This window comes from Sorghum bicolor, chromosome 1, assembly GCF_000003195.3.
Source record: "Sorghum bicolor cultivar BTx623 chromosome 1, Sorghum_bicolor_NCBIv3, whole genome shotgun sequence".
Taxonomy (NCBI): Eukaryota; Viridiplantae; Streptophyta; class Magnoliopsida; order Poales; family Poaceae; genus Sorghum; species Sorghum bicolor.
Genome location: NC_012870.2, coordinates 75113548 through 75179358, shown reverse-complemented (window position 1 = coordinate 75179358; position 65811 = coordinate 75113548). Strand labels below are relative to the sequence as shown.

Here is a 65811-nt window from a genome sequence, read left to right as displayed (position 1 = left end):
TATGCATCAAACCATTTTTCTTATTTTCAACAATTAGTTTCAAGCTTGCAGCCTGTTGGTTTCATAGGGGTTCCAGAAGCTAGTGCCTGCATTTTTGGAGTTTCCTAACATGTCATTATACACTCCATAGAATGTCTTTGCTACGCGAAAGAGAATTCTATTCTCATACTTCTGTTCTTATAGAATAAAATATTTATTGGTACTTTCAAATAGGCCCAGGTATAAGTGTAACAAATGCTTAATTATCAGAACACAATAGAATCTTCAGTTTTTAGCCACAGGCATTGCAAATCGTGGTCTACTGTTTTTTAATAATGTTTTTGAAAATACCTTGAGAATAAATAGTGTGCTGGGTTAAGTTAATCCCTACTCCCCATCCAGTCGATAGCTGATATCTTGATATTTTATTGCGCCCTCTGAACTTCAAGATGCCTTGCAGATTGTGCTGATTGTCTGGACTTGTTATTTAATGTTTTGTTCATCTCATCATCCATTATAGTTGATGTAGACTGAGACTTGTCTTTTTGGGGTTCTTGATCTCCTAGATGTATAAGAGGATCGTTTTGTTCTGCTCATCTGCAACCATTGGAACAACTAATTGTCATTGTTTCATCAAATCCAAATCCCTTTTGAAAAAAAAAACTGAGATTCTACACATAGATAAAATGTTGTATTTAATTGTAATTTCTTAACAAGTGCTCGCCACTATCTTTCCCTCCTATATATACTGTTAACCTGTGTATTATCAATTTGAATATTACATCTCCAACTGCACCTTTGCAAAAAACAAATGTTATGATAATTCTCTCTCAAGGCTCATAAGGTATAGGCTTATTTTTAGAATACAATTATTATTGTTATTATCTTTGCTTATATATTACAAAATCTACGACATCAAGTAATTTTTATTTTGCAACACATCTTAACGAGTTATTCATTCAGAGTATGCATAATTCATATCAGATCATCAGATTTAATGGAAGATAAATTTTGCGATACGATTTTGACCTTCTGCTCCTTTAGCAACGCTACAGGCAAGAGAAACCTTCTCATAACCTATGTTCTAAACTTCTGTTTTTTTTTTAAAAAAAAATCAAATGCATATTCTGAAACGCTTTCCTTTTCCTTGAATGTTTAGATGTACATGTATCCCTGAATCTCCTATGTTATGATAATGTAATAAAACTTTACATTGTACTGAAGACTTAAGTTATACAAATTACTACTGCTCTAAGAATTGCAGCAGCTAGAAGAGTATCGGTTCAAGAAACAGCAGCACAATGGAAGAATCATGTATGCAGATTTCCAAGGCCTCCAGTTTCCTCTATCCCCATATTGACGCCATGACCATCCTCTGTAACATTTGTATATCCTGGGCTGGTCCTCCAGCTGTCTCTGCTTCATGGTAGCACACAATTTCCTTAAGCCATCCAGCTCGTGCCATGGCACCAACATAAATAACCAAGTATAAAGAATAAAGTACAGAAAAAATCAAAATAATATTAGATTACTAGATTAGGGAATGAGTCCAAGTCTTCTCCTGTTATTATTATATTTGTATTCCCCCTCCCAAATTGCTGATCACCGCTTCAAATCTCTACCCTGCCTCTTCTCCTGAAACAGCATGCATACATTGCCAAAATCCCCTGTTCTAGCTCTAATATTCTCCTGGGATAAAAGCATACACATTCAAGTGTCTTGAGTAAGTTCCAGATTGTATTTTTGTCTTTATAATTTGATTTATTTTCTGATTCATGTAGTCTTTCGTATACTTTCCTTTTATTTTCATGTGTTGTTTTTTATTTCCTTCGCTTTCTTTTGACTGTTCTGATTATTTGTTTCACAAGTTCTTTTGTGATGGTCTTTTGGTTCTTGTGTTTTGCATTGGGTTTGCTTAGATTTCATGGCAAAAGAAATACCATGGGGGTATTCATATGTTTCGAATAATCATATACTCACTGTTGAGCCATGATAGTTAGCTAGAAAAAGTTATAACCTGACAAATAATCAGGTCAATGGTTTGTGGCTTATAATGATGATTATGCATGATGGACAAAATTTTATCTAGTCTAGTGCTTAATTCTGATCATTCCTGAATGTTCCTGTTTGAGAGCCTTCATAGATGAAGGATAAATGGATAATTATTCAGTAATACAGTACTGTGATCCATTATCTGCATCAATTTGATCAATAAATTAACATTTTACTACCTTCAAAAAAATAAATTAATGTTTTAGATTCACAATGATGAAATACAAGCTTCTTGTTGTGCACATATCTATTGTTTCTTTTGTAAAATCAATTGTGACACAAGTCTAGGCTTTGACTGTTTTGTTGCCCATCCTGATGCTTATCTTCAATGTTTCTTCTTCAGTAGTTCAGTTAGTAACAAGTTTGTTGAGCTGCGGCTTGAAAGGATGGCAGACAAGAAGATCGAAGGGGCTGATTCATCTCACATTGTCTCTTCAACAAAATCTTTGCAAAGTTCAGTAGGGCCTAATCTAATTGAAGGTACTGATGAAGACGATAGTAATAACCTTCAGAAGACAGTAAGTGACAATTTTGTGGCATCACTGCAGCAAGAACATCCTCTGGGCCTTGTATTGGAGAACAAAAGCAATTTGCAAGAAATTTCAGTTGAGCAGAAGATTCCTACCGGTGTTTCCGACCTTTCACCAAAAGTGGACAGCAGTGAATTGCCATGCTCCATTGAAGTTCATGATGGTATTCCATCTTCTAGCAAAGCTAATGAACCTATGGAAGCCCAAGATGATTCAAACACAGCCATTTGCATGTTTGAGGCATCAAAGCAGCAAGAATGTCCTATAAGCCTCATATTGACTGACAAGAAAGGCAATTTGCAAGAAGTGTCAGTTGAACAAAATGTTCCTTGTGGTGATTATGTTGCCCTTTCACCAAAAGCAGACGGTGGTGAATTGACATCAACCAATGAAGTTCCTGAAGGCTTTCTAACTTCCTCTAGCAGAGCTTATGAATCGAGGGAAGCCCAAGATGACTCTATCACAATGGATGCTTCAGAAGTAAATGTCTGTGCAGCTTCATACTCCACGCTTAGGTTAATTGAAGGGGTCCAGGATGAGGCTTCTTGTATTGATTTTGGTAAAGTTACTTGTGAAACACCACCTGCCATCCTGGAAAGGGTGAAAGAAGATAAGCCACTGGTCGTCCACAGATTTCATAAGCGCCAAATGAGCCTAGGAGATACACAGCAAAAGGTGCATGCACCTGTGAGCAGATCAAACACCAGCAAGCACTTAAGAATGGATAAAACCATTGTTGATACTACGTCTCCTATTGAATCAGTAAAGGTTGCTGCATCAAAGTTTGGTGGCAGCATCAACTGGAAAACTCACAGGACACAGACAGAACTGGTAACTGTGAATTGATTTCCCTTCCTTATATTTTTTTCATATGTACTGTAACTGTTATAACTCTGTGACATACTCTCGTTTGTTTCTATAAGCAGGAGAGTGACCATATTGAGCTTGATAAGCTGAAGAACGAAATTTCAGAATGTAAACATCAAGCAGAAGTTGCAGAGGCTTCAAAGTTATCAGTATTAAATGAGCTTGAGAGAACAAAGAAGCTTGTCAACGAGATGAAACATGTCCTAGAGAGGGAACAAGCTGAAGAGGTGGATGTCATGGAGGACTTGGAGTTAGTTCAATTTATTTTACAAGCGATGGAGGGGGTTGCCTGTAATGATAGTGCTGTGGTTGGAGAGAAGTTGAATAATATTCAAGAACGACACAAACCATTGATTGCCAAAGTTATGTCAGTGAAAGATGAGTTGAGAAAAGTGCAGAAGGATTATGATTCTTTGTTGATCGAAACAGATATTTCCATTAACAAAGCTCAGACAGCCTTTACAATGTCCAAAGATGCAGAGAAAGAAGTAGAGGAGCTCACCATAGAGCTCCAAAGACTAAAGGAAGTGTTTGATTTGGCTAATGCCACATGCCAGGATGCTGAAGAACGCAAGAAGAACACGTTGATGGCACGTGATGAGGATTGCCTTTCGTGGGAAAAGGATCTCAGGCAATCCGACAAAGAGCTGAATCAGATCAGCTTGGACCTTTGTTCTTTTCAAGAACTGCAATCAAAGTATGATACGTCAGCCATCATGTTGCTCAGTCTCAAGAATGAGCTAGCTGCTTGTTTGGGGGCAAAACCAATCGGGGAAGCACAAGAACAAGAAAGTGGAACTCATAAACCCATGCAAGAAGAAGTCATCATTATGTTAAAGAATGATCTCGAGGAGCACAGGAAAAGCATAGCAAAGGTGACAGATGAGTTATGTGTTCTGAAAGCTACAGCTGAATTGCTCAAATCACAATTGAACGAAGAGAAAGCAGCACTTGCTGCCACTCAACAGGTGGAAGCGATGGCATCCACAACCATCCAATCTCTCAAGATGGACATCAAGCTGTCACAGCAGGAACTTGAAGCAGTCCATGTCAAGTCAAAGGAGTGCCGAGATAGAATGGACAAGGTTCTGCAAGATGCATCCCAGGAAGTTGACGAGGCTAAGATCATTGCTACCAAGGCTCGGGAGGAGCTAAGAAAGACCAAGGAAGAAGTGGAGCAAGCAAAGGCTGCTCTGAGCACCATGGAATTCAAGCTTGAAGCAGTTCTAAGGGACATACAGGCGGCAAAAGAGTCTGAAAGGCTGGCGCTCAACACTCTGAGAACACTTGAGGACAGCAAGGTTTCTGTAAACGTCAAACAAGGCTCTTCTCAGATGATCACACTTGACTTGGATGACTACACGTCTCTGATTAAGAAGTCCCGTCAGGCAGAAGAGCCCGTGCACGAGAAGACAGCTGCTGCCATCGCACAGGTTGAGGTGGCAAAGGAGTCCGAATCGCGCACCTTATCAAGACTGGACGAAATCTTCAAGGCCTTGGAAGAGCAGATGCAGGCACTGGCCGCCGCCGCCGAGCAAGCAGGCAGGGCGACCGAAGGCAAGGTGGCCATGGAGCAGGAGCTGAGGAAATGGAGAGAGGAGAACGGGAAGCGCCGCCACAAGGCCAGTGAAGCTCCAAAACCTGAAGCCAGAGCTTCATCAAGCGCTGCAGTTGCAGAGATCGTGGGTGGAGAGACGACGTGCACGGGCAAAGAAGACAGCTGCCCCGCCGCGTCTGTTCATCCGGTGTGGGACGCGTCCAGGAGGAGCAGCCCCAACGATGTGGCCCTGCAAGCGAAGACGAAGAAGGCGAAGAAGCTGGCGTTCTTCCCTCGCGTCAACATGTTCCTGGGCTGCTGGTCAGGACGAGCCTCAGAGCTGCGAAGCTTGTCATTCAGAATGTGATTTCCCTTTCCTTTTTTTTCTTCTGTGTGTAATAATTTGCACTGGTTTACTCGATGGCACGTTGTTGTTTGTGCTGCATGTATGTGTTAAAGTTGTGAGATTGCTTTGCTGTCTATTCAGTTTGCTGGACAAGACAGGATTATGGCTCTGTAACACAACTGGATCTTTTTTCTTTATGCTCCTGTCCTGGTTTTGTGAACTGGAATCCATTTCATTTTGTTGGCCTGATGTTGCCAAGAGATGCTTCTAGGTGGGTTTCCATGTTTCAGCGGCAGACGCAATGGAACTCCAGGATCTGCACGCACGACCGCTGGAAGAGGACGACGTGCCCCAATTTTTTACAATTTGACCCTTTTTTTGAAAAAAGTTCACAATTGGACCCCTGGAAAACTTAAATGCAGAAATGGACCCAGGGGGTCGGCGCCATGCATCATGGCGCCGAGGTTTCACGTCTCGGCGCCATGGATCACGGCGCCGAGGCCCCTGGCTGCCTTCCGTCGTGGATCCGACGTGGCAGGGAGCTCGGCGCCACAGATCACGGCGCCGAGCTCGGCGCCACAGATCTCGGCGCCGAGCTCGGCGCCGTAGATCCTGGCGTCGACCCCTTGAATACCACAGGCCGCGGCTCGCGTTCCTCTGTTCGCGAGGCAGTCTTCCTCACCGCCGCCGCGCTCCCTGCTCGCCGCCGCCGCCGCCTGCTCGCCGCGCTCCCCTTCCATCCCCGCTCGCCGCGTGCCCCGCCCGTCCCCCTACTCGGCGCGCGTGCCCCGGCCCGGCCGCGCCGCGCAGGGTGCTGCTCCCTGCGGCCGCGCCGCGCAGGTGCTGCTCCCTCCGGCCGCGCCGCGCAGGGCGCCCTCGGCCCCCGGTGCTGCTCCCTCCACCCGCCGCCGGCTTCGTCGTCGAGGGAGCAGGGAGCCGCCTTCGCCGGCGTTTGGCTGTCACGGGGCAGGGAGCAGGGGGCTTCCCCTCTTCCGGCGGTCACGAGCCTGAGGCCCCTCTGCCCTGCGTCCGTCTGCTGCAGCGGCGGGATGTAAGTTTTTTTTTGAAATTAGTTATTCTAGTTTACATAATAATTGAGTTACTAATTTATTTAGAATACTTAGTAAACTGAAATAACAAGTTTAGGTAGTTTTGTTAGAAGCCTAAATTTTGTTAGTTAGCAATTAGTAATTTATTTAGTTAGCTAGTTTAGGATTTTATTTAGTTAGAAGCCAAAATATCGAACCTAATTTAGCAGAATTCACATTGGTTTCTCTGTTTCCTAATTTATCGTAGTTTAACTATTTAATCTAATTTAGGTAATGTAGTTATTAATTGTTTTAATTTCTTTACTAAATTGAGATATATAAGTCTATTAGTTGTATATTAGCAAATATATCTATATATTAGCAATCCCAAATCCAAGTACATGAAGAATAATATACCCTAGTTAGTTAGTAAATTTAGTTATATAGTAGTACTCGTGTTAGTTAGTTACATACATTGTTAGGTGTTTTATATGTATTAGTTATATGCCTAGTAACATGGTTATTTTGTATATCAATTAGATGGACAATTTAGTAACTCTATATCATGGAGGAAGTGTGGAGAAAGATCAGTTTGGCAATGTTGATTTTGTTGGAATGCAAACGGTCCCTTTGATGTTTGATGAGCGGCCCTTGTTTTCTGAATTGATGGGTAGTGCTCGTGATGAGCTTAAATGTAATTTGAATGAAGAAGAAATCTTAGTTGAGGGGGTCATTCACCATGGCGGGTCAGGTACAATTTTTAGGCGGTTGGTCCCAATTGTATCCGAGGTTCAATGGGACAAATATGTCAAAACTGTCATGAAGAGTGAGTTTAAATGTTTGGATTTGGTTGTGCGCAACTTGTCCAAGGAGCCAGGCCCTCTAGTGGATTCTCCTCTTAATTGGCAACCACCCATTGGCCCTCTAGTGGACAATCCGGCACCCTCAGCTTCTCTGATACCCATTCAGAACGTGGGTGTGGAAGATGTGGTTGTCGTTCCTGATGCTCAATCCGGTCCCAATGAGGTTGGCTGCGTACATACCCCTATGACCCAGACAATTCCATGTAAGTGGCGTAGTTGCATTATTCATTTTGTTAGCATTCCTTCGTTCGATTTAGTTGTCTCAATTGTATGCATATTTGTGGTTTTGTTGTAGGTGACAATCCAAGTAATGATTGTTGTCATCCTGTGCCTCCAACAATTAATGTTGACGCAGCTTTTATAGCATCTAATAGTTTGGATGTTAATATTGAGGATGATGAGGAGCCCTATGGCACAGCTAGAGCTGTTGATTCCGATGATGACCGGCCAGTTGCACCTTTAAGTGAACAAGAAATGGAGCTTATCAGACGTTTTTGTCCTGATCGTGATCCACTAGTTCACGAGTTTAGTGACCTCAGTCATTCTCAAAATGCTTATGCAGAGGGAAGAGATGATGAGCTGCTGGAGGCTTCTGAGCCTGGTGAGAGTGTGCAAATTCAGAAGGGCATGATCTTTAATGATTTGCCCAGCTTAAGAAGGTGGTTGCAACAATATTCTGTAATACGTAAAAGACCCTTCAAGGTGATGCACTCCCATGTTGAGCGCCGCTACACGGTTGTGTGTGAGATGTCAGATTGCAACTGGAGGGTCTGTGCTCGTAAACAAAAGGCCACCGGGAAGTTTAAGATCACAAAAATTGTAGGTCCACACACTTGTGCCCAGACTGACCTTCAACAGAAGCATCGACAGTTGACCTCTACACTTATTGCTAGTACGTTATGCACAACTTTAAAGGGTCAGCCCAACTTGAAGGTCAGAACAATTATGGACATGGCTCAGAAGATATTTAAATATGACATAAAGTATGGCAAAGCATGGAGGGCAAAGCAAAGGGCCTGGAAGATGATATATGGGGACTGGGAGGAGGGATACGAGCAGCTGCCAGCAATGTTCAATGCAATGAAAGCAGCTAATCCAGGCATGCATTACGAGTACATTCCGAAGCCTAATGAATGGAGGAATGGGAGGCAGATATTCTTTCGTGCATTCTGGTGTTTTCCACAGTGTGTCCAGGCCTTTAGGCACTGCCGTCCAGTGTTATCAATTGATGGTACTTTTCTGCTTGGCAAGTACATGGGCACTCTTTTGGTAGCCATTTCCTGTGACGCTGACAACGCATTGGTTCCTTTGGCTTTTGCTTTGGTGGAGAGAGAGAACAAAGACAGCTGGGGTTGGTTCATGCGCCTTGTTCGGATACATGTCATTGGCCCACATAGGGAGGTTGGTGTCATATCTGATAGGCACCAGGGCATACTCAGTGCCGTACAGGAGCAGATTCCTGGTTATGCACCTTTGCACCATCGTTGGTGTACTAGACACCTTGCAGAGAATTTACTTCGGAAAGATGGTACGAAGGACAACTTTCCTCTATTCGAGGAGGTTGCTCGAATGCTTGAGGTGCCGTTTTTTGAGGAGAAGTTGGAGCAGTTAAAAACCGCAACAAATGCAGAAGGTAGGCAGTGGCTGCTAGGTTTGATGAGGGAACCTGAGAAATGGACAAGAGCCCATGATAATGGTGGATGGAGGTACGAGTTTCAGACTAGCAACATGGCAGAGTCATTTAATAGTGTGCTCAAGGGTATACGTGCCATGCCAGTCAATGCCATTGTATCTTTTACCTTTTATAGACTAGTGGCCTGGTTCAACGATAGACATGCTCAAGCATTGCAATTACAGAGTAATAATATAAAATGGGCACCTAGAGCTAAGAAGCACCTTGACAAGGCAAAGGAAAGGGCTAGAACACATGACATAGAGTGTTTTGACCATGCCACTGGCAAGTACCAGGTCACTGAAAGGGGTGGTACAACGTCAGATGGTGAGATCCGACCATCAAGGAGTTATATTGTTGTCCTGACTGATTTTTCATGTGGATGTGGGAGACCAAGACAGTACCACTCTCCTTGTTCTCACTATATTGCAGCAGCTAGGCATCGCAACTTTGACTACGAGACCAAGATACCATGGGAGTTGAGTGTTGATAGCCTTGTGCTAACTTGGTCGCCCCGTTTTGAGCCTTTCCTAGATGAGGGGCAGTGGCCAGAATACATTGGCCCAAGGTACATTGCAGATCCAGGTGCTCGCTGGAACAAACGTGGAACCAGAAAGCGTACGAGGCATAAGATGGTCATGGACCAGATTTCAGGTAGAACGAGGCGAGGGAGAGCAACCCCGTTTGTTACTGACCCCGAGCAAAATCAATGTGGCAAATGTGGTAGACTTGGACACAACTCGCGTACTTGCCATTGGCCGCTAAGTCAGGTGCACTTAATATTCTATGTACTTTAGTTGTTAAATACTTTCATATGCAACTTACTTTTTGGCAGACATACATGTTCTAGTGCTCCTTTGTTTAATATAATGACATTGTAATGTATTATTTTTTTCTGCTTAATTACTAACTAATGGATCAAATTTGTTTATAGGATGGAGCAGTTCCACCTCCTGGATCCATACTACGAGGTGAAGCACCGAGGACGACTCACTGCCGAGGGGGCGGTACTTACTTTGATCTTTGCTTTTCATTTATTATTAATTTGTGTACTTATGCATTAAATAACTTGATTGTATGGTTGCAGGAACTACCCCCGCTTCGACCTCGAACGCATGACAAGTTTGAGGAGATGCGGTATGACGACAGGTACACACCTCTGCTGCAGAGGGCTGGCCTGGATGTCATATCGTATCAGGTTCGTCGTGGGTTGCCTCCAATTAACCCCGCGGCGATCACAGCTTTGGTTGACAGGTGCACCATTTATCTATAGTAATCGTATGTTTTTTTGAACAAACTTTATCTATCTTTCTGAAAACCCTAACAACAATGTTCTTTACATTGTAGGTGGAGGCCAGAAACTCATAGTTTCCACCTACCTTGTGGAGAGATGACTGTTACACTCCAGGACACTCAGAAGATCCTGGGTTTGAGTGTTAGAGGTCGTCCAGTTATCGGACACTGCAGGCCCGATGGTTGGAGGGCCAGAGTTGAGGCCTTCCTTGGAAGACCACTTCCTCCGGAGGCACCGACGCAGCGCACCACTGGGGTACCAATTGCTTGGCTTAGGCAGAGCTTTGGTAATTGTCCGGCACATGCGGACCAGGAGACAGTTGCCTACTACTGTAGAGCTTGGATCTTGCACCTATTTGGGTGTGTTCTTTTCCCTGACGCGACAGGGGACACTGCATCGTGGATGTACCTCCCGTGCCTCACTGACTGGGACACCACAGGTACTTTTCCCTTACACAGTTATTATTAATTGGGTTTCTTATGTTTACGTATGCATTGATTAAATTGATTGCAACGGTTTCAGGTACTTACAGCTGGGCTTCGGGAGTGCTGGCTTACCTATACCGTAGCCTTTGTGAGGCGTGTCGTCGGACCGCAAGTAGTTCTTCCGTTGGTGGTTGTGTTTACGTACTGCAGCTTTGGATGTGGGCTCGTCTTCCAGTTGGACGGCCCATAGTTGACGCTCCTCGGGAATGGTTTGCAGTGGGCAACCCTCGTCACCGTCCGACGTTTGCCCATCTTTGGGACCAGGCGAAAGTCGCCTTCAGCAGGACTTCACGTGCGTACGTACAGTATGCCAATGAGCTCGACACGCTTAGGCCCTCCATGGTGAGTAAAATGCAGTAGTTCTTGTTTATTGTATGCTCGATAGTTTGTCTAACTTGTCATATACATGTCTTATGTCATATACACGGCAAATGATGCGCTGCATCTTGGAGTAAGCAGCATGTGTAGCGAGGATGAAGACTTGTACTTGATGATCTGCCCTCTGATTTGCTTCTATGCTGTTGAGTGGCACCTTCCAAATCGAGTTGCCCGCCAATTTGGCTTGTGCCAGCAATGGCCTGTCCCTCCATTTGATACTTCCGTGGAGCTGCACAAGTAAGTTATTTTGGTAATTTATTCCATGCATTTGATAGATATGTTGACTGCAATTTATTCAAAGTTCAATATTTATTCAAAGTTCAATACCTTAAATGTTGCTGAAAATTACATGATTGCTGAAATTTATTTGCTACTTGGTCCAATATAAATCCTTGCTGAAATTTATTACCCCCTATATGCATGTTGGTACTTTTTACATGCTTGCTGAAATTTATATAAATGTTGCTGAAATTTACATGCTTAGTGCCTATCCATGCTTGCTGAAATTTATAAATGTGCTATTGCAGATCCATGCTTGCTGAAATTTATATCCTTAGTCATTTCCATCGTATTTGAAGTGTGCTACTACAACCTACTTGCTGAAATTTATTTCATACCTACTATATTCATGTTGCTAGTTCAATATTTTAACCCCGTACTGAGTTTTAGAATCAATGTTGTTAAATCTGTGTTATTATTTTCATCTTTAATATTTAATTTTAGGATTGATCGTCAGAAGCAAAAGAAGACAGTTGAGTTTGAAACGTTGCATCGTCAGTACATAGAGGTGTGGGACCAGTTTCATGACAACCTCTACGAAAATGAGCAACCACATACCAACTACAATTTTCGTGCATACCTTACTTGGTACCTAGGTGTTACACGAACTAGGTTGAAAATTCAGTGGACCCAAGCAGATTATGCGTACCTTGAATCATCTGAGGATGAGGACACTTCCTACGACCTAGCAGCACGACAAGGGACACTTATCGAGGCAGCACCTGTCTTGGACCGAGTGGTACATGTCCTTTCCACTATACAATTGTACGATTGTTGTCCTTTCCACTTTATAAATTGCACCTATATAAACTATTACATGTCTTATCTTATAGGGCAACGCAATAAAGCAATCTGTACTTGACATCGAACGGTTTCCAAGAACAGGTGTGGACGAGCACACACTAAACAACTTTCTTGGAGTAAGTACTTGACATCGAATTTATCTAAGAACAAGTATTACGACCCTCATTTATCATATATCTAACAATATGAATTTTAATCTTTGCATAATAGAGACTAGCACGTAGGCTTAGGCGTGCTGCAGCTCGGTGCGGTTGCGGTACTAGTGCTGCGATGAATGTGCATGTGCCACAGGAACGACAATGCAACACACCTGTTGTGCATGGTACATCTTCTTTGGGAGGTATAATTTTATTAAATTTGTTGTTTATTTGAACTGAGCAATTTTCATGGTATGAGATAATGAATTAAGTGCACACATAATTTGAACAATGTTTATAGGATCTGGAGGACAGAGCTCGTCTCGGCCAACTATGGACACTTTTCAAAGCGATGATGATGAGGACGAAGAGGGGGTGGCCGAGGAGCGTGACTATGACGAGCTTGGGTTATCTCAGCTTCCTGATGCTCCTTCTACTCAGCCTACGCAGGTTGCAAGAAGGCGACGTCGTTCGCCTTGTAGGTACACTCCAGGCACCGATGCTCTTGGCCACAAGGGTAAGGGTAAGACTAGGAGGCAGTGAGGATGACTTCTGTGCTAACACCATGGTAGCAGCTTAGAATTGATGGCATAACTTCTGTTATTTTGCATGTATCGACACTGTGAACTTTGTGGACTATTTGTACTATATGGGACTGTATGGTCTCTGTGGACTATCTGAACTATCATTCCTGATGGCGTATGTGCTTGTGTTGTGATATTTGGATGAATCAATGTTTGTATTGTACTGTGATGTCAATTTATAACTGTGGATGTACCAAAAATAGGGGAAACTCTTGCAAATTTTTTCCATGAATTATTCAATGTAGTGCACATATTCTGTGGTCCATTCCTATTGGTTTTCGCAGTGTAGGCTTTTCAGAAACAGCGAACCAATATGGCTTTTCATTGAATCATCACATCCGAAACAGTGAACGAATCTAGCCTTTTCAGATGACAATCCAAATAGACTTTTCAGTTTTCAACTAGGCTTTTCAGTAATCGAATCTAGGCTTTTCAGGTGCATTTATTATATACTACAACGGCTACCAACTATTGGGTTCCTATATATATACGCAGTGGTGAGAGCGTTGCTACTCACTTCAGATTGTTCAGTTCAAGTAAAAATGTCTGGAGGGTCGTCTAGAGGGAAGGGAAAGGGAAAGGCGGCGATGAAGGGTAATCCCTTTCTTTGGGAGGGTCCTCTTGGTCCTAAAGACTTTGAGGAAGCAATTTATGATAGGTTCCCCCTTGAGAGCAAACATGATTTTACTAAAGAGGCACCACTGAGGGCATATGATGACCGAAAAGAAGAGTGGCCAAAATGTATGCATGGTGAGGATTGTTTGGTGCAGATGTACATAGAGGGGATAGATGGAGGGCGTCGTTTCTTCAAATGTCCACGAGCATGGGTAAGTCATATTACTAATTCAACCTTCAATAAGATACTCTCTTGTGCTAAAGCTACATACTTATTGCAGTCATCCTTGTCAAAAGAGAACTGTGGCTTCACCAGATGGGTCGATCCTAGACCTATTCATCCTCATGCAGAGTACATCTACTACCTGCAGGACCGTATCTTTGATTTAGAAACGGAAGTTAGCTGTGGTTACAAGGATGACGACGAGGACGACAACAGCAATGCTACTGGCTCCCAAAACACAATATGCAATGATCCATACTGCACATGCCCTAATCACAAGAACAAGGGCCCTCCTTCACCACCACCCCCACCCCCACCACCAACAACGGGAGGATACTATGGAGAAGGGGCAACACAGTTTGCTATGTGGCCACACTACTAGGTAGAACTAAACTAATTCACAGGCCACATCCATATGTTTGTTGTTTGGTTTAATCACCTAAGGCATGTTAGGGTTAGTCGAAAGAACTATGTACCTTTGTGTGGTATATGTTCTCACATGCCATTCCCTGTGCTTGTTAATTGCTTGAATTACCTAAGGCATGTTAGGTTTAGCCTCGGACCTCTGCACCCTTGTTTGGTGCATGTTTTGACATGCCATTCAATGTGATGTGTGCTAGTAGTTATGCAATATACTAGTTCGTTAACTTCCATTTCAACTAATTATCCTCATTTCATTGCCCATGCAATACTCAAATATAAATATTGTCTACTAATAATGAAACTAAATTAAAATTGCTAAAGTGCATTACATGACAACAAATTGAAAAGTCCAACACAAAAACAATATTGTCCATGAACCAAACAAAGAACAAGAAGGTAATGTAACTACTGAGTGCAACGAGGCCACTTTCCCTTCCTCTCGGCATCTGGATTCTCATCCATCGCTGCCTTCGCTCGGCGCACACGCTCAAGCTTCTTTTCCCTCTCCTCCCGAGCCGCAGCAACACGTCTTCTTTCCTCCTCTTCCTTGTGCTCCCTCTTTTGAGCCTCCTCTCTACGTCTCTTCTCTAATATCTCAGCACGCTCCGCATCCCACTCCTTTAGGCCTTGTAGAAGCCGCTTGTCGGACTCCTTAATCTCAGTGTCGATCCACTGCTCAAAATCACACAATGGTGGAGGGGTCTGCAACAAATATATTTGTTCAAAACATTAAATCATGCTTCATAGGACACAAATTAATAAGTGCACAATAGAAAAAAAAACTTACAATAAAGTTACTGCGGCGTTGTTTTGGCGTAGGCTCCCAGGCAAAATTCGAACACATCCAATACCTCTGCCGATAGGTTTCCTCGTCTTCCGAAATTTCTACCTTGCAAGCATCACCACAAAAGCACATAGGTACTGGAACACCGCTAGGAAGCGGCTGGTGGATGTACGGACTACCGGTCGTCCGGCCATAGCTACAGTTCAAATAATTCAATTCTAAGAAATCATAGCAAATAACGATTGAACCGAAAAATACAATTTACCAAATGATAAATAATGAGGAATGAAATTTAACGAAACATGTCGAAAGGTTACCTTGGTTTGCTACTTTTTCCACGACGTGGCATTCTACGATTGCATAAGAAAAATATTAATCATCCATTCAAAAAACTATAAATGGTTTATCTAAGTCTACAACATACGTGTAATATAGGTCAAATCAATGAGTCAAAAACTAATATGTGAAAGAGTATACCTGGCTCTTCAAGATCTATGGAACAAATCAAACTTTTGATGGTCCAAATATTGAATCCAAATTCGTGCTCGGTTTTTGGAGAGAGAGAGCCGAGAGGGGAGATGAAAATATGAACTGGTAGCGAAGGCGTCGGGTGATTAGTACCAGGGAGCTCGGCGCCGTGATCTGTGGCGCCGAGCTCGGCGCCGTGATCTGTGGCGCCGAGCTCCCTGCCACGTCGGATCCAAGTCAGAAGGCAGCCAGGGGCCTCGGCGCCGTGATCCATGGCGCCGAGACGTGAAACCTCGGCGCCATGATTCATGGCGCCGACCCCTGGGTCCATTTCTGCATTTAAGTTTTCCAGGGGTCCAATTGTGAACTTTTTTCAAAAAAAGGGCCAAATTGTAAAAAATTGGGACGACGTGCTCTGGTCTGGTCGCAGCATTGGTAGAGCAGCTGTACAGTAGTACAATAGTACTACAGTAGTACAAGAGCTGCAGCGTTGACTGCGACCCACCGTGGATCTTTTAATGGAGAATTTGAGATGGCGGCTGGCGAGGCGTACAGGCTGCCCCAGCTTGCACCGTAGTGCGCCTACACGATGACGACGATGTGCAAATGGCTCAAGCTGGTGTGGTTCGGCAGAGGCGTTGTTGTAGTGGAAAATAGCCAGGAACGTTGGTTCGCCAAATCGCCCCTGTACACGGAAGGAAACGGAAAGTGTGAGCCCAGATGCTTGCTACTCACATCACATGGGCCGAGAAGCAGTATGGGCCCAACCTTACTCCAGGCCGAGCTGCTTTAGCACCGTGCCTAGTACAGTACGAGTTGCTCAAGGCCCAGCTTTATTCCCGTGCCAAGCACAGTGGTAATGGCCGTCGCACAGTAGTCAGTAGAGCACCATTTCAGGTTCAGGCGTGTCCATCCACTGTTGAGGCTCGAGTGCTGACTTCTGCACAGGAGTCTGGCGAGGTGATCGGTGAAGCAAACGTCGCAAACACACGGCCTGCCACCGGCACCGGTCGGTCGACCCACCAATCCATAGCTCCATCGCCATCTAGATCGAGTTCTTAATTAGGCTCCACGCCTCGTTTCAGTCTGGCATGCAGCGGCCGCGCGCGGCGAAACCGAAACCCACCAGATCAAGCCGTCGATGACACGCTGTCTCCCCCGCGAAACGACACGCTTGCCATGTGGATGTGGTTTTCGCGGGCAGCGCGCGCCTCAGATCGGTTGCCGCGTCCGGGGTTGGCGCGGCAGGTGCGGCGTCGGCGCGGGCGAGGTGGACATGATGAACTCGATCGCTCGCATCGATCCCATCGGCATTCCGCTCGATCCTGGCCGGCATCCTGAACGAGCAAGCAAGGATTTTGTTTGGATCAAACCAAAGCCCCTTTTGAACGCACAATTTTCACACATGAATCGTACACGTACAGAAATCTGTTTGTTTTTTTTTTCAGAAGCAAAACGCAAAACAGGGGGGGAAAAATTTCCATGTCGTGGAGAAGGGGTCTAATTAAAGATGTCGAAATCAAGCAACCGGCCGTACGTCCCCGTCGATGTGTCGGAGAGGCATCTGATCTGGCCACAATGCAACTCTCAGGCTGGACTGGATCCGACCGACGGACGCGTCGCTCTCTCCTCCCTGTTCAGGTTTTACCGCGTCTTTTCTCTCCTCCTGGGTCCACGTTAAGGACCGCTGCTACTGCACACCGGTACAGTAAAAGGATTGCAGTTTACTACACTGAAGAAAATAGTAACTTGGATCACCATCACCTGCAGGTACACGCCACTGCCACAACTGCAACACACACGGCGACTGCTTCGATCATGCGCACGCACAAGTGAGATGAGTCAGCTCACAACTCACAGTCGTCACAGCTAGATTCCCACTGCAGCCAAGACGAAAAGAGGTATAACGACCTCTGGCTCGATCTTGGAGCCAGACACAGCATGGTCAAGTAGGAATGATCAATGCGGTAGTAAGTACATAGTAGCCATGCAGAACCGGTAAGCTTTAGTACATCAAATTACTTATTTCCTAGCTGGAAGACAAAGAAATCTATTCCAAAGGTTCCAGTGAGAAGCCGATCTCGACCGATATATGCTCAAGCCGGCCGGCGAGCTCCAATGCGACAAACAAGACACGATCGAGGATGAATGCATGCATGCCCCTTAATTAATCAGGGGATGAAACAGCAAACGGCGAAAAGGCTATAGGGCCGGTGTTAGCCTGTTAGGGTATTAGGTTCGGTTGGCCAGCATCGAGTTGCCTTCAAGGCTTTGTTTGTAACCCGGCCTACTGTAACTCAGCAGCCACGCACTCACTCTCCTGTAGACTGTAGATTACATGTCGTTCTCACCCCTTCTTTTTACCTCGCTTTCGTCGTTCAAATCGTGTTGAGTTCTAGACGAGCTGTGGGATGAGATCGATCATGAGCCGATCGGAACGGACCGGCCAACGACCGACGGCGCACACGGAGTTGGATCGCCTTTTGTTTTCTCGTACACTGGCGCCAAAAAGAGAGATCTTTACCTGAAGCCTAATAACTCCAAATGCCTGGTCCGTGTCTTCAGAGACACATCATTATTAATAATGAGATTAAAGACGCATGCCTTTGTTCAGCACACTTGAGCTAGCTACTACTAATTAATGAGCAAACAAAGTGCTGTTATCGCAACTAGAGACCTGCTAGATTTGCTCAAGCGCTACTCTGAAATTCACCTGGTATGTGAGTGAAATATATATATGTATAGGTTCCTTTTCTTGCAAACCTTTCTAAAAGATATGGCATTGTCGGCCATTTACCCAAAAGACCCCTTGCACACTACATCTAAGCTAAGCTAAAAGAGAAGTATAGAACCAGCTAGCAGCGTTTGGAGTAGGATAACATCAGATATAAAGTGCAAGCAAAGCAGAAGCAGAAGCAGAAGCAGAACATTTTCCTTTCCTTTCCAAACAGCAATAAAGAAGAGAACATTTTCCTTTCCAACAAACAGCTATAAAGACGAAGACAATGCAGGTTTTCACCAAACAGTTATATAGTAGTATGCTTTGGTAAAAAGGCAGTAGCTAGGAATCAGAAGTGGTGTGTAAGCAATTTTTTACGAGACCTTAGCTACCACTTCAGATCTTGTTCAGCGCGTGTGTATGTTCCAGATCACTTATACATGTCGAGGTGAGACGTAACGTCACAAACTCCGATCCCCGAATAAACGGCTCTTGTACGTTCAGTAGCTAGATGGGTCGTCTCCCGGCCAATTCCCAAATGCTGACATTACAGTGGAGTAAAGTTACTGGAAGTAGTGCCACCGGGTACCGAAAGGAACGGACGAAAGAACCAAGAAAACGAAGGAGGAAAAACAAAGCGGAAAAAAGAGGAGCGAGGAACCAAAGGTGGGAAAAAGCATGGATTCTCTGAAGCATTTGGTCCAACCAATTGGTTGCTTTTGCCCATTGCTAAATGCACGCGTAGTCTTCTTCTTCCTCCTCCTCCCAGCACCACGAGATCGAGCTCGGCATGGGTGTCGTCGTCGTCTTCTTTCCACGTATGAAATCACCAAGGAGGACGACGGGCATGTACGACCCGAATCCTCACTGGTCCTTGTGTGTGCCATGGATGGATGGGAGCACCTGAACTGACGCGATTTGGGCACGCATTCTGTGAACCCAACGTCATTTTTAATCCAGTTCTGTGTTTGACACACTTCAGTTCTCCGGTCCCCGTCTTTTGCTCGTTCGTTCATTGCACCGCCAGCATCATTTCTCAGGATATATATATAATATATCTAGCTTTTGACGCGAAGATAAGATCATCCAAGATCAGCAACAGTGGCCAGTGGCCTACCTACGCTTATAGATTATATATCTGCTTGCTAATTATGGGGTCCTTGAAAGGCAAGGGATGAAGTCAGGCTGGATATGCAGGATGGAGTTTTCCATGTTCATCAAAGCTGCAATGATGCATATGGTTGAATGGATCATTAGGTAATATATTAGGATACTTAATTGCTGGGATTTATAAATGATACTAGGATTTTATATGATCATTAATTCAGATGGTGTGTGGTGGAAGTGGTGAATGCATGCATCAGAAGGGACCAGTGAGTCATTTACGCCTTAATTGTGATGGTTACAGATATACCTTGGATATCAGTTGTATAGGCAGGAAGGCATGCAATGCAACATCAAGGGAAATTGAGATGTTATTGTCACGCAAGGGCGATCTGCAGCCTACAGGTAACTGGGTGTGTGGTGTGGCAAATGATTAAGTCCAGTTCCTTTTAGTTCAATTCCCGGCCGGATGAACAGAATGTAAAGTACCAATAGTACTAGGGTCACCATCGATCCACTAGCTCACTTCCCATCTGATAGCAGCTCGCCCCGCCTTTTAAGTTTCCCGGCTTTATTTTGGAGGAGATCATTCCAATTAATGGACGGAGGGGACGTACCTCTCTTGATCAATTGCATTTAACAACATTTTTGTTTTCAATCAAATCCTGATGATAAGAACGAACTTTTTTCCCAAACAAAAAACCTAAAATAACATTTGATTATTTTTTTCAGCGTTCCAAACGAGCGAGCTTTGTCTTCCATTCCATGCAAGCCTCTGTCTGCAGTGCAGATACCACTTGAGATCGATGTGGGGCCGTTGGGACACGAAGGAACAGCCAAGATCGCACCGACTCGAGCGAAGAAGAGGGGCTGCAGGTGTCCTTGCTGGTCCTGATCGAGCCCTGGCACCCGAACCGTACCTTGGTGATAAATTATGGCTGAAAGCTGTAAGAGAAAAACACTATTGAATGACCAGTAGATTCAGTAGATTCGGCAGATAAGTTTAAACGAACAGAGCGACGCTATATCAGCGATCATGTCGGAAACCTGACGGGTTGCTAGCTGCTGTCCACAACAGCAGCAACAAATTAAACCCTGACCAAATTAATCACACAGATACACACTCAACTAAGCGGCATCTATTTTCTTATTCCATAAATATCGGCCAAATCACAGATATATATATATGTATATATGATGGCTTCTGGAGGATACACCAACCCCTACAGTACAGATGTGGCGTGCGATTTGTTTGTGTGGTCGTGATGAGCCTGACGGAATTGTATGCATATATATATGCACCAGCAAGCAGAAATGGAGGTTCAGTTGTCCTGGATCGCGCTGTATTTTAATCCAGTACTTATGCGTGAAGCCTTCTTTGTCTCGATGAATGAAACTGGAATAATAATGGCTCCACCATAAATCCATAATAAGGTAGGAAGGGTGTGTCGCAGCTACTGCTACTTGAAGTGGAGCTTGTAGCTACGTTTGGACCGATAATTGATTGAATACTTCGTCAGTTGCTCAAGATAACAACTCCAGCGAAAGTAATATATAATGAGCCATACTGGCAGTATAGTATATAGCAACCTGCACTGATGATGTCGCGCTGCTATAGCATTTTAGACACTAGGATTCCACTAAGATTGCTATAGCTCGTGTAGCGGTCCGTTTCTGAACCCGGATTCAGATATATGTGGCCAATCCTTGATTAGCTCACTCACTGATGTCATCGACTCATCAACCTCTATCGACCAGGAGCGGAACTCTTGTTTTTTAAAACTCTGTTTCTTCCAATACAATGATACACACACCCGTGTTGTGCGTATATGATAGAAAAAAAAACTTTGATCTCCTTTATTTATCTATTAAAATAGTTTGATTTTTTTTAAAAAAAAAAGACCATAGACACATAAATCATTTCTCATCGCATCTCTAAGCATCGTAAAAATATTCTTTTTTTTAGGTCATGGTACTACAGATATTGTAACCATACTGGTTGAGTCAACATAGGTTTTCTTAATATTTCAGCTTGTTATGCAAAACGCGGATGGCTGCTAGTGAACTACTTTCTCTATTACAAGTTATAAGACGTTTTATCTTTTTTAAATACGGAGTATGTCGTTTTTACTATGTATCTTGACATAGTATATGTATAATAAAATCATGTATTTAGAAAAATTAAAATATTTTAATTTGGAATGGAGGGAGTAACTAGCTGCTGCAATTAAAATGTATTGAGTATTGACGACCTAATTAATATGGGTGTCGGTGTGTGGTAGAGTCAAATTGTAGCACAAACTAGCGTTTCTTGTTCAGCTCATTATGCAAAAGGCCTATTGCTGCTAGTGAACTAACTGCTGCAACTAAAATACATCGACCTAACCCAAGGAACAAACTTGGAGTACGGAGAAATGTGAAGAAAGGCAAAGAAAAAAGGACTTGTGTATTGAATCGTCCCATGAAGAAGAATATTGTTTGCAGATTTTGTGCACATGTTAGAATACTTGTTGATAATAAATATGTTTACCTTTACTTTAAAAAATAAATATGTTTACCTTATTGTTTATACTACAGAACATTTGATATTTTTCTATGTGATCACGATGTTGTAGCACTTTATCTGCAATAGTTCGCGACTCCTCTACACGCCTGCATAGGCTACATCTATATTAGAAGAAATAAATATCAAAAGTATATGGACAAGTTTTGCATACACGGCAAATTAAAATTTCCTTTACCTTGGCTTTTATAACAAAGTATCGATATAGATACTTTGTAATCTCTATCTAGTTGGGACAAGTTATTGTTACAAATTAATTGATTATTTTTTAAGAAGAAGAAGAAGAAGAAGAAGAAGAAGAAGAAGAAGAAGAAGAAGAAGAAGAAGAAGAAGAAGAAGAAGAAGAAGTGCTTATCATTAATGTATAAATGTAGACATGCTACATATTTTTATCAAAATGTGTATTGTTTTATCTAAAGTAGCGACCTACGTAATTTATTTCAAGAAAATATTCATAATTTCAATTATGGTGTTAGTGTTGTTGTTATGTGATTCGTTAACAAAATATTTTTCATGCTTACTAAACTATGGAAATATAGTTATCTCTTATGCATACTTTTATAATTTGGTGTGCATGGTGGGGTATAGCTTGTAGTTTCATTTTCATGTCAAATTTTTATATATATAAAGCGGTAGGAGTGGGTAGCTTACAAGTATTGGCAAGATTATTATATGGTATCTTAAATTTTCATAATAGCATATGTTTAGGTGTAAATTTAAGTTTTATAGCTGCAAATTAGACCACTAGTTTTTGTAAGTTATATTACCTTTTGTAATGAAGGAGGTGTGTAATTTTGATGCATGTTTAGGAGGATCACTTTAGTTGTTTTTTATAATTGTTAGAGGTGGCTACTATATTTAACAACAATTAGAGTCTATCTCAGCTAGTAGCCAGATGTTTATGTTTATTTTTTCAAAAAAAAATCTAAGATGATGAGGATTAATGTGGAATAATTAATCAAGATTGAAAGCCACTACGCTAACATTTCAGAAGAATCGTCATAAAAAACACTTAATCAATCATGCATGGACAGACTCTCTCTCTAGCTAGCTAACAGCTAAGTGAAATGAAGCTTAACTGTTCGTTCGAAATGAAGCTTAACCGTCATGTAGGAGTGTACTGTAGGCACGAACTGTACATGACAACGGGTGGTGAAAAATCGTGACTGCAACCGCACATCACCAAGTACGTCATAATGAAGAGAGAACATGTGATACACTACTCCTAATAACTCGTCCTCGAAATTAAGCTCTGACTGATCGAGAATATTAATTAATCACTGAGGTGACAGCAGGCAGGCCAGATGAACCATCTGGCACGTGGACCCTCGTTCGTTACAGCCGTTCTTTCAAGCTCACCCCACGCCCAACCACCGTTGATTGGCCGCCGCCGTCGCACCCCTGTCCCGGCCGCGCACTCACACGGACTCGGACACGTACGGGCCCTCCGCTCTTCCATTCCATTCCACCCGGTCCATCCGTCGCCCGCCAGGAGCCCAGGACCAGGTAGCAGCAACGCCGTGCGGGTGCGGCGTGCGCCCGCGTGCCCGTGCTCGTGCTGTACCCCTCTATATAATCCCTCGCATGCAGCGCCTAGCCACTAGCCAGCGCTCCACCGACGCCGCCGCGCGCACGCACGTACGTACGCCGCCCGACAACGACGACGACACGCCCGGTGAAGCGGCATACGGATACAGTGCGCGCCGCGCGGCATGGGGGTGACCACCGCCGGTGAAGCGGCCTGCAAGTCCCCGGCGGTGCGGGCCTCGGTCATCGTCAGGCTCAACGCCGCGTTCCTCGCCTTCTTCCTCTTCGCCTACCTGGCGCTCCTCCTCCACCCCAAGTACTCGGACATCCTCGACCGCGGCGCCACCTCCCTCGTCCGCTGCACCTTCCGCGACTCCTGCCCACCGCCGGCGCCGTCGTCGTCGTCGTCGACCCAGCTCTCACGGAAGGTAAGGTGAGTCCACCAAGCTCTCGCGGAGCTTATTTCCCTTGAGCCCTTGATCTGACGACGACGGCGCCGTTGTGGTTGCATGCATGCATGCAGCTGGGAGGCGTGGCGGCGAACAAGGTGGCGGCGGCGGCGGAGCGCATCGTGATCGTGAACGCGGGGCGCGCGCCGGCCATGTTCGACGACCTCCGTGGCCGTCTTCGGATGGGCCTGGTGAACATCGGGCGCGACGAGGTGGTGGCGCTGGGCGTGGAGGGCGACGCGGTGCGCGTGGACTTCGACCGCGTCTCCGAGACGTTCCGGTGGTCGGACCTGTTCCCGGAGTGGATCGACGAGGAGGAGGACGACGAGGGCCCGTCCTGCCCGGAGCTCCCCATGCCGGACTGGTCCCGGTACGGCGACGTGGACGTGGTGGTGGCGTCGCTGCCGTGCAACCGCAGCGCGACCGGGTGGAACCGCGACGTGTTCAGGCTGCAGGTGCACCTGGTGGCGGCGCAGGTGGCGGCACGGAAGGGCCGGCGCAACGGGGCCGGCGCCGGGGCCGTGCGCGTGGTGCTGCGGAGCCAGTGCGAGCCCATGATGGACCTGTTCCGCTGCGACGAGGCGGTGGGACGGGAGGGGGACTGGTACATGTACAGAGTCGACGTGCAGCGCCTGGAGGAGAAGCTCCGCCTGCCCGTGGGCTCCTGCAACCTCGCCATGCCGCTCTGGGGAGCAGGAGGTGCGTTTCCGTCTACTTCATGCATGCTCAATCTATCAGTCTCTCCATGACCTCTGCTTCATGCTTACACTTGCACAGTTGCATTGCACTGCATGCAATCCAATTTAGACAAGCATGTGTAGTTGCACCTGTACTGTGCTAACTAACATGCTAGGCGTAGCACCAGCATTACATACGAACAAGATTGATACTATGCGTGAGAGCTGAGACCGATCATCTCATAGAATTATTCTCAGCACCGACATGCATGGTCATGGTGTGATCTATCTAGAAATTAAAAGAAGACTGAGATATCATGCATCGACATATATACTTGCGATTGTTCATTCAAAAAATATATACTTGCGATTTGTTCAAGGGAAAAAAGAAGAAAAATGCGTATAGTACCTTTTACATAATATAGTGCACTACTGGTTTGACTTGACCACTAACATCTTTATTATACTGATGATGGGAATTCGTTCAAAGAGAAGTAATACTAAGAAAAGCAATTAGTGTCGCTTCTGTTAATTCGTGAGAATAAATTAAATCCACGTATATTATTCATTATTGATAGTGAGAGGATATAAGAGAGCATAGCATAAATAATGTCGAGAACATGCATGTGCTACAACACTGTGTGTGTTAGGGACATAACGTGCCACCTAATGGAATTATGTTAAAGCGTGCTATACATACAGCACATACATAATCATCAAGCTAATAAGTTAGAATATGCTTGCTTATCTGGGCATATATGATCAGTAGGGACGGGCGATGTAATTGGGGTGTAGAATCTCTGGTCGGGGGATAGATGTGTGGCAAAAGGACACGATCAAAGCTAAAAGCTCATGATAATAATTCAGGCATCCATTCTCACCAGCACTCAACGGTCTCCTTTATTTTGTTAAAGGAAAAAATATTTAATTACTAGAACCCCCCATTCTTACCAACTTGGAAAATCTTGGTGGCTACGAACAAAAGGAAAAAGGTTTCGTATACCAAAGCCGGAGGTAATGATGGATCTATCAGTGTCACTAGTGTCATCCAAAGCAGAGCCCCAAGATAAACCTGTCCTAGTGTCCTTGCGATAAGCACATAGCTGCTACTGCTAGGCCTAGTTGTGAGCCTTCCAAACCACCAATTTCAGCTCCTGCAAGAACCTGACAGGAGGACGCCAGATAACTAAGTCAGAGATAACAAATGTTCATTGAAATAATGAAATGCATATAAAATAATAATAATAATAATAATAATAATAATAATAATAATAATAATAATAATAATAATAATAATAATAATAATAATAATAATAATAATAATAATAATAATAATAATAATAATAATAATTAATACCGGGGAGGTACTGGGTCTTTACCTAACGCTCTGCTGGAGGCCTTTCACCTCCACCCGTCTGATCGACCGATCAATCGAGCACACACATACACGGTGCATGATGGCACGGCGAATACATCGACACGACTGATTGAACTAGATTCGGTTGGTGAGCTGCACCGGTCGGGCAGGGCTCTGCTCTCTCTCTCTCTGGGTCTCGCCGGCTTTGGGACTTTGGCCTTTGGGGACGCACGCACGCGGCGGCGTGCGGCGCGGTGTGCCTAGTGATACTTGCATTGCATGCTACTGCATTCTGCCAGGTGGAGGTGGATCACCAACCTACGCGCAAAACGCACGCCGCAAATAAAGTTTTATCGATCTATTATATTCGTGGTTACTTGCGTTGGTCGATACATGTATGCCGTCTCTCTTTATTTAGTTTGGTCGTTTTGACTTGACGAACACTTCAGTCTATCCACCAGCACAACTTTCTTTTGGGGGAGCTACGCTTCGCTGGATAGATAGATCAACGTACGTATGCTGTCATTTGGTGACATATATGTTTTACAACTGAACTGTCTAGCGATTGCTATATTATAAAGCGAGGGGTTTTAATTTTTTTTCCGCGAAAGAAATAAAAAGTATAGATAGTGTTTGCAAGGTGTTAGTACCAATCTCTATCACACAGCCACAGCTAGCATGATTAACAGCTTCTTCTTTAAAACAACAATAATTAAAGAAACTTGCTTGTACGATTTGTCTTGTTTGATAAGGAGATTCATAGGAAAAATGATGCATGATTGGAGTGAGGGAAATACATCGATCGATATCCTGTTTTCTTATGCTCGTCAGCAACGCATGCATGCATGATTATTTATTTGATGATGAGGAGATTCTGGCTCATACAAGAAAAAATTAAACTAAACAAGCACGTGCCCCTGTGTATGCTGCACTACAGGGATCCAGGAGGTGTTCAACGCGTCGTCGGAGCTGGCGACGTCGCCGTCGTGGTCGGGCGGGCGTCCCCGGCGTGAGGCGTACGCGACGGTGCTGCACTCGTCGGACACGTACCTGTGCGGCGCGATCGTGCTGGCGCAGAGCATCCGGCGCTCGGGGTCCACCCGGGACCTGATCCTCCTCCACGACCACACGGTGTCGAAGCCGGCGCTCCGGGCGCTGACGGCGGCCGGGTGGACGCCTCGCCGGATCAAGCGGATCCGCAACCCGCGCGCGGCGCGGGGCACCTACAACGAGTACAACTACAGCAAGTTCCGGCTGTGGCAGCTGACCGACTACGACCGCGTGGTGTTCGTGGACGCCGACATCCTGGTGCTCCGCAGCCTGGACGCGCTGTTCGCGTTCCCGCAGCTCACGGCGGTGGGCAACGACGGGTCCCTCTTCAACTCCGGTGTGATGGTGATCGAGCCGTCGGCGTGCACGTTCGACGCGCTGATCCGGGACCGCCGGACCATCCGGTCGTACAACGGCGGCGACCAGGGGTTCCTGAACGAGGTGTTCGTGTGGTGGCACCGGCTGCCGCGGCGGGTGAACTACCTCAAGAACTTCTGGGCAAACACCACCGGGGAGCGCGCGCTCAAGGAGCGGATGTTCCGGGCGGACCCGGCCGAGGTGTGGTCCATCCACTACCTGGGGATGAAGCCATGGACGTGCTACAGGGACTACGACTGCAACTGGAACGTGGCGGACCAGCGGGTGTACGCCAGCGACGAGGCGCACAGGCGCTGGTGGCAGGTGTACGACCAGATGGGGGAGACCATGCGCGGGCCATGCCGCCTCTCCGAGCGGAGGAAGGTGGAGATCGCATGGGACAGGCACGTCGCCGAGGAGGTCGGGTACGCCGACCAGCACTGGAAGATCAACATCACGGACCCAAGGAAATGGGACTGATCCACTTTATTTCGTTCTTGTCTCTCATGTATAATGATGATGATGATCGACTACGTACCTCCATCGCGCCTGCTGGTACATACGCGTACACGTCGTAGCTGAGAGCGAGATAGCTAGGCACCTCATCGAGCTCCATCGTTTCGCCACATTTTGTTGGTTCGTGGGTTACTTTAATTTTTCGCTCATTGTTCATACTTACACACACATGAAGGGGCCAGCCGGCCAGGGGAGTATGCACAGCTTAATTGGATTGGTTGGTTTCTCATTGGTGGAATAATGAATAAGCTCAGTTCGAGTTTCGAGCTAGGTGTGGTCGTGTCAAGTCAGATGTCTGCAAAACTGTACCTAGGATCAAATTTGGGTAGGGCTAAATCATTGGACTTGGCCATGCGCCTTCTTTGAGGTTCAACTTCCAGTGTCTTTTCTCTGTAATCTTCTTGGTTATGTTTTTTTAATAAATTTTCAGTAGAGGTCCCTCAACCCCTCCTATTTCCTAAAAAAAAAATCCCATTATCTTCTTTGTACTCTTTCACGTTAGGTCTCCCTTCTACGTTTAGTCATGCCAACCTTTCCACCAGCTTCTATAACAATTCTTGTACCACACATCCTAATCGCTTCTGTGTTTAGATACATATGCCAACTAGAGCGAATTAGTTCCTCTAGCTGCACTAGGCATGTTCATGGTTTGGTTTGAAACCGCTTGGACCGTCAAACCAACCCGAACTGACCCGCAAAGCTGGTTCCAAACGGGTTGGATCAACCCGTTGGGAAACCCGCTGAACCTGCTAGAAAGCACAGGTGACTTGCACGATGGGCAGCTGGACGATAACGGCAAGCAGCTCATGTGGGTTGGGTGAGCAGCATCTGACAGTGGCGGTGTGGCGTGAAGTCGTAGAGGGGAGAGCACATCCAGGGGACAAAAGAAAACGAAGGAAGCAAAGCCGCAATGGAGGTTATCACCAGAATTTGGAAAAAGAAAAAAGAAACGAAGCCGCAATGGATGTTATCGCCAAAATTTGGGAAAAAGAAGAAGAAACACGTGGAGCCATCGAGGAAGGGGTTGTTATTGTCGCCAAAATCAGCCAAGCCAGACATTGGGATGCACTGCACGAGGCGGACCCAAAGGAGGTCGAGGTGGCCAATTAGGGTTGTAGCCGCCTGAGGTGCCTACCAACTAATTCGACAACATCAAGCACAGGATGCCCATGTCGGGGTGGATGTTCGAGTAGTACCTGCAGTGGTGGTGCTCAATGACAAAAGCCATGGTTTAAACCGCTCCAACTATCAAAACCATACCGCCTAATCGGTTGCTGTATGGGTTTGTTTAGAAACTACATAATGAAACTTGCACAAACCCGTCATTGAATAGGCCTACACCACTGCTACCTGATCCGCACACTTGACATGAGCTTGAAGATTTTGATCTTTCAACGTTGGCGCTACTTGTCCATCTAGATTTGCCAACATGCACGAACCTTTCAAGACAATTAAAAAAACTAGTTTTCAAAAACTAGTGTGAACTTGTGAGATTATTTGGTCGTTGGAATGTTATTTTTTTTCATCTTTGATCTCAACTGGACTTTACTTTCAACCAAAAGAAAACAATTGGACCTCCCGTTCGAATTGGATCGGACTTGTCCTTGTCTTTAGGAAGAAGTCCACTTTAGGTCCCTCAATTTTCGCGAAAGTCTATTTTTCATTCATGAACTTCAAAACCGGATAAAATACATTCTTTAACTTTTAAAACCATGCATATTACGTCCCTGACATGGTTATGAGCGGTTTTGAAGGCAGTTTTGTCTTTTCCATTTTTATTTATTTCCGTTGAATATTTGTAAAATTATAGTAAATCACATAAAATTCATAAAATAGTAAATATGATTTTGTTGGACTCCAGTTAAGTAGATCTACACATTGAACATATAATATAGTATGCTTTAGTACAAATTTTTTTGTTGTAGCTTTAGATCTATGTTTTTCTATAATTAATTCGAATAATTCATAGCTATATGTTGTATGGCCCAATTGTGGTGAATTTTTTATGTTGTGCTAATTATTTATATGTTTAAACTATGGTAAAAATTTCATACTCATTAGATCATGTATAACTTAGTTATAGATTTATTAATATTTAACAAGCATAAACTTGAATAAATCTATAACTAAGTAATACATGATCCAATGAGTATGAAATTTTTACTACAACTCAATCATAGAATAATTAGCCCACTATATAATTTTTATCACAATTGGACCATAGAAACTATAGCTATAATTAGTCTAATTAATTATAGAAAAGCATAAATCTAAAGCCGCATAAAAAAATTTGTACTAAAACATACTATATTATATACTCAATGTGTAGATGTACTCATGTGAAGTCCAACAAAATTGAGTTTTCTATTTATGATTTTTATGTGATTTATTGTAATTTTTCAAAAAATTCAGCCAAAATAAATAAAAAAAGACAAAACCGCTTTCAAAACCAGGTCAAGGATGTAATGTGCACGGATTTAAAAGTTAAGGGATGTATTTTATCCGGTTTTAGAGTTCAGGGATGAAAATCAGACTTTCATAAAAATTGAGGACCTAAAGTGAACTTTTTCCTTGTCTTTATCACTGGCAGCCCCAGGTGGTGGCCCAAAACGCACCGCTAGTCCAGATTTTTTTTCCATGGGCGGATGGGCCGACTCGGGCCTGGCTTTGCAGTGCACGGACAGATTTGCTCAGCTTGCGGCAATGAACCTCTGTCCCGTCGGCCGGTCGTCGCGTTTCCCGTTGGCCGGCGAAATACCGTACCTCTCCGTCGATGGAGTACTACTTCACTTCACGAACGCAGTTTTTTTTCCCTCAAGGGGCATATGTTTCTCATTCTCTCCCACTGGATTCACATTGAAAAATGTGCAAACACACATCTCAAAGCAGATTCGTATTGAGATGTGTGTTTGCACACTTCTTAATGCGAATCTAATAGTAGAGAGAGTGGGAGCACATGCAAAAATAATTTTCCCTTCACCGCGCGTCGCCGTTCGGTCAAAAGGGTCGCCGGAACGCCAGTTGTGTGCTGTCAGATGATCTGATGATGAACCCAGCGCCGGGTACACTCCTTCAACCTTGCTATATTTGAGCACAAACCAAAACCAGCCATCGTCCTCCGCTCGTCGTGCAGGCTGCCTACCTGCCATGCGCGGCGCCCATGCATGCATGCATGCGGCGCCCGGCCAGGGGGCCAACCCATAAACATTTCTGGCATCCCTGGCTGGCCCCCCTTTCTTCGCGTCTTCTCCTTCGGAGCGGAGCCTCCCCTTCGCGGGTGCTCCATCGTCCTCCTCCGGATCCTAGCATGTCATTACGATGCCAAGCCGGATCGCATCGTTCCCCTTCTTCCTCGCCTCCGTCGTCGTCGTCGTCACCTTATTCCCGTCCTCGTCCTCCCAACAGGCGCCCGCCCCGGCCGCCGTGCCAGTGCCACAGGCCAAGGGGTTCTACATAAGCTGCGGGTCGGGCAAGGACGTGCAGGTAGGGAGCATCAATTGGGCCAAGGATGAGGGCTTCACCGCCGTCGGCAACGCCTCCGCCATCAACAAGCCCCACCTCCTCCCCGTGCTCGCCACGCTGCGCTACTTCCCTGACGCCACCGCGCGCAAGTACTGCTACCAGCTCCCCGTCGTCAAGGGCACGCGCTACCTCGTCCGCACCACCTACTTCTACGGCGGCTTCGACGGCGGCAAGGAACCCCCCGTGTTCGACCAGATCGTGGACGGCACCCTGTGGAGCGCCGTCAACACCACGGACAACTACCGGCACGGCATGTCCACCTACTTCGAGATGGTGGCGCAGGGGCAGGGCAGGACCATGAGCGTGTGCCTGGCGCGCCGCCCCGACACCAAGTCCAGCCCCTTCATCTCCGCGCTCGAGGTCATCGACCTCGCCGACTCCATGTACAACACCACCGACTTTGGCAGGTTCGTCATGAGCACCGTGGCGCGCAACCGATTCGGCAGCAAGGGCGACATCGTCAGGTACGCCCGCCCCCTTCGCCCCTTCGCCCTTCGCTGTGCGCGTGAGGCCGCCGGCGGCCGGCCGGCCGGGGAATCCTGACGTGACGTGGTTGGCATTTCTAGCTATCCAGATGACCCGTACAACCGGTACTGGGCGCCGTTCGCGGACGCCAACCCCATGGTGGAGAGCCACTCCGACATCTCGCCCGACGACTTCTGGAACCAGCCGCCGGCCAAGGCGCTCAAGGCCGGGGTCACCACCAGCAGGGGCAAGAAGCTCACCGTGCAGTGGCCGACGACGGAGCTCCCGGCGGCGACCTACTACGTGGCGCTCTACTTCCAGGACTCGCGCTCGGCGAGCCCCTTCAGCTGGCGCGTCTTCGACGTGGCCGTCAACGGCAAGGAATTCTTCCGGGGGCTCAACGCCTCCGCGGCCGGCGTCATGGTCTACTCCAGCATGATGCAGCTGTCCGGGAAGACGGAGATCCTGCTCACGCCCAACGAGACGTCGCCCGTCGGCCCGCTCATCAACGCCGGAGAGATCTACCAGATTGTCCCGCTCGGCGGCAGGACTGCCACTAGAGATGGTATGCATTTTTTGCGCATGAGCTTCTGTCAATGGCGACTGAATATATATTTGAGCTAGTTAATTAGCCGTGTCGGTGGCGTTCGGTCTGTGAGATAAAATGTCTGGGCGATGAGAAGCTCTAGGCTTTTCCCTTGTGCAGTGGTTGCAATGGAAGATCTCGCAAGCAGCCTCAAGAACCTACCACCGGACTGGGCTGGAGACCCTTGCCTGCCACAGAAACACTCATGGACGGGGGTGGAATGCTCCCAGGAGTCACCCATGCGCGTCTTGTCACTGTAAGTATTCAGATTACAATGACAGCCGAATCCAATCGAATGTCAATGGCGTTCAAAGTGTAAATCGAGTCTGCTCAATAAAAAGCGCTAAATTCAGCAAATGCATAAAAACAAAAGGCTAGAAAAATGTTGATCATTGTTGTGTTCATATGACCGATTTTCTGCAATACAGGGATCTAAAAAATCATGGTCTTTCAGGATCGCTTCCCGACAGCATTGCAAATTTGACAGGGATGAAAACCATGTAAGATAGACACAAAATTAATCTCTCAATGGTATCAGCAGACTGGATGGACGATCCTTCTAATAATGCCTAGTAAATTGTGGCTACAGCTATCTCAGTGGTAACAATCTCTCAGGCCCCATACCTGACTTGAGCAGCATGCACACCTTAACTGCCGTGTAAGCTCAAGCATACTTGATTTGTTTTGAACATTCATTCTGCAGATTTTACTAACCATGCTAAGCTTTTCATCATTTGAAAAAGGCGCCTTGATAGCAATCATTTCAGTGGAACGATCAAACCATCAATGGAAAAACTAGTCAATCTTAAGGAGCTGTTAGTACTCGATAACTCATTTTCATAATATCTCCGTACATTCTTTGCCTGATGCATTTTCTCAAAAATGGCAGATACCTGAACTACAACAATCTCACGGGCAAGATACCAGATGGTCTGAAAAACAAAGCTGGACTTGATTTGAGGTGTCAAGAATGTGGATAAATTTATTAGGTTCTTTGCTTTGTCATAAGTTGTGACTATATGTTTTGCATGAATAACTTGCAGAACTGAGGGGAACAAATTTGAATGAGGCTGGCAAGGAGGAAATATCTTTATGCTTATCCTCAACATGATGCTGCACCCATGCAAATACAGTTCAATGATGAAGGGAGAGGACTGAAGGCTTCAAAAGTTGTAGGATGACATTGATGTCTGATGTATGAGAGCTAAAGATTGATTTCATATCTAGCATGCCTTTGCGCCATCTCTGTCCTATTCTTAGAGTTTTGTTGTACATGTTGGCGCATGTTGCATCAAGAAGCATCAATTTAGGTATAAGTATTAGGTGAAAGAATAGTCACGAGACATGCATTTTCTGAAACTTCCATTAGGACAACAACATGCCGTGGCCAGAAAATAGCTCATAATGCATTTTGCAAGTTATGACTTCTGCATCTTAGGAGTCTCACTAGTAGCATCGAGTACCGACAGACATACAGATAAAACACATACTAGGGCAATCCTGACAGATAAAGCCTAAAAATACCCAAATCCCACTTTCCACCTCCTGCTAAACCTCCTGCTAAGTTAGTACTTAGTACAGCTGTCGCGTGATGCAGACTCACTCATCAACCTCACTGCCATCATCAGAAGCTGCTCGGACGATATACACCTGGGAGACGAATTCATTGTGAATGAGCACCGAACATTCTAAAGAGAAAAACAAAAACATGCTTGGAGCTCCGAGTTATTCAGTACCTTGAAGGTCGTGGGCTTAATCAACTGAAAAACAGCTGCATCTCCGTCATGCATCCCATGGCATAGAGCAAAACCAGCCCATCCGCCACTTAGCCCTTTCTTGTAGGCAAGGTAGTTGGTGGCGAATTCTTCACCCTTCTCATCCACCAAGGTGATAATGGAGTCTTGCTTTGGCATGTAAGTGTGACAGAAATGGCACGGAAGTTGCTGGGAGGAGCATGCATACAGAAAGAGAAAACATGAAATGAGCTAAGAAGTTTCTGGAGAGCAAACTGCATAGAGATGAGTATTCACTAACTCACCAGCCAAAAACCTCGAACCACATGTGAATGCAACATTGCCTTCACAAAGGATGGGATGTCAGGGTCAAGTTGTGATTCTAGCTCCTCGGCCTTTCTTGTTGCCTCCAACCTAGCTTTCATGGAAACTGTTCCGCTTCTTGCCAAGTAGATGAGGTCAGCTGGTTTTCTAGGAGATCTATGGAAGAAACGGAAGAAAAGGATTGTTGAGCAGACCATATGTTATAGCTCCTATGATCGGTCATACTAGGCCGCTACCGCTAGCAAATATCCACATACCTTGTCATTCTTTCTGCAGTGTGTGGTGCTATCTGTTGGTAAATACAACTTGTCAGTAAAAAAGAAATGGTTGAAATTGATGATGAGTTCATGACATGGATGCTAGGCAAAACGGCACGATGTAATGTTCTTTATTGTGCCATGTTACATTACAGGATGGTTGTTAGAAGAAACATTTATAAAGAAATGCCTTTTGAAACGATTTTATTATAAAGGAAAGAAAACAATCTGTTGCGACACATAAATCTTGGAAAAAATTCAAAAACTATCGGTACAGTGAACAGATTGTGCTTACACAGTTACACTACATGGGTTGGCAACTTGGTACACACCACAAATGTTTCAATTTAATAAGAGCGGAGAAATAAAATGTTGCTCTGTTTCCGGTGGAAAGAAATGGGAAGCCTTGAGCCGGAAATAAGAAACTACCATGCTGAGCAAATGAGCAGCAACAGAAACACGTCTGGAAGTAATAACTAAAAATAACGAAATAATACTATGTGCATTCATTTGACCCGCAAAAAGAAAACGGAGCAGGCAAAAGAGGACAGAACAGATACCTCTGCGTACTTGACCTCAGGGAGTTGCGCAAGCCGGCGGGACCTCCTAGGAGGCGAGGGAACCACGACCGCGTTCTCGATGATCCTGCGCCTCTTGGGCTTCTGCTCCGCCGCAAAAACAAAAACAAAACAAAACAAAACAAAACAAAGGGCCAGTCAGACAAACGGCAGGCGAAGACGAACGAACGAAGGAAGGAAGGCAGCCGCATCAGACCAGAGGGGAAGGGGTCTTGGGTGCCTCCTTGATGACGGCGGAGAGGTGGCGCAGGTTGAGCGCCTCCATCTTGCGCTTGTTCTCCTGCACATTCCGCTCCCTCGCCGCCTCGTACGGCGACATCCCCATCGTCTCCGCGGCCGCCGTCACCATCTCCCCCTGCCCCCTTCCTCCCCCGACTCGGCCTCTTCAATGAATGAAGTGGGGGATCAGGTGTGCCGTACGCGGAGGGAGACAGAAGTGGACTTGGACTAGAGGGGTTGGGGAGGAGGGTTTAAGGGGAGGCGACGTGTGGTGGGTTTTGAAGGCAGGGCAACCGGCAGAGAAGGGAGGAAATCGACCGTTGGAGACGGGACGTGGGGTGGTGGAACGGTAAATTCTGACGCACAAAGGCGTGGGCCGTGGCCGCATGGGGGAAACACACGGAAAATTGTTTTGTGTCCGTGTTCCTCGGTGATAAAGCCATAAAGGTGGGGAGAAAAGGCCGTGAAAGGAGGATTTCGTTTGCCGGCCCATACGGAGGCACGCTCAGCCCAACTACTCTTACGAGCCTGTTTGGGCCGACTGCGAAGAACGTGGGGGGAAAGATGAGCATTTGGGCTGAACGTGGGGCAAAGATATACTCCCTCCATCCATCGCAAATCTCGGTGAGTCAAAGCATTTTTACGTTTGACCAAAATTATAAATAAAAATACTAAGATTTGTAACGTAAAGTGAGTATACTATGAAAATATAATTAAGAAAAAAAAATCTAATGATACTTAGTTCGTATCATAATATAAATTTAGTCAAACTTAGAAAAGTTTGACTCTCCAAGATTCTTGGAATGACTTACAATTTGGGACTCTCCAAGATTTGGGGATTCTTGAGAGCTCCGATCTGAATTTTCCTCAGTTCCAAGTCTAGTTTTGTGCTTTAATCGCTCGCTCGCTTCCTTTTTTTTTTTTTCCTTTTGCTTGCTTCCTGTGCAATCAAGATCTTGATGATTTGGGGATCAAAACCGGTACAAAGCAAAGATGTGGTGCAAAGGATTAAAAGACTGTTTACTCTGCTCAGTTGCTAACTGCGTTAATCACCCTCTCCCTCTCCGTCTCCCACTATCTGAATGACTGAATTTGTGTTTGATTTTTTTTTTTGGGAAGTAGTTGGGCACTCCACTTGGGGAGTTCAAGCTCGTTGTGGCCGGTGGTAGAGTATGCAACGTAGCCTGTTGGTAAATAAACGCGATTTAGCAGAGAGCTTATTTTGGTTGTATTCTTGTTCACATAATATTACACAAATCGGAAGCTTATCACAAATGTAGACAAAAAAAAATCAAGACAGCGCCTGCCAACCAAGAAGTCAAAAGAAAGAGTGGATCGGATCGGAGCCCCGCGTACGTGAACGTGATATATGAGTAGTTATCCGTTTGTCGACACCGGGGACTTGGCATTGTCAAGTCATCCCATCTTATCAGGGTCAAGGCTTACAGGGTGGTCCTTGTCTGTCTCTACTCTCTAACAATCTCCTACAACTAAAAAGAGTAGAAGGTAGACATCTTTTTGGTACAGCAAAAATTTTCGTTCTACCCACTCCGCACTTGCGACGCGAAACTTTTCGTCCGCCCGCTCCGCACCTGCAACCCGCGGCTCTAAGGCCAGTCTCAGTGGGGGTTTTACCAGGATGTCATGCACATTTATTAGAGCGCCATGTCAGCAAAACTGCACTTTTTGCATGAAACGAAGAGGAGAGAGAAGGAAGTACTCTGCTGGCGTTGTTTTTCAAGCGGTGAAACAGGATGAAATCCCCACTGAGGACTAAATCGTTTCACCATCTTGCATGTGATCCAATCATTTGTAGTAATTAAATGCTTTGCCCAGCCTAGGAAACATCAAGGTGAAACTCATGTATTGTGGAGGTTGTTTCATTGTTCGTTTCATTGATGCTCTGTCAGCAGATTTGTTTTGGAAACAGTGCATTGAAATGGATTACTGGCCTAATAGGAAACACACGCAATTATCTCCCTCCTCTCGATCTCCGGTGTACGCCTCCAGAAGCCCGCCGCGAACCCACGGTGGTTTCGCGAACCTCCGGTGTCGCGAACCTCCGGTGTCCGCGCCTCGCCCGCCGCGAACCCGCGCTCACGCCGTTGGCCACGCCCCGCGCCGCGAGCTCGGTGCCCGAGCGGCCGCGCCCCGCCCACCGCGAGCTGCGGGAGGCCGCAGCGAAGCCGGTGGCCGCGGCGCGCCCCGCCCGCCGGTGCCCGAGCGGCCGCGCCCCGCCCACCGCGAGTTGCTGGAGGCCGCAGCGAAGCCCGCGGCACGCCCCGCCTTCCGGTGCCCGCGGCACGCCCCGCCTGCCGGTGCCCGCGACACGCCCTGCTCGCCGGTGCCGGTGGCCGCGCCCCGCCCACCGCGAGCTGGGCTTACGCCGCAGCGAGCCCGGTGGCCGTGCCCTGACTGCCGGTTTGCCTTTTTCGTTATTCATGAAATCGGCCGCCACTGCGATGGTAGAGGCCTGAACAAGATCGAGAGTGGGGACGGCGAATCTGAAGTTCGGGAATTGAACAAGAAGGAGACGTGTTGTCGTCACCGTCGTTGCCTCGCGCCCTCATCCAGCAATGGCGGCCAGGATCTGGCAGCGATCTCCTCTGACCTGGGGTAAGAGCGACAATGGGATCTTTGGTAGTGGCGTCATTGTCCTCCTGTCATTCTTGTTCTCGAACAACATACAGGTGCTCAGAGATGACTCATTATCTGCCATTGCCCTCCTGAAGGAGAGTTCCAGTTTCAGACCATAGCCCTAGAATTCTTCTTATTGCTACGGCTATGGCTCATCCTTGAAGGCATGCACTATCTGAAATAATCAGCTGATCGAGATACACTTCAGAATCGATGTTCTACTATTTTACTCCGTTCCAAACTTTAGGTGGGGTAGTATGTATACCTTCACTGAACCTTTGGTGCAATATTTCTTATGTTTTGCTTACCTGATCATTGCAATGTGCTCTCCATTGTAAATTGATAGGAGATGCAATAAATCAAAGGCGAGATGGTTGTGAAGAAGGGGGGAGGAGAGGGGCAGGTGAGCTACTCAGCATAGAATTTTGTTTTATCCCTACAAGATAAAAACCCATGGCTTAACACCTCTATTTGGCCTTGTTTTAGATGAGTTCTGGCCTGGGTAAATGATGACTTCCTCGCCTAGGTAAAATGAAACATATTAGTTTGCTGGATTGGTTAAGTTTGCACCTACCCTGCAGTCTGAAATTATAGATCTTGTTCTGAATTGGGTGACAATTTTTTAAATCAAATAATTTTTCCTATAAAAAGAGATAATACAAAAGTTGTAGGTGATTTAGAGACCTCTTACCTCATGAAATTTCATGTTTTTAGAACATATAAGGTTTGGTAGATTTGTTCTTACAAATTGCCAGTTTTGTACTGTCAAGGTACTGTACAATATAAATAAGATCTATTATTTGGGGTTGTTACATTCTGAATATTGTGATACAATGTATTAGAGAATTATAGTTAATTTTCTTATGCTTCCAAAGAGTTTTATACTCACATTTCATAATTTAGATGAGTCAATTAGGAGTTATAGACTTCTCAAGATTGATCTTTGTTTATTCTTTACACAGTTTGCTGCAAGAATAATAGTTTGCTGCAAGTTTTGTAAAGTACTACATTGAGGTTTGCTGAACAAATAAGAATTCTCTAGATGACTTAGTTGTTCGAATGACAAAAAAGAGTTTGTTGACTGCTGGAAAGCATGTCTATAAGATCCTTGATAGTAACGTTTCATATTAATAGCCAACCAGTGATGATGATGCAAGCTTCCAAATTCAGCTCTGTAATTTTTCATGCACCCTTTTATTTTGCAGTTAATTATGCCTTCATCATAAAACTAAAGGCAAATAATTATTTAATCTCGATTAAAAGAAAGACATGTAGAGTTATGTCTCATGCAAATTATGTTGTCTGTACTGCATTGTAGGTACCTTCATCGCCTGCTAACTAAAAAAAGGCCACCGCGTGCACCAGGTAAAAAGATCATTGCCAATTCTTACCTTCTTGACTTCATCATGGAGCGTAGTTCTCTAAATTACAAAAACAGTGTTTTATGAAACATGCAAAATTCAAATCCTATAGTACAAGAGGTGTTGTCTGAATGCTTTGGTGGCATAAAAAAATGTTTGTCTGGGCACTAGCCTTCTGAATTAGTGTAGTTCTATTCAATTCATGTTTGGACGTCAGCTATCCAAAGCCAGTAATTTTTCCAGTTCCCCTATCATACTCATTGGTTTTGTTCACTATTACATTTCAATTTTACTTTGACCAAATAATCTAATGTGCAATGTTGCTTCAATGATAAAACAAAAACATATTCTATTCTGACCGTTATACTGAATTTCCTACTTTATGCTCTTTTGGGACAAAATAAAATGGAAATACCCTCATTCTGACAAATTAATCCTAAATCGCTTGTTGAATGCAGTTAAAGTCTGAAACTGTTTGATGGAATACATGTATTGGATTGCATGGGGATTTATTCTCAAAAAAGATGAGGTATTTCTTGCATTCAGTTTGCTTTTTAGTTGCAGAAACTCAATTATTCATGCTAATAAATGCTTCTAAACCACTACTACATGTCAGGTACTGCGATATAAATCTTTATGCCAAAACCATGGAACTCTAGAAGAGCAGGTTAGTGATCTTTCATGCGATCAGATTCACTAGATAAAGCTTGGTAATTTTAAATACAAATACAAAACTGATAAAATTGACCTCTTAGCTAATGAGGCATGACAAAGAAAAAACAAATATAACCTCCAAAAATCTCCATTTAGCTCTATCATATGCTTTATGCATATCTAATTTCACCGCACAGAGACCAGATTTTCCTTTTTTCCTATTATTAATATCATGCACACCTTCATAAGCCAAAACAATGTTATCAGTGATCAATTGTCCCGGCACAAAGGCACATTGCTGTTCACTGACGATGTCTGGTAAAATAATCTTCAGCCTATTTGTGAGTAGTTTTGCTATCACCTTATAGACTACGTTACATAGACTAATAGGGTACAAACAGTGGCGCTCCTAGGATTCTACATCAAGGTATTCCAAGAACATTTTTTTTCCAAAACAAAAAGAACTGACTGATAGAACTAGATATTTTAGTGTAAGCAATACATATTCATTGTGGTACAGAAATTATGGGTATTGGAGCCGCCCTTAGGTAGTATGCTCCTTGGTTACTTGGTTTTAATAATCTCATTTATGAGATTGCTTGCTAATCGATATCAGCAAGACCCAAAACTATTTAGTATTTAACCCTTGAGTAACCAGTTGTTTGCGAGAACCAAAAGTCAAATAAAATTTTTGTTTTTTTCAGTAAGTCTTTCCTACAGCTTTGATTTTTATTTTGTTGATGCCTTCATGGCAAATGAAATATAGAATATAAATTGCTTCCATTTACCAAGCTCTTTGACAATACATGTTTAAGTTAATTTTGATAGTATGTTGATTATTTGGTCATCAATGCTGTTGTGTGGTACTGGATTATGTATTTGTGGGATCTAGCACCTAAATGATAGTTTTTTTCTCTCAATTGAAGATCCAAATAGGTATGTGAATTGTGAATACATGGTTACATCTGATTGGTTTTGAGAGATAATGTGCGAAAAAGGTATATTTTCCTTTTCTACTAGACATCTTGTGGATGTTCAAAATTCTACTTCTTATCCAATTTTAGTATCTCTTATAGAAAGTGTTATACACTATAAATTAAAAAAATCCTACCAGTTCATCCAACGATGAGTCCTTAGGAATTTATTAATACTGTAGAACCATTTCAATATGATGATATGTTAACAGAGCAACGTGTCTACCGTCAATTACAATTTCAATGGTGACATGAAGTTAGCGACTAAAGATAGGAATTACCATCAGTGACTACTGTACACCAGCCACGGTGACGATTGTTGTAGGGCATATCCTTTGTATTTTTCTTTCACGAAGATTAAGGTCTGGCATCGACAACATCTCTAATGTGATCAAAGTTTATTAGTGTCCGAATTATCCGATGCACAAATCATTTGACATTGTATAGCAAACTGAGAATAGTTGCTTAGGAAAAACCTTAAAAATCTCATGGCAATTTTGATAGTTGTGTTGATCTATTTATCCTTTCTATCTTTACCATATTGATTCTCCTTTCTCTTAAATATACTTGATTACTTGTAAATTCTTGGTTAATATATTATGTTTTGGATTGTTATAGCTATGGGCAAGATTGTCGCTTGACTCTTACCGAGTGAGCCTACGTCGTTGCGCTCTCTGTGACTATGTTAATTTCATGAAATCTGCTTTTTGGATTTAATATCACTTTAATGTTGATATTTAATTTTAGTATTGTCGTCTTATCATGCGATCCGTGTATTTAGTATAAAAGTTTAGCTGTCCCGTAGCAACGCACGGGCATACTACCTAGTTTTTGTAAAGAAAGAACAGGAAGTTTGCTGCTGCCGTAGTGCCGTGCCGGGCATGGTCTCGCAACTCGCACACTGGTCTGGACTCTGGAGTAGTACTACCAGCCATGGGCTCCCTTCCCCCTGCTTTGCTATCGGTCGTTGGGGGTTGATTTGATTGGGCCCCTTCCAGTAGTAATTTGACAGATGGGCTGAGGCGGACGCATGTATCGTTATCATCGATCTCGTTGTCGTTGCCCACACAGCCTGGTTATCCTTCAGCTCTTCACCATAAATACATGGTGTGTTTGCCTTGGAGCATGAATGAGGACGACTAAAGAGAGCAGCAGGGGGAGGGACCAGGCCAGCGCGTGCGGTGCGGTGCGGTGCCGTGCCGTGCAGCGCGACTTGGTACGTGGGGGCTCCGTCCGTCGGAACACACGCAGACGGCGGGCTCTAGCTCGGGTGGTCACCAGCCATATCATGAGGGTGGTGGTGACGGGCGCGACGGGGTTCATGGGCGGCCGCCTGTGCGCGGCGCTGGCCGACGCCGGCCACGACGTGCGCGCCTTCGCGCTCCCGGGCGTCGACGTTTCCGGCCTCCCCGCAGCCGTCGAGGTGGCCTACGGCGACGTCACCGACGAGGAGTCGCTCGCCGCCGCCTTCAGCGGGTGCGACGCCGTGTTCCACGCCGCCGCGGCCGTCGAGGCGTGGCTCCCCGACCCCTCTGTCTTCCACACCGTAAGATATATAGTATACTGCTTACTTAGCACTATAAGACAAGATTGTTACTGATCTACAGTCTACACAGGACGGAAACATGCATGGTTTAAACTAAGTGCTAATAACTAAACTAGGAGTCTTATACACAGTCAATGCATGCGTCTCTCTTTCTAGTTTCTATGGAGTGGAACTCGATCGTTTTTCCCCACCATTTGAGGGTTTCTTTCCCTACGTACGTACGTTTGCCAAGCCTGAACCTCCAACACGCTCCTATCATCGTATACGTTCTCAATTGAATCGCTCATACCGTTGGTACCTGTCTAGGTGCGTGTGTAAAAAAAAAATCACCCTAGCCCAAAAGGTAAGCATTCTAGTAGATACGGTAATTCTACGAAGCGCTCGAGCGTTTCTCTTCCTACCCGAAAACTTTTCATCGAACACATTGAATCTTTAAACACGTGCATATAGCATTAAATATATATAAAAATAAAAGCTAATTGTAGTTGTAAATTGCGACACGAATCTTTTAAGCCTAATTAGCTCATGATTAACCATAATTGCTACAATAACCCACATGTGCTAATGACAAATTAATTAGACTTAATAAATTCGTCTCGCAGATTCCAAACGAGCTATATAATTTATTTTTTTATTAGTATCCAAATACTCATTTCAACATCTTATGAAATATCCGATATGACACCCAAAAACTTTTCACTCCCTAACCAAACAAGGCCCTGGTATGAAGCGTATATGCGGCGATGGGGTCACACACTTTGGGAAGACAGAGATGAAGAGAGCAACTTGCTATCGGGAGGAAGAAGATGTCTTGGCTGTTGGATGAAGATCGCATGGATGGGTTTCATCGCCTGATGGGAACCGAGAAATTAAACATGCGAAGGATATATAGTAGGCCCCATTTTTTTAAGCTTGAATACCAACTCCGTTCACTTATGTTTTAAGTCATACTTTTTTCTAGTGGTGTTTTTATCTCCTAATAAATCAGCGAACAGGTTGTTGCTCGGTTATTATAATGTAAACGTGCACTGCAAAAATGTGTATCCCCCCTGAAAAACTCGAAGTTATTAGAAGAGCACGTGCACTTATACTGCTGCAATTATTATTATCAGGTAAACGTTGGGGGACTTGAGAATGTATTAAAGGCTGCCAAGAGAATGCCAGCGTTGAAGAAGATAGTATACACATCGTCATACTTCGCAATTGGCCCAACAGATGGTTATGTCGCCAATGAGAAACAGGTATAAAGTCGTATTCATGATTTTTTTGTTTTACATTATCGTCGTTCTAAAAAAATGACCTAAGAGAAACTATATGGTAGACACAACAACAACAAAAAGCTAAAGACTCTTTTCAATTCTCCAGGAATGCATCTCGGAATCATTCCAGCTAATCAAAGGTAGAAATCATCCCTAGCAGCCGAACGAGCTCTAAGAGAAGATTCAAACCCGGGATGAATAATAATTGCAATATGTTCATGAGTATATAATGTCATGCCTCATATTTTGCTAGATTATGCTATGACTGCCATACTTGATTCATTTTTTCTTCTTCCCGAACACGCAAAAGCTCTTATCTTTTAATAGAAGAGGAAACTTCAAATAGGCAGAGATTAAGTACTTGCAAAGGAACAACCAAATAAGAAAACATGCTGAACAAAAACCGTAAGGATGGAAACTCGCTCCCGCCTCTCCTGCCTATACAATAGGGCTAAAGACATGCTAACTATAGAACTGCAGTGAGAAAACCAAGTGAATCAAGAAACCTATTTTTGACCCTCGTAGAAGGTAGAACAGCCAAGTTAATACGCTAGAGCACAGATGACTTTTAGTCATCAATTTCAAATTTGGCTCCAGATATTGAAACTGGTCGGATCACATTTGTTATTCACATCTTCAAATTTATGCAGAAGTGCTTTTACAAGTTACACGGTGTTGCAAAATTGTGACATTGTTGAATTGCTTTTAAATCTCAGATTCATCAGAGGGAATCATTTTGCACAGAGTATGAGAAATCAAAGTTTCTAGCAGATAGAATTGCACTGCAAGCAGCAGCAGAGGGGGTTCCAATCACCATAGTCTACCCAGGCGTTATGTATGGCCCTGGAACGCTTACATCTGGAAATATCGTTTGCCGCGTTGTAAGAGAACTTTCCCATTTTATATTGCAGTAAAGTCAAAGATCTAGCTATGTGTATTACAACCATGTTCAGAACTTGAACAAAACAAGAAATTCTTGCAGTTAATTGAAAGGTTCAATGGGCGTCTACCTGGTTACATCGGGCATGGGTATGACCGGGGATCGTTCAGCCATGTCGATGATGTCGTCAAAGGGCACATAGCAGCCATGGAGAAGGGCAGAGTGGGCGAAAGATATCTGCTCACCGGAGAGAACGCGTCATTCGTTCAGATTTTCAACATGGCTGCGAATCTTACGAACACAAAGCCACCCAAATTCCACATACCTCTATGGTTGCTTGCCATCTACGGGTGGATTTCAGTTTTTGTTGCTCGCATCACCGGAAAACCCCCACTAATCAGTTACCCTGTAAGTCCATTATTCTCCATTCTAAGTGTCGAAGTTTATTATCTGCAGATAATCATGTTTTTGTGTTGATGTATAGTTGGTCCATGATCTGCACATTGCAGGGAGTGGATTGTCTCAGACATCAGTGGGCTTACTCATGTGACAAGGCCAAGAGGGAGCTGGGTTATAGTCCACGAAGCTTAACTGAAGGCTTAGCGGAGACACTCTTGTGGCTGAAAAATGCAAACTTGATCAAGTTTTAGTTCTCTACCCATTTCAGTTTGATATTCCATTTTGATAATAATGTCATATTGTCATCTTAAATAACTTGCATGGATGGTATAGAAACAAATAAGGTAAGAAAATGTGATGGCAGAAAGCATAAAAAAAACTTTGATATATTATGCCATCTGGCGTATCATGTGTTACTGTGTCGTGTTGTGTGCTTGCCGACGTGGAACTAAACCTGAGCATTTTGCGGGCCAAACCTGGTTTGCGCCAGGGAAAAAAACCCAGTTATTTCAGGCTAAAAAAATCCCACCAAGTAAGTCGGGCCTATTTTTTAAGGCCCGACTCAAGCTAGGCGTGGGCTTGGGCGGGCCACCTCCATGCATATCTTATGTAAAAATAGCAAAAAAAAACAATATTTCAAGTTAAGAAATTTTTTTGGCAGTAGGATCTCTGTCTTTTTTTTGACCTGTTCAGTAACGTTTGTGGACGGACTAAAACCCATTGAACTTGGGTTGAGCTCATATTGCACATGTATATATGGAACTAACCGTGACATAGAGGGCTCCCCGGGCGGCGGGCCCGCAGCCCAGCCTCTTTTCCTGTGAGGCTTTTTCCTATGTGCCATTAAGAAAGATGATACCTTCCTCTGTGCCACTAAAAAGTTGGAGCGGACCTATATGCAATAATATTTTTCTTTTTTTGCCCTACAAGCCATTCCGTCTATATGTTACAAAATGACTTAAATGCCCTCAGGCTAGAGAAGCTGAGATAAAATTTTGTTTCCCTCTTTGCCACTCTTTTGATAACTTGGTGAGTGTTCTAACACCAAATTAATTATCATTGACTAATCTTGAACATAATAATTCAATTATTTGTAATATTTCTTAGTTTTTGAACATTTGATATGTATACATATGTATGTGTGTTCGTCGGTATGTCTCCTCTATAATACATGTTAGTAGCACGCCGTTTATATGCGTTGTTGCGGGGCTCTTGGTCCGCGCGGGGAAATTGGGCCTTGTTTAGTTGGTGAAGAGAAAAGTTTCACGACACTGTAGCACTTTCGTTCGTTTGTGGTAATTATTGTTCAACCATGGACTAATTAGGCTCAAAAGATTCGTCTCGTACATTTTGACCAAACTGTACAATTAGTTTTTATTTTTTTTATATTTAATACTCTATACATGCGTCTAAAGATTTAATGTGACGGAGAATCTTAAAGGGTTTTGAGATAAAAGTAAAGAAGGCCTGGGGGCCGGGGGGTGGTTAGCCGGCAGTTCTTTAATACCAGGTCGAGTCGTCGCGTGTACGAGTTTTTTTTGTTAGGCCTTGTTTAGTTTCAAATTTTTTTGTTTTTTTATATTGTAGCACTTTTATTTTTATTCAGCAATTATTATCTAATTATGAACTAACTAGGTTCAAAAGATTTATCTCGTGATTTATAAATAAACTATGCAATTTGTTTTTATTTTTAACTATATTTAATGCTATATATATATATATGCCGCAAGATTCGATGTGACATAAAATTTTTTAAAAAATTTAGTTTTTGGAGTCAACGAAACAAGGTCTACTAAAAAATGGTTGTGGCGCGGCACGGGTGTGATTCATTTCATATTCATACTCTCGTGTACTCGTAGTATAGTCGACTCTGCTCCCTCGACCCCAGCGGGAAGCCCGGCCTCCATGCGCCTCAGTGGCGTGGCGCCCGCCAACTGTGCTCGCTGCCGCTGCCTCGGCCTCCTTGGCCTCCATCGAACGCGACCTCGGCGGACGCCTCGCAGCCGACAGGCCCGCTCCGTCGACCTGCTCGAAAGCCTCAGGCCCCGACTCCATGCGCCTGTCCGCCACCGTCGCCACCAGGCTCGGAGGTGCGGCCTCGGCGGGCGTTGGAGGCGAACGCCTTGCTGTCACACGGCTTCCCATCGTGCCCCTCGGCTCCATGCGCGGCCGGGTCGGTAGTCGCCGCGGACGAGCATGGCGAGATGCACGTGCACCTGCTTGACCTCGGTTCAGGCGCGCGCAAGCCGCTCCCAGGGCGTCATGGCCCTCGCCATCTACCGGCAGCTGAACCACCGCAACCAGCGGGCCACGGCGCGGCCGGGGCGACCACGCACGGAAGTCCGTGGCGCCGACCAGCATCCCTGACGTGGTCGTCCACCAGGGCCACCTCTACGGCTCTACGCCAACACGAGGACGAGGTACGGGATGATGATGTACGTCTTCTCGAAGCTCTACGATTGAAATACACGCACATGTATACATATCAAATATTCAAAAACTAAGAAATATTACAAATAATTGAAATACTAATTGAATTATTATGTTTAAAATTAGTCAATAATAATTAATTTGGTGCTAGAACACTCACCAAAATATCAAAAGAGTGACACAGAGGGAAACAAAAATTTATCCCAGCTTCTCTAGCCTGAGGCATTTAAGTCATTTTGTAACGCTGTTAGCCACTGTTAATATTAAATATGGACGGAATGACTTATAGGAAAAAAAAAGTGTCATGGCACACAGGTCCGCTCCAACTTTTTAGTGATACAGAGGAAAATACTTAGGCCTTGTTCAGTTGGTGAAATGAAAAGTTTTCGGTTGCTTTAGCACTTTCGTTTATTTATGATAAATATTATCCAATTATAAACTACATAGACTCAAAAGATTCATCTCGTGATTTATAGACAAATTATATAATTATTTTTTATTTTTAACTATATTTAATAATTCATGCATGTACCGTAAGATTGGATATGACTCAATTAAACACGGCTACTGGCACACAGTAAAGCCTCTTTTTCCCGTGGGTCTCAAAGGGCCTCTCCTTCCCCAATCCCCACACCACGCGTGCGGCGTGCCCAGCTCGAGCCCAGCCGGCCCCGCCTCCCGTTCTCTCCAGCGCCGCCGCCGCCTCTGCGCGCCCGAAGGAGCACCGCCACAGCCGATCCGCTCTCCTCCGCGCCTCATCCGGCCGTTTCTGGCGGCTCTTGGGCCTCCCTCGCCCTCCCTGACGGCCCCGAGCTCGCGCTCCATCTCCGCCCAAGCTCGCGCCGTCTCCGCGCCTCGAGCTCGTCGTCCTCGCTTCCGTGGTCACCGCTGGGAAGCATGAGGAGGAGGCCTGGGATCGCTGGCTTGCAGAATGCGGCGGCTACTCGCGTATGTGCAGTTCCTATGCTTGTTTTAAGTAAGAGAAATCTGTGCTCTTTTTTTCCCTTGTTTGGAAGATGAGATGAGAGATTTGCTGGGAACTTTCAGGACCAATTCCGGCTGGTCGGGGAGAATGTGGCCAAGGTGAGGACCGATGTCATGAAGGAGCAGCTTGCGACGTTCCGGTCACAGCTCGAGGAATTTGCTCGCAAGCATAAGGTGATCCACTCTACTGTATTTAGTTGAAATGTCGAAAGGGAAAGAAAGCCTAATCACACTTAAATATGCCCAAAATTGCAAATTGTCGGCTGGCTTCTTGGATGATGATATATGGATTGGATTACCTGTTTTTTTTTATGTAATTATAAGTATAAGATCAACGCTAAACCTCATGGCCTGCCTGGGATTGAGAGAATTCACGTGGTTCGTAAATTCTCTATTTTAAACTAATCTGCTAAATGAATGAGCAGCTCTCCTGCCAATATCCCATCATAAAACATACTATCTATGCTTTTATTATGTATTATCTGTTGAATTCTTACCTAAAAATGAAATGGTTGTTCTTAGAAATATGTAGATTCTGCAGTTACTGCTATTTTATTAAACAATAAACATGGCTCTCTTAGATCCAATACCAATCAAGGGTTAACAGAAACATAAGTGAAAAATGGAGCAATCAAATATGATAACCTGTAGATTTTAAGTGAGAATTCACTAATAAGTCATGGAACAACTTATAGATAATATCAGTTCATTTGGCAATCCCCATTCTCACAAAAGAAGTCAATGGAAAGAAAAACCTGAAGTAGTATTTTCCTCTTACATGGCCTTATTAATCACCTCAATATTCAAATGGCAAAGTGCGCTGTGATTCTCTCTGGTAATGTTACATGTTCATATTGTGCTATTGCAGAGTGACATCCGTAAAAACCCAGTATTTAGACAGCAGTTCCATGAGATGTGCGCAAAAGTTGGAGTAGATCCACTGGCATCTAATAAAGGAGTCTGGGCAGAACTTCTAGGGATTGGTGACTTCTACTATGAACTTGGTTGGCATACTCACTTTAAGCTTTCTTGAGCGTTCTTCTGGTCATGGAAGTAAAATCTGGTATGCTTACCATTGATGCCTATTGTGGCAGGAGTTCAGATAGTTGACATATGCATTGCAACCAGATCGCATAATGGTGGCCTGATTGATTTATTGGATCTCCGCAAACTGCTTGGTCAGAAGAGAAAAGCTACCCTTGAATCATTATCTGAAGACGACTGTTTACGTGCTATAAGCAAGCTAAAAGTAAGACTATGAAGCTTCAATGATCCATTTATGATTTATCTTGGAACTTTGGAATGCCATGTAGATTGTTTGTATGAGTTTGTACTTTAATTAACAGATGTTAGTTCAGTACAAACGAATTTGATATACTGTACAAAGTTTAAAAAGGCTCCGCCTAGGCATGACTAGTCGCTACTCGATGGGTGCCCACCTGGCCTATGGGGGTAGGCGGACATCTGGGCGCCGGTTGGAGAGGAGCGTCTGGCGGAGGTCACCGATGGAGGAGGAGCTGCGGGCACGGACGTGCGTGGGGGTGCGTGCGCACTAGAGGAGAGAGATGCCGGAGAGGGAGAGTTTTCATCGGCGGCGGCTGATGCGGGATACCGAGCAGAGGAAGCGGCGTTGAGCAGAGGATGCTGGAGACCAAGCAGACGGATAAGGTTGGAGACTTGGAGTGAGAGATGGGCTGGACTATTGCCTCTTGGGCCTTTCTATCTCTCTAAGCTGGCCTTTCTATCTCTCTAAGCCCATTATTCAGCTGTTTATTTTTTCTTTTAGAAGATAATATATGTATTATATTAGTATATATACAAAACGCCTTGAAACGCCTAGGCTAGCCTAGGCGCTAAGCTATGGGTCAGCGCCTAGAAAGCGCCTTCTTGAACTTTGACTCAGTAAGATATGCACCTCACCTAATCCTTCGTGGATGCACAGGTCCTTGGCAGTGGTTTTGAAGTAATTTCTGTTGGGAGGAGGAAGCTTGTGCGTTCAGTTCCTACCGAATTAAATAAAGACCACAGTGGGATACTTGGGCTAGCTCAGGTTTGTGCTTGTAATATTTGCTGTCAGTACATTATAGAAGCAATGCCAATTATCATGTTGGCAAACAAACGTCCATTTATAGCAGCTGTATATATTAGTAAACAAGAGTAGGTTTGAAGCTTTAAATTTCTTATTAGGTTCCTCTCTGCTTATAACATCATTGGCATGTAGGCTGAGGGCTATGTCACGGTAGAACAAGTCGAAAGGGAATTCTCATGGTCTACTGGGCGTGCAATTGATGCCCTTGAAACTTTGCTGAAGGTAATACTGCTTCCTGAATTTCCTTATGAAACAGCATCCTCTATGGATCTTTTCTGTGCTAAAAGAAAACTATATCACTTATTGTTAATACATGTTTCATGGCGATCACCCATAGTTGATCTTTGCAATTTGTTGGAGTCATCCATGCATGCCTGTGGACATGGGCTTGTGTTCACATTTGAAGCAAGCATAAAATTCCTTGTTGGAGTACATGACAATATGAAAATGATCTGATTTCAACCTTGCGGAAGTGTAACTACTCTTCCTGATTGAGCAGGAGGGGCTTGCTATGATCGACGATGGCCATAGGGACGGCAAGCGAAGATATTGGTTCCCATGCGTCACTGTCAGCTCCGACACAGCAGCTGTTGAAAAGTGAAGAATGACTTCTTCTCCTCCTTTTTTTTTGTTGCCTCTGGCACTTGCAATGTTGTGTGTAAATGTTTGGTATGGCAATACACCTGTATGTATGAATTCAGCTGTAACATCACACTTTGAATATGAAATGGTTACAGGATTCTTATTCAGAATTCTTGCAGTGGGCCATGGCCCAAAGTTTCCGTTAGTCGCCGTGGTTTGTGTGGGCCGTGGGTTGTGGAGTTGACTAGAGACAGACAAGCTGGCTCTGCTGGAAAGCCAGGAGCTCATGCTTCCGAGTTCCGACCCGCTTTGGCTGGGCAGCAAATCCGAATCCAGGTCTTCTTTAGTTGACTCTGAAAACCAAAAAGTTTTCAAGATTCTCCGTCACATCGAATTTTGTGGCACATGCATAAAACATTAAATATAGACGAAAACAAAAACTAATTACACAGTTTAGCTGTAAATCACGAGACGAATCTTTTGATCCTAGTTAGTCTATGATTGGATAATATTTGTCACAAACAAACGAAAGTGCTACAGTACTGAAATTTTTTCACTTTTTGGAACTAAACAAAGGCCCCAGTTTAAAATGGTGAATAATATCCCCCCAAATCCCTAAAATTCCTCCTCTCAGTCGAGTCGCGTCATTCTCCTCGTCTCGTGTCGCTGACTTCCCCCACAAGTTGCTGGGTTGCCTTCGAGCAGGAGACAGGCTGTGTAGTTTAGTGCTATCAGGATCGGATCAGCGGCTGCTGCGCTTCAGTTGCCGGCGGCGGCAGCATGAGGGTGGTGGTGACGGGCGCGACGGGGTACCTGGGCGGCCGCCTGTGCGCGGCGCTGGTCGGCGCGGGCCACGCCGTGCGCGCGCTCGCCCGCCCCTCCAGCAACGTCTCCGGCCTGCCCCGCGACGTCGAGCTGGCCTACGGCGACGTCACCGACGCCGAGTCCCTCGCCGCGGCCTTCCACGGTTGCGACGTCGTGTTCCACGTCGCCGCGGCCGTCGAGCCCTGGTTGCCCGACCCCTCCGTTTTCCTCAAGGTAAGGCAGTTGCTTCTGTTTGTTTTTATTTATATATATATAAATATACCCCCATGTGTCAGAGTAGCTCTAGAAAGAAGGAACATCAGTTTTGGCCCTTGATTTTTTTCAGCTCTGGCTCTGCATGATAAACATTCGAGAGCTGTTCGGTTGTGATATAATTTGGCCAATTCAATAGTGATATGGTCACAATCACCAAGCCTTACAGTACACTAACTCCTTTCGAAGAGGGGGATTCCCATAGCCTGAAGGAGACGATTATTGATACATATGGCAATTTCTGGCACTGTGGTGCCATTCTCAAGATAGCTAATCTCTGTTTAGGCACTAGCACCATTGCTTCTGCCCACCAACTTCTCATCTTGTTACCGTTTTTAAGAAATGGAAATAAGGCCAGAAAACAGTCGAGCAGACAGTGCGTCGTCGAACTAGAATGCATACTAATTCGGATTTGTTTAACAAATGTGTGTTCCATTCTGTGCTGTGCTACAGGTTAATGTAGGTGGACTTGAGAATGTGTTGAAGGCTGCCAAGAGAACACCAACTGTGAAGAAGATAATCTACACATCATCTTTCTTTGCAATTGGTCCAACTGATGGTTACGTTGCAGATGAGACACAAGTAAGACCATATTCCTGAATTGTACGGTTGTACCTGAAACAGAGTTGGATCAAACCTCAGATTGTATTGATCTCATGAATGAATATTTACACTTACAATTCTGCAACCTCCACTAAAAACTTTGCGTGGGAAACAAGCCTGTGGCCTAGCTGACTAAGTGGAGGCACTGGCATGCGCAGCGAGCGCGTGACTGCCCGTGGTCTGGTGACCGAGTCAAAACACGGAATTGCAACCTTCCGTTATCAGTACCAATGATTTTTGCTGTTTTCAGTCATGAAAGATTTGCCATGAAATTAAACTAATGGTGTTCCTCAATAACTATTTTGGCTCTACGACCTTGTTACGTAGCTATATATGTTCTGTTCCTAGTGCGCGGATTGTCATATCGATTTGTTCCTAGTTTTAACAGACTCTGGTGTAAGAGGTGCAAGATATGCTTATACTGGTGCTTGGTTCACTTGATTGTTTGATTGCCATTGAACTGCAAGTGATATACTTTCAAAAGTGCTTGGATCCTTCTTGACGCACAAATAACTTACTGACATTAGAGTTTAGTGGCTGTCTGCAACCAGGCTCCTTTTATTGATTTGGATCATACATGTATATGCAGACTTGGTACACACTGCTGCGAATTGTAACATAGTTGATTGGTTCTAACGCAGATGCATCCAGAGAAGGAATTTTGTACTGAATATGAGAAATCAAAGGTTCTTGCAGATAGAATCGCACTTCAGGCAGCAGCGGATAAAGTGCCGATCACCATTGTCTACCCAGGCGTTCTCTATGGCCCTGGAAAACTTACGACTGGAAATCTTGTCTCCCGCATTGTAAGAGAACTTTCTTGTAGATGCATATGTCAAATATCAAGTATTTATTCTAAATTTGTTTCAATCTAAAGTCTAGGATCATCCACTTGCAATTGGTTATGAATATAGTCATGGGCACAACCTGAACCTCAATTTTTCTTGCAGTTAATAGAGAGGTTTAATGGGCGCTTGCCTGGTTACATAGGAGATGGGTATGATAGAGAATCGTTCTGCCATGTTGATGATGTTGTTAGTGGGCACATAGCAGCTATGGAGAAGGGCAGAGTGGGCCAACGGTATCTCCTCACTGGTGAAAATATGTCATTCGTGCAAATTTTTAATATGGTTGCTAATATCACAAACACAAAGGCTCCCATGTTCCACGTACCTCTCTGGTTGATTGAAGCATATGGGTGGATTTCAGTTTTTGTTTCTCACATCACTGGAAAACTCCCACTTATCAGTTACCCTGTATGTCCACTGTTCCTTTGTTTAAATATCTATAACCTTGTTATTCACACATAACGCATGCTTTGGGTTGACATTTTTCCCTCACATGTATTGCAGACTGTGCGTGTTCTGAGACATCAATGGGCATACTCATGTGACAAAGCAAAGACGGAGCTGGGCTATAGCCCAAGAAACTTGACTGAAGGTTTATCGGAGATGCTCCTGTGGCTTAAGGAAGAAAAACTAATCAAGTTTTAGCGTTCTTTACTACTCGCCGCATCACACATTTAATGTAAACTGAGACATTGCTGGGGATTTGAAGTGTATATCAGTATATGCTTCGGCATTGCGTTATGTTGTATTATATACTAGAGAAAAGCTAAGATGTAGATGTGTAATACTGATGTTGACAATAAAGGGAGAAACTATGTTTTTTACATCGATACAATTAATTCAATCATCTACAGGGTGTAATTATAAGTAGTTGCTTGAATTATGCATTGAATTGAAAAGTACTCCCTCTGTTCCAAATTATAAGTCATTTCAACTTTCTTGGAGAGTCAAAGCATCTGAAGTTTAAATAAATCTATATAATAAAACAATAATATTTATCATATAGATTATTCACTAATTATATTTTCATAGTATATATATTTGATGTTAAATTTTTGTAATTCTCTCTATAAGGTCAAACTTAAGATGTTTTGATTCTTTAAGAAAGTTAGAATAACTTATAGTTCGGAAGGGAGGGAGTAGGCAATTCAAATTTAAGAAAGTTATTCTAACTTATAGTTAGAATAACTATTCTGCTGAGCGTTTGAGATGCATATGCAGGAGATTACCACGCTCCATACCCATCACGGTTCTTGCTCATGAGTTTAAGCCAACATAGCAGAGCGGTTCATGCAACATGCTTTCAGTTCCAGTTCCAGAATCCAATTTATAAATAATTCATGTACAATTACAGAATGGCATGCTCATCTGAGTTCTTTCCATGGTAATACATTTTCCTTTAATACGGAGAAGATCCTTCAGTTGCACGTAGCAGACAAAACTACAATACTTGAGTGATAATGCAAAATGTCAAGCCAACTCTTGCAGCAACTTCTCCAGTGCATCAGAAACAAGAGGAATGCGGAGGCAATCTTGTCCATCAGAGTGCTTCCTGATCTTAACCAGATCATGGTCTTTAAACTCCGTCAGGTGTGAATTCAATGTCACTTGACTGCTTACCAGAAAGCGCTCACGGCATTTTGTATACAAACTGTTGACTGGCATACCTGAGAAACAAAGTTTAGTATCAGTATGCAACATACCAACTCTTCCAGCAAACATGTACACAACAAACTCACCTTCCTCCTTCTCATTTGCCAACTGATATTCAGCAAGAACTCTGAAAACACTTTGTGCATTCGGTGTCAGACTCTGCAGAACAAGAGCAGTTTTTGTGGTTTGGGCGTGACCACCACTAGCAAGGATCAATGGGTAGAACACGCCTTCGACTTTGTAAGGTGCAAATGTCGGGACATGATACCAGCTCCACTTGAACTGTTTGTGCACCATCTTCTTGTCCCACACTACAGTAGTTTCAGTTTATTATATCTTTTACAGTAAATACACTAGGGAAGGATAAAGCTACATGTGCAAGGAACTTACATAAAGGGGCATTAACATGGTCTATTGATGCAACAACACGGACCTGTGGGCAGCAAGAAATTTGTGCTAGACATTGTTGTGATTCAGTATCACGCAAAGCAGGCCCGTCAACATTATGAATAAGAAGGCAAACAGGGTAATCCACATCATCGGATGTCTGTCTCATTAGGAATGAGATGATGTCCTCTGTTGATTGTGACGGAAACTGTTGTGACAACTGGGCCCTTGTTCCTGGCTGTCTTTTGCGTTTAGCTTTTGTTTGATCCCAGAACATTTCAGCTATTGTTGCTATGACCTGAAAGTGCAATAGATTATGCCAGAACTTATTAATGGTCCTTTTCAAAGGTTAGATATAGAAAGGTATGCAATATTCACAACAATAACATCAAACGGAACTCCAGAAGCACTTTCTGACTCAAAAATGATAACCAGTCCAGATCAAATGCATATACTTGTGTCAGATTTGGAATCTACCAAAAAGATTAACCCAGTAAAACTTCCTCACCAGTACACATAAATAAGCCCACATTTTCAATAGCAATCCGAGCCAGAAAAAATAATAGGCAAAAGCTAACCATTCAAGAATCAAGAAAATGTAAAAAGTACAAATATTTAGGACCAGCACATCTTCTACAGTGCACAAGGTTTCCTGTCCCAAACTACTTAGGCCCACATCCTCAAATTTGGAAACCTATCATCAGACAAAGGTTAAAGCAGATTCAAGCATCAAAACAGAAAAGAAACTTGCATAATCAGCTTAGCATAACAAGTTCACGCATTCATTCTTCGTGTATACTTTGCCTTTTCCACATGGACTGGAACTCCAATGCATTTCATGATTTCATGACTCATGCTGAAGATTTCAAAGCATTTGAACAGCAGCAGGGCAGTACAAACAATCCTGCAAGCTACTACAGGGAATAATATTGGGCAGACAAGACCATACCTGTTTCAAATTGACGGACGGAAGGTAGCCATTGATTACAATGACAGTGAAATCAGTCAAGGTAGTGGAGGCAAAATCCTCCAGCAATTGCTTCTTAGATCCAAACCCATACATCAGGAGACCAAAACCACATCTACATCAGAAAAAAAATACATCTATCACTCACTCCTACCGACAACAATAACATTGGCCAAACCAATCCCAATGTTGCATTAGTACTACGGGTTTAGGAAGAGACCTTAGTTCGAACAACCAGTTGTGGTACTGGTCCTTGTAGCATCTAGTCAGAGCCTCCACCTCTTCCTCGTGCTTCGGAGGGATCTCAGCAAGGGATGCACGCAACACCTGCAGAGAATCAAGATATCTCAAATTAGCCAATCATATCCATGGATTCGTGCCGCTACAGGTGAGGATGTGGTCTGCGGGTGTGGGATGGGACAGTACTATACGTGCTCGTCGACGAGGTTGAGGTCGGAGAGCTTGCCCGCGGCGGCACGGGCGCGCTTCTTCCCAGATGATGGCTCCTTCTCCTTGGCCAGGAAGTAGCTCCTGGAGAACCCGGCCGCCTCTTCCTCATCCTCAGAACCGGAACTAGCCGCTGGGCGTCCGCCTCTCGGTGCCATCAGTGGCGGACCCTAGGCTTGAGTATTTGAGACCTTTGCAAGAAAGCCCTCAAATCTATAGTAGCAATCTTTTTCCTTTTTCATGTTTGAGACTTAAAATTAAATCCGGGAATAGTAAATTAGACTAGGGGCAAAGTAATGGGGAGTATATAATTTGCAAACAAACTCAGGATCTTCTCGTTCCAGTTTACAAGTGATTCACAAATTGCATTCCCTAATTTATTAAATGGGAAACTAGGAAGCCAATAGACTTAAGCCTTGTTTATTTAGTTTTTAAAAATTTTCAAGATTTCCCGTCACATCGAATCTTTGGACTTATGTATGGAGCATTAAATATAAACGAAAAAACAAATTGCATAGTTTGTCTATAATTTGCAAGACGAATTTCTAGAGCCTAGGATGAAGGACGACCTTCCAAATTCAAATCCTCCACTGATGGTTGCTGGAGCCCTGAAATAGGTCAGGGGTTCTGTTTTTTTTTCTTTGAAAAGAGGAATTCTGAATTTCACATTTAATTTCTATTAGATTATTTTTTTAAATTGAGAAAATTATTTAGATGATTTTTTTACGAGGAATTATTTAGATGATTAACTGAGCCTATGTTTGCATGATGTTGAAACATATCTTCCACCCAATGGTAAACTCATGTCATTGATAACGAAGGCACCTTCTTCTTACAAGAAGAACAAAGGAAACAATTTTGCAATGATGAGCTAGATGGTTCAGATAAAAATAAGGATACACCATCTATCTTGCAACCCTTGATATTTTTACTGGCTATGGTGGTTTATCTAAAGGTTTACAACTAGTTGGTATGCACTTGTAATGCAGATTTTAGATGGGTTGATGGGAACTGAATATCAAGAGCCTTATGGGGAAGCATTTGGTGAAATTCGCCAAGAAGCAGCAGCATTTTCGGAGAACTGCAATGTCATTTTGAAGTATAACGATTCTTTGTCATGGATATGCTTGCTTATTCATATATCTTGCACCTTCAGCTCATTTCTGCGTGTTGTCTTGCGGGGCAATAATGGATAAGTGTGGTGATGTTGATGTTTGCATCTCTACTTCTGACTTTTGAGGCTGTTGAACGATCATCAAAACTTTCTTATGATCGAGAATATTAAGAAACTGCTTGTGCCTAGCGAAGTAGACTTTATAAATGGTGGACCTCCATGTCAGGACCGCTGATTTTCTCTGACTAGGAAACATTTATGCTTGTTAGATCTTCCAAACCAATTGCACTAGTTTCCCTGTGCATCCATTTTGCAGGAGTTTTATGAGATGAAAGGTTCAGTCGGTATATCCAGGTGCATCCATTTTGCAGGAGTTTTATGGGATGAATGTTCTCATGTTGGATTCGACATTCTAGAGGCAGGTGGCTTAAGGTGTCGCACAGGCACAGCCCAAGAAAAGGACCTTCATCTGGAGAGACCCTTCCGGAGCGACTTGAACCGATACACGTCTTCGGTAGCCCTGACCTGAAAATAAACCTCCCTGACGGCAAACATTACGCAGCTGTCAAGAGCACTGCCGCAGGGACACCTTTCCAGTCAATCAGTTAAGAGATACAGTTCGGGATCTGGAAAAAAAAAATTAGCACTGCCTGATGTGTCAGTATCTTGATAATGCAATTCTGCAGAGTAGTATACCTGAAGCAGATCTACAGGGAGAAGCATCTTAAAATTGGTTACCAGACAGGCCTAAAACTAGATGGGCTACCCCAAGCCCAAAGTGAAAAGGCCCAGGGCAAACGAGGAGGCCCAAATAAGATAACGTTTGCGTTGATTTGGTTGGGGTGCGCCAGGCCCTGCCAGCAGTGCAACGGCTGGGCGACGCGCAAGGGCCCCAGTGGCAAGCCACTGTTAGTGGACCCTTCCCCACAAAAAATAAATTTAATATCGAAGTGGACACATGGTCCACATATCAGATATTAAACTGATAAGAACAGATACTACACTTGATCTTAGCCAAAAGGCCGAGAAAGGTATGAGTTGAGCTGGTGCCGTGCCCCTTGTTTTGTAGCTCCCTCCCTCCGCGCTCCGCACTCGGTAGCCGAGGTGGTGCTAAAACTGGTAACGCTTTCCCTCTCCAGCAAACGCAGCGGCTGCGGGCGGGCAACCAGAGCGATTAGAGCGAAACTGGGCCGTTGTATAGTTGGGCCTCGCATTGCGTCCGGCCCATTGCATGGGCCGACTGGCTGTTCTGTTCCGCGAAGAGCACTGTTCCGCTCCTCCGAAGTCTCACAGCTTGCTCGAGCATTTGTCATTTTTTTTTTATTTTCTCATCATCTGGAATACAAGGAAACATTGCCGGAGGCGGCTAAGTAGAAAAGATAAGGTCCACCTGATATCATGAAAATTATCTTGAGATTTATAGATTGATATATTGTTTTTTTCTCTCTCTCAGAAAAGAACAGCCCTCGATCATTCGGTTCCTCTACAAAGCAAAGCATTGCTGCTATATTATTAATATATATCTCCATATGCAGATATGCTCCATCTGATAGTCCCATCAATCTCTGCACATTGGCAATATGCATGCAGAGATGGATGTGAATGGCAGGTGCAGATCCAGGACAGCATCACATCGTACTCCTCCGACCCATGTTTAACCAAACAATGTACATGACCATCACTTCAAATGCAGTAGCCCAACTTTCATGAAAAAAGCCTTTCATCATGCTGATGAGGATGAAATAAATTGGCTCTCACGCTAAAAGAAAAAAAATCACGTAAAGCCTGCCACTTCGTTTTTGGGAAAAGAAAATAGCACTGCCTGATGTGTCAGTATCTTGATCATGCAATTCTGCAGAGAAATAGACCTGAAGCAGATCTGCAGAGAGAAGCATCTTTCGTCAATTCACTAGTTATTTTTCTTAGACCAGAATCTTGCAGCTTAGATGCACATACTAGTAAATGTTTTTCTCTGAAACAAGAAACACTCTAAAAGTTTAGTCTATCATGCCATAATCTGATATGGTTTTGCTTTTAAGCATTAGTTTGCGACAAATTTGGCGAGGTCTAGGAGTGGAGGCAGCGACAAATTGGGCACAGGCACTGCCACTAGGGAAGCAGTGATGCATCAAGCATCATGAGAAAACACATGCAAGCGAACCCCTGATGTTGGCCAACAATTTTCACTAATATTTATGGCAGCAAAATATGTGGATTAATATTGGTTTATTATCATATATAGTCACTGCATATTTTTTTTAGAGTTACTCTTGCTGCAGAATTGACGTAGTTACAATTTTGGTTGAGAGTTTTGGGTGCAGTCTTACATGGAAGGGGTTCTGAATAAGCTGTTCATTTTGGTTCCGTTTCTTGCATTATTGTACCCAAAAAGATTTGTTTTTCCAAGATCTAAATCTGAAGGTCAACATGTTGTACGCGGACCTTAGAAAATATATGCAACACTGTTATTTCCATCCTCTTTGCTTTTTTTTTTTTGCTGAAAATATATCCACCCAAATTTATCGTCTGTTACACTACTTCGCATTCAAAATTTTACCTGTACTTAGCAAAGTTTTGAGCCATGTTTTGTTCCTTGATGACAGTGAATGATCTTTGGAGTACGGTTTACAAGTGAAGTGAGTGTTGTAATGATACACGACCCATATTTGAGAAGCCCTGAAATCATTATAGACAGAGCAACAGTTAAAATTCGTTAGCAAACAGGCCTAAAAGTAGATGGGCCACCGAAAGCCCAAGTGAAAAGGACCTCTGCAAACTAAGAGGCCCAAACAAAGACTAAGTTTCCTTAGATTTGGTTGGGGTGCGCCAGGCCCTGACAGCAGTGCAACGGCTGGGCGACGCGCAAGGGCCCCAGTGGCAAGCCACTGTTAGTGGACCCTTCCCCACAAAAAATAAATTTAATATCGAAGTGGGCACATGGCCCACATATCAGATATTAAACTGATAAGAACAGATACTACACTTGATCTTAGCCAAAAGGCCGAGAAAGGTATGAGTTGAGGTGGTGCGGTGCCCCTTCTTTTGTAGCTCCCTCTCTCCGCGCTCCGCACTCGGTAGCCGAGGTGGTGCTAAACTGCTAGCGCTTTCCCTCTCCAGCAAACACAGCGGCTGCGGGCGGGCAACCAGAGCGATTAGAGCGAAACTGGGCCGTGTTGTATTGTTGGGCCCAGTTTCGAAGTAGGCACATGGCCATGTCCCACATATCTATGGGCCGACCGGCTGTTCTGTTCCGCGAAGAGCATGGGCAGAGGGAGCCTGTTGACGCCGCGAAGAGCATGGATTCGCCGATCAGCTGTTATGTTCCGCTCCTCCGCCGTCTCACAGCTTACTCGAGGATTTGACATTTTTTTTTATTTTCTCATCATCTGGCATATATCGAAACATTGCCGTAGGCGACTAGTAGAAAAGATAAGGTCCACCTGATATCATGAAAATTATCTTGAGATTTATAGACTGACATATTGTTTTTTTCTCTCTCTCTCAGGAAAGAACAGCCCTCCATCATTCGGTTCCTCTACAAAGCAAAGCATTGCTGCTATATTATTCCTAACATATATATCTCCATATGCAGATATGCTCCATCTGATAGCCCCATCCATCTCTGTACCATATGGATGTGAGCAGGTGCATATCCAGGACAGCATCACATCGTACTCCTCCGACCCATGTTTAACCAAACAATGTACAGCATCACTTCAAATGCAGTAGCCCAACTTTCATGAAGAATGCTTTTCATTCAAAAAGCCTTGCATCATGCTAGTGAATTGGTGATGATGAAATAAATTGGCTCCCACGCTAAAAGAAAAAAAAACTTTCACGTAAAGGGACAAGGGCGAGTAGCCAAGGAGGAATGTTGGACCAAACTACCATTACTTCATTTACCACTGCATACGTTGAAGAATCAGATACAATCTACAGAGGAACGAAACTCCATCTTTCCCTGTAAAATGAACCGCCTTTGATATGAACAGATTCAATAAACATCTTCCCGCAGAAGCTTTTCTATCGCCAATACTTCTGCCAATAATGCTGGACGCCAGGGAGATGAGTTACGTACCAGTACCACAAATATTTTGCGAAAGCTTTTCCATGTACAGTTAATGGACTTCATCTTGAGAAACTTTATTTTGCCTTCACTTCTCGTGAAGTAATCAGGATTCAGGAGATCAGAACTGTACTGGTGGTTGTGGTACATATGCTGATATTCATCTTCAATCAGCCTCCTGGTTGCTGCTGCACCTATGCTGTACAATAGCAGCACATATAGGCATGCAAAATTACCATCAAAACATGGCTTCGAGTAACTTCAGATCACTAAGTGCAGAATTTGGTTTATCTTGCTGCAGTCCAAACTCATCAGCCAGTGTTAACCATCGACCATTCAATCATAAGAAATCAAAGGTGCTTCTTCCAGGTCACTGAATTCTTTTAGTGCTCCACAATATGGTGACACAGGATTTGTGAGTGGTAAAGTAGTTGAAACCTACTCCGAAATATGTGGAACTCTCAAGAATACATGGAGTCTCCATCCAGAAGGTTTCCCTATACTCTGTCAATCATCATCCTCACTTGCATCCTCTACCATCCCAGCCTTTGTATAAATGTTTGATATCGTCCAAGAATTTCCAGCATTCTGTGGCTCCACGTGCGCCAGATGCTCTAATGCAATCCTTCCAGATTACGCATTGCGATGCATCCTACTTAGTTGTGACAAGACCAACATCTGATACAAACCGCTGCAATAATTGACCCTTCGTCAACCAAGCCACAATAAAAACATGCCATGAGAATAGCCGTGAGTATCAGAGTCTGGCTTCATAACACAGTGCAATATCATGTCCACAAGCTCAAAGGCTCTTTCTCATATCAATTCTTTTGTCTGCAAGTAGAACTATCCAAATTGAGCAGATACAAGTGGATCAAGTTACTTGGAAAGTGAAAGATCTTCTCGTGGAAGCTTTATCATGATGTTTTTCCACTGCCAATACTTCTGCCGATATTGATGCGTGCCGGGAGATGAGTTATGCATGCAGGGAAGGGTCCGCAGTTTTGAATTGACTGCATCATGGATAAGGACATAAGGTTTATTTTGCCATCATTTCCTGTAAAGTAATCGGGAGATCCGTATTATATCTGTTGTGGTACCATGTGCTGATATTCATCTTCAATCAATTTCCTGGTTGCTGGGCAACATAGGGTGAGGAATAATAAGCAAAAACTGCTGCAACAATGATGTACAATACCAGAACATGTAGCCACATAAAATTACCATACCATCAAAACATACAGTCACTTCAGATCAGTAATTGCATGATTTGGTTTTCCCTGCTGCAATCCTTTCTGACAAGCTAACGTTCATAACCAGCCATATAAATCAAAAGTAGTCTTTCAGGTCACTAGATTCTGCTAGTGTTCGGTAATTAGGGTGACACCAGATTTTTTAGTAGTAAAGTAGTCTAAGCCTACCTCTTTGATATGGGCAACTCTGATGAGTCCATGGAGTCTTATGCTTTATTACAAAACTTCCACGCAGCTTTGTCCAGAAGGTTTTGCTAACTCTACACTATCAATCTTCATCCTCACTCTCTTTGCATCTTCTGCCATCCCAGCCTTTGCATATATGTTTGACATTGTCACAAAATTCCCAGCATTCTCAGGCTCCACCTGAACCAGCTGCTCGAATGCAATCCTTGCAAATTCCACGTTGTGATGCATCCTGCTTGCAGACAGCAAAGCACCCCACACAACTGCATTTGGTCTCATTGACATCTGACCGACAAATTCCAAGGCCTCCACGAACCTCCCAGCACGTGCAAGCAAATCCACAATGCAGGCGCACTGCTCCATAGTTGGGACGAGACCAACAACTGACACAAAGCGCTGGAATAGTTCAAGCCCTTCATCAACCAAGCCACAATGGCAGCATGCCATGAGAATGGCTGTGAATGTCACGGAATCTGGCTTCATACCACACTGCAACATCGTGTCCACAAGCTCAAGGGCCCTTTCTCCATATCCGTTTTTCGCAAACGCTCCTATCATCACGTTCCATGACACGACATCCTTCCTTACAATCTCCAGGAACACCCTCTCCGCATCGGTGACACAGCCGACACGTGAATACATGCTCATCAACGCGTTCCACAAAATGGCTTTTGAAGAACCACCATGACTAGTCACTATAGTCCCATGAACCTGCCTGCCGGACTCCATGTCACATGACCCCAGCACCACCACAGCCGTGCGGGCATTCCCTCGAACATCTCTCGAGCGCATCTCCCGGAAGCAGACCCACGCCTCACCACCCATCCCGGCACTGGCGAACCCGCCGATCATGGCGTTCCAGGACACCACGTCGTCGCCGTTCATGTAGCCAAACACCCTCCTGGCCGCACCGACCTTCCCGTGGCTCGCATAGAGCGCGACCAGCGCCGGACCTGCCGAGGCGTAGAACGCCAGCGCCGCCACGTTCTTGACCCCATAGGCGTGCGCCGCGCGCGCGGGCAGTAAGGCGGACGTGCGGCGGCAGCACGAGACGAGGCAGGACAGGAGCTCGGCGTCGGGCGCGACCGCGGACGCGGTGGCGGCGGCGAAGAGGGAGAGCGCCTCGTTGGGACGGCCGTGGCGGGAGAGCGCGGAGAGGACGGTGGTGTAGGAGGCGGTGGAAGGGTGGCTGAGGACGGAGAAGGCGCGGAGCGCGGAGGGGAGGAGGTCGGCGTGGGAGTAGGCGGAGATGAGGGCGTTCGAGGCCGGGAGGGAGGCTGGGAGCGCGCCGAGCTTGAGGCCCGCCGCGTGGAGAGCGGAGACTGCGCGCGCGGCGAGGGAGGAGGGTGTGCAAGAGGTGGCGGAGAGGAGGAGGCGCGGGAGAAAGGAAGGGTCGAACGGGATGCCGCGGCAGTCGCCGACGGCGGGCGGCGCGATCGGGCTCGCGGGGTGGCGTTCGTACATTGGGTGCGCGCCGGGGCCGCGCGGGCGTTGGAGAATAGTCCATTTTAGGGGTGTTTAGTTACTTTTTTTTCAAAAAAAATTTGAGTTTTAGTTCATCATTTTGCAATTTTTTTGGTAAAATGTGGTTATTCTATATTTTAGATTTTGGCCTTAAGAGGCCAAAAAACCTAAAAAGAGCCTCAAGAGGTTCTCATGAGGGCAATAAATTTTACATTTTGGATGAAACTAAACATGACCCTGAAATTTTTGACATTTTAAATTTTATCACTTAAAGTAGTTGGCATTTTGCATTTTAGATTTTATGGGGAACTAAACACCCTCTTAGAACTCTCGAGGACATCAACACGATCTCCAAAACACAACTTTTACTTATTATTTTTATAAAAATATTTAGGTATATATATATATATAAGATAAATTTATTTATATAATTTTTATATTTATAAATTTAATATTTTAAAAATTATTGATGATTTATATTTTTAATGTTTGATCTAATTTTTTTCAAAACAACTTTTAAATCCTATGTGGAGGGAGTAAACGGATTTGGATTGGTTGGAAGTTTGTCTCCACGTTAATCCAACGCTCGACAATAGCAAT

General features: G+C 44.4%; 14 protein-coding genes across 19 annotated transcripts in view; 10 read left to right on the top strand and 4 right to left on the bottom strand.

The window, feature by feature from the left end:
- The window catches only part of LOC8057659 (protein WEAK CHLOROPLAST MOVEMENT UNDER BLUE LIGHT 1), a 10530-nt gene extending 4959 nt beyond the window's left edge, over positions 1-5571 (top strand). The window contains exons 1-3 of one of the 4 annotated variants that reach the window (XM_021451228.1): positions 1-1702; positions 2378-3392; positions 3485-5571. The exon at positions 1-1702 is cut by the window's left edge and continues 803 nt beyond it. In XM_021451228.1, the coding sequence (XP_021306903.1) occupies positions 2418-3392; positions 3485-5332 (2823 nt within the window). In that variant the 5' untranslated portion in view covers positions 1-1702; positions 2378-2417 and the 3' untranslated portion in view covers positions 5333-5571. Of the gene's footprint in view, positions 1703-2374; positions 3393-3484 lie in introns of all 4 variants that reach the window. The other 3 variants (XM_021451227.1, XM_021451226.1, XM_021451225.1) reach the window with 3 other exon arrangements.
- LOC110432637 lies at positions 7387-9993 on the top strand. Its single transcript, XM_021453412.1, has 4 exons — positions 7387-7405; positions 7498-9644; positions 9809-9881; positions 9962-9993. The coding sequence occupies exons 1-4, from the start codon at positions 7387-7389 to the stop codon at positions 9991-9993; spliced, it is 2271 nt and encodes a 756-aa protein (XP_021309087.1).
- Positions 10007-11573, top strand: LOC110432632 (protein MAIN-LIKE 1-like). Its single transcript, XM_021453407.1, has 4 exons — positions 10007-10128; positions 10222-10607; positions 10691-10995; positions 11559-11573. Exons 1-4 carry the CDS (start codon positions 10007-10009, stop codon positions 11571-11573), a joined length of 828 nt encoding a protein of 275 aa, XP_021309082.1.
- Positions 11631-12998, top strand: LOC110432002. Its single transcript, XM_021451919.1, has 4 exons — positions 11631-12049; positions 12144-12230; positions 12325-12454; positions 12553-12998. Exons 1-4 carry the CDS (start codon positions 11660-11662, stop codon positions 12792-12794), a joined length of 849 nt encoding a protein of 282 aa, XP_021307594.1. The 5' UTR covers positions 11631-11659; the 3' UTR covers positions 12795-12998.
- On the bottom strand, positions 14400-15477 carry LOC110431961. Its single transcript, XM_021451827.1, has 4 exons — positions 15358-15477; positions 15198-15230; positions 14884-15076; positions 14400-14798 (listed from the first exon to the last, which is right to left on the bottom strand). The coding sequence occupies exons 2-4, from the start codon at positions 15227-15229 to the stop codon at positions 14502-14504; spliced, it is 522 nt and encodes a 173-aa protein (XP_021307502.1). The 5' UTR covers position 15230; positions 15358-15477; the 3' UTR covers positions 14400-14501.
- Positions 23242-28105, top strand: LOC8057657 (UDP-glucuronate:xylan alpha-glucuronosyltransferase 2). Of its 2 annotated transcripts, none has more exons than XM_002468335.2 (3): positions 23242-23689; positions 23785-24409; positions 26682-28105. In XM_002468335.2, exons 1-3 carry the CDS (start codon positions 23447-23449, stop codon positions 27629-27631), a joined length of 1818 nt encoding a protein of 605 aa, XP_002468380.1. In that variant the 5' UTR covers positions 23242-23446; the 3' UTR covers positions 27632-28105. The 2 variants fall into 2 exon arrangements, with proteins under 2 accessions (XP_002468380.1, XP_021306838.1); XM_021451163.1 differs by having other exon boundaries at positions 23568-23694.
- LOC8082003 (probable LRR receptor-like serine/threonine-protein kinase At1g51810) lies at positions 30897-33482 on the top strand. 2 transcript variants are annotated; one of them, XM_021460693.1, is made up of 8 exons: positions 30942-31653; positions 31756-32219; positions 32361-32496; positions 32669-32740; positions 32830-32898; positions 32984-33055; positions 33130-33201; positions 33284-33482. In XM_021460693.1, the coding sequence occupies exons 1-8, from the start codon at positions 30986-30988 to the stop codon at positions 33306-33308; spliced, it is 1578 nt and encodes a 525-aa protein (XP_021316368.1). In that variant the 5' UTR covers positions 30942-30985; the 3' UTR covers positions 33309-33482. The 2 variants fall into 2 exon arrangements, 1 of the variants encoding a protein (XP_021316368.1); XR_002452902.1 differs by lacking the exons at positions 32984-33055; positions 33130-33201; positions 33284-33482 and having other exon boundaries at positions 30897-31653; positions 32344-32496; positions 32830-32895.
- Positions 33606-35610, bottom strand: LOC8057656 (B3 domain-containing protein Os03g0184500). The gene is made up of 6 exons (XM_002465697.2): positions 35329-35610; positions 35115-35216; positions 34555-34586; positions 34279-34453; positions 33977-34183; positions 33606-33890 (listed from the first exon to the last, which is right to left on the bottom strand). The coding sequence occupies exons 1-6, from the start codon at positions 35479-35481 to the stop codon at positions 33840-33842; spliced, it is 720 nt and encodes a 239-aa protein (XP_002465742.1). The 5' UTR covers positions 35482-35610; the 3' UTR covers positions 33606-33839.
- On the top strand, positions 42092-45470 carry LOC8057655 (putative dihydroflavonol 4-reductase). The gene is made up of 5 exons (XM_002468333.2): positions 42092-42523; positions 43636-43764; positions 44499-44663; positions 44765-45070; positions 45172-45470. Exons 1-5 carry the CDS (start codon positions 42107-42109, stop codon positions 45310-45312), a joined length of 1158 nt encoding a protein of 385 aa, XP_002468378.1. The 5' UTR covers positions 42092-42106; the 3' UTR covers positions 45313-45470.
- Positions 46754-48325, top strand: LOC110437469. The gene is made up of 2 exons (XM_021465918.1): positions 46754-47481; positions 48100-48325. The coding sequence occupies exons 1-2, from the start codon at positions 47266-47268 to the stop codon at positions 48292-48294; spliced, it is 411 nt and encodes a 136-aa protein (XP_021321593.1). The 5' UTR covers positions 46754-47265; the 3' UTR covers positions 48295-48325.
- On the top strand, positions 48095-51316 carry LOC8057654 (vacuolar protein sorting-associated protein 22 homolog 1). The gene is made up of 7 exons (XM_002468332.2): positions 48095-48439; positions 48539-48649; positions 49344-49479; positions 49570-49724; positions 50418-50525; positions 50697-50786; positions 51064-51316. Exons 1-7 carry the CDS (start codon positions 48389-48391, stop codon positions 51163-51165), a joined length of 753 nt encoding a protein of 250 aa, XP_002468377.1. The 5' UTR covers positions 48095-48388; the 3' UTR covers positions 51166-51316.
- Positions 51773-54523, top strand: LOC8082002 (putative dihydroflavonol 4-reductase). The gene is made up of 5 exons (XM_002468331.2): positions 51773-52184; positions 52677-52805; positions 53468-53632; positions 53777-54082; positions 54179-54523. Exons 1-5 carry the CDS (start codon positions 51927-51929, stop codon positions 54317-54319), a joined length of 999 nt encoding a protein of 332 aa, XP_002468376.1. The 5' UTR covers positions 51773-51926; the 3' UTR covers positions 54320-54523.
- LOC8082001 (origin of replication complex subunit 2) lies at positions 54962-57483 on the bottom strand. Its single transcript, XM_002465696.2, has 6 exons — positions 57113-57483; positions 56902-57008; positions 56664-56796; positions 55718-56012; positions 55414-55638; positions 54962-55341 (listed from the first exon to the last, which is right to left on the bottom strand). Exons 1-6 carry the CDS (start codon positions 57284-57286, stop codon positions 55145-55147), a joined length of 1131 nt encoding a protein of 376 aa, XP_002465741.1. The 5' UTR covers positions 57287-57483; the 3' UTR covers positions 54962-55144.
- LOC8057653 (pentatricopeptide repeat-containing protein DOT4, chloroplastic) lies at positions 62165-65211 on the bottom strand. The gene is made up of 3 exons (XM_002465695.2): positions 63782-65211; positions 62321-62507; positions 62165-62203 (listed from the first exon to the last, which is right to left on the bottom strand). The coding sequence occupies exons 1-3, from the start codon at positions 65209-65211 to the stop codon at positions 62165-62167; spliced, it is 1656 nt and encodes a 551-aa protein (XP_002465740.2).

Excerpts from the sequence above, each read along its gene's own strand:
- LOC110432637 (XM_021453412.1), top strand. Across the intron at positions 9,645-9,808 it reads GCCATTGGCCGCTAAGTCAG|GATGGAGCAGTTCCACCTCC; the intron begins GTGCACTTAATA and ends ATTTGTTTATAG. Across the intron at positions 9,882-9,961 it reads GACTCACTGCCGAGGGGGCG|GAACTACCCCCGCTTCGACC; the intron begins GTACTTACTTTG and ends GTATGGTTGCAG.
- LOC110432632 (XM_021453407.1), top strand. The coding sequence starts at position 10,007 with ATGCGGTATGACGACAGGTACACACCTCTGCTGCAGAGGGCTGGCCTG. Across the intron at positions 10,129-10,221 it reads ATCACAGCTTTGGTTGACAG|GTGGAGGCCAGAAACTCATA; the intron begins GTGCACCATTTA and ends TTTACATTGTAG. Across the intron at positions 10,608-10,690 it reads CACTGACTGGGACACCACAG|GTACTTACAGCTGGGCTTCG; the intron begins GTACTTTTCCCT and ends CAACGGTTTCAG.
- LOC110432002 (XM_021451919.1), top strand. The coding sequence starts at position 11,660 with ATGTTGCTAGTTCAATATTTTAACCCCGTACTGAGTTTTAGAATCAAT. Across the intron at positions 12,050-12,143 it reads CACCTGTCTTGGACCGAGTG|GGCAACGCAATAAAGCAATC; the intron begins GTACATGTCCTT and ends CTTATCTTATAG. Across the intron at positions 12,231-12,324 it reads CACTAAACAACTTTCTTGGA|AGACTAGCACGTAGGCTTAG; the intron begins GTAAGTACTTGA and ends TTTGCATAATAG.
- LOC110431961 (XM_021451827.1), bottom strand. The coding sequence starts at position 15,229 with ATGCCACGTCGTGGAAAAAGTAGCAAACCAAG. Across the intron at positions 15,077-15,197 it reads GGAAAAAGTAGCAAACCAAG|CTATGGCCGGACGACCGGTA; the intron begins GTAACCTTTCGA and ends TTTGAACTGTAG. Across the intron at positions 14,799-14,883 it reads AACGCCGCAGTAACTTTATT|ACCCCTCCACCATTGTGTGA; the intron begins GTAAGTTTTTTT and ends TATTTGTTGCAG.
- LOC8057657 (XM_002468335.2), top strand. The coding sequence starts at position 23,447 with ATGGGGGTGACCACCGCCGGTGAAGCGGCCTGCAAGTCCCCGGCGGTG. Across the intron at positions 23,690-23,784 it reads CGACCCAGCTCTCACGGAAG|CTGGGAGGCGTGGCGGCGAA; the intron begins GTAAGGTGAGTC and ends GCATGCATGCAG. Across the intron at positions 24,410-26,681 it reads GCCGCTCTGGGGAGCAGGAG|GGATCCAGGAGGTGTTCAAC; the intron begins GTGCGTTTCCGT and ends GCTGCACTACAG.
- LOC8082003 (XM_021460693.1), top strand. The coding sequence starts at position 30,986 with ATGCCAAGCCGGATCGCATCGTTCCCCTTCTTCCTCGCCTCCGTCGTC. Across the intron at positions 31,654-31,755 it reads AGCAAGGGCGACATCGTCAG|CTATCCAGATGACCCGTACA; the intron begins GTACGCCCGCCC and ends TGGCATTTCTAG. Across the intron at positions 32,899-32,983 it reads ATGCACACCTTAACTGCCGT|GCGCCTTGATAGCAATCATT; the intron begins GTAAGCTCAAGC and ends CATTTGAAAAAG.
- LOC8057656 (XM_002465697.2), bottom strand. The coding sequence starts at position 35,481 with ATGGTGACGGCGGCCGCGGAGACGATGGGGATGTCGCCGTACGAGGCG. Across the intron at positions 35,217-35,328 it reads CCAAGACCCCTTCCCCTCTG|AAGCCCAAGAGGCGCAGGAT; the intron begins GTCTGATGCGGC and ends GCGGCGGAGCAG. Across the intron at positions 34,184-34,278 it reads TGGTTCGAGGTTTTTGGCTG|CAACTTCCGTGCCATTTCTG; the intron begins GTGAGTTAGTGA and ends TGCTCCTCCCAG.
- LOC8057655 (XM_002468333.2), top strand. The coding sequence starts at position 42,107 with ATGAGGACGACTAAAGAGAGCAGCAGGGGGAGGGACCAGGCCAGCGCG. Across the intron at positions 42,524-43,635 it reads ACCCCTCTGTCTTCCACACC|GTAAACGTTGGGGGACTTGA; the intron begins GTAAGATATATA and ends TATTATTATCAG. Across the intron at positions 44,664-44,764 it reads GAAATATCGTTTGCCGCGTT|TTAATTGAAAGGTTCAATGG; the intron begins GTAAGAGAACTT and ends AAATTCTTGCAG.
- LOC110437469 (XM_021465918.1), top strand. The coding sequence starts at position 47,266 with ATGCACGTGCACCTGCTTGACCTCGGTTCAGGCGCGCGCAAGCCGCTC. Across the intron at positions 47,482-48,099 it reads TACGCCAACACGAGGACGAG|GGCCTCTCCTTCCCCAATCC; the intron begins GTACGGGATGAT and ends TGGGTCTCAAAG.
- LOC8057654 (XM_002468332.2), top strand. The coding sequence starts at position 48,389 with ATGAGGAGGAGGCCTGGGATCGCTGGCTTGCAGAATGCGGCGGCTACT. Across the intron at positions 48,440-48,538 it reads AGAATGCGGCGGCTACTCGC|GACCAATTCCGGCTGGTCGG; the intron begins GTATGTGCAGTT and ends GGGAACTTTCAG. Across the intron at positions 49,480-49,569 it reads TGACTTCTACTATGAACTTG|GAGTTCAGATAGTTGACATA; the intron begins GTTGGCATACTC and ends CTATTGTGGCAG.
- LOC8082002 (XM_002468331.2), top strand. The coding sequence starts at position 51,927 with ATGAGGGTGGTGGTGACGGGCGCGACGGGGTACCTGGGCGGCCGCCTG. Across the intron at positions 52,806-53,467 it reads ACGTTGCAGATGAGACACAA|ATGCATCCAGAGAAGGAATT; the intron begins GTAAGACCATAT and ends GTTCTAACGCAG. Across the intron at positions 53,633-53,776 it reads GAAATCTTGTCTCCCGCATT|TTAATAGAGAGGTTTAATGG; the intron begins GTAAGAGAACTT and ends TTTTTCTTGCAG.
- LOC8082001 (XM_002465696.2), bottom strand. The coding sequence starts at position 57,286 with ATGGCACCGAGAGGCGGACGCCCAGCGGCTAGTTCCGGTTCTGAGGAT. Across the intron at positions 57,009-57,112 it reads TCAACCTCGTCGACGAGCAC|GTGTTGCGTGCATCCCTTGC; the intron begins GTATAGTACTGT and ends GATTCTCTGCAG. Across the intron at positions 56,013-56,663 it reads CGTCCGTCAATTTGAAACAG|GTCATAGCAACAATAGCTGA; the intron begins GTATGGTCTTGT and ends TTGCACTTTCAG.
- LOC8057653 (XM_002465695.2), bottom strand. The coding sequence starts at position 65,211 with ATGTACGAACGCCACCCCGCGAGCCCGATCGCGCCGCCCGCCGTCGGC. Across the intron at positions 62,508-63,781 it reads CAAAGCTGCGTGGAAGTTTT|CATAGGTGCAGCAGCAACCA; the intron begins GTAATAAAGCAT and ends GCTATTGTACAG. Across the intron at positions 62,204-62,320 it reads GCAAAATATTTGTGGTACTG|GGAAAGATGGAGTTTCGTTC; the intron begins GTACGTAACTCA and ends TTCATTTTACAG.